The sequence below is a fragment of the Cyprinus carpio genome, chromosome A23 (assembly GCF_018340385.1).
Source record: "Cyprinus carpio isolate SPL01 chromosome A23, ASM1834038v1, whole genome shotgun sequence".
In the NCBI taxonomy this organism is placed as follows: domain Eukaryota; kingdom Metazoa; phylum Chordata; class Actinopteri; order Cypriniformes; family Cyprinidae; genus Cyprinus; species Cyprinus carpio.
The window spans coordinates 17,989,029-18,060,926 of record NC_056594.1 but is presented as its reverse complement, the minus strand read 5'-3'; the positions used below and the strand labels follow the sequence as shown (position 1 = coordinate 18,060,926).

The following is a 71,898-nucleotide window of genomic DNA, read 5'->3' as shown; positions in this document are numbered from 1 at the left end:
GCCTGGAGACATGTGGATTACTTGGGGATTGTTGAGATGATCAGCTGTTTGATCTCTAATTCTAGCAACACCCATTCACTGCAAAGAGTGAACTATTTTTGTGACCTATTCCTTTAAATTAGTGGTCTATTTGGTACTGCCATTTTATTGTAACAGCAAAATAATTCAGTGTGATTATTATTTTATTAGGAAATAATTTTTTATTTTATTAGTGTAATAGTTGTTTGGAATGACAAAACTTGTATTTTTAGGTGGACTATCCCTTTACCATTCTCTGACTGATGTCTTTGCCAATATAGGTACCTTCCAGGGCCAGTTCACTGGCGGCATGCGACATGGCTATGGAGTACGTCAGAGTGTTCCCTACGGCATGGCAGCGGTGGTGCGTTCTCCTCTGAGAAACTCTTTGAGCTCCCTGCGAAGTGAACACAGCAATGGGACACTCCTGCAGCAGGACATCCCAATCATCACTGCCACCAATGCGTCCGGCCAGGAGACCCTGGTCAACACGCCCGTGCCTCTGGGCCCATCTCGTGGCGGTTTCGCCCTCACCCTACAAGTGGACCCAGATGCGGTCAAGCCCAAGAAGAAAGGCCTCTTCCGGCGTGGCTCACTTCTTGGCAAGCTGAAGAAGTCAGATTCCCGCACGTCTCTCTCCAGCAATAAGAGCAAGATTAGCTTTTTGCGGAGTGATTCAGCTCTCAGCTCCACCACCAGCGATGCCAACTCCACCATCAGCCTGGGTGAGAGCGAAGGGGAAGGTGAAGGTCACGAGTTTCCCCTGGTGGAGTCGGACATTGACGCCACCACCACTGAAGTCTACATGGGAGAGTGGAAAAACGACAAGCGCTCCGGTTATGGAATCAGTGAACGTTCTAGTGGGCTTAAATATGAGGGCGAATGGCTGAACAACCAACGGCACGGTTATGGGTGCACCACTTTCGCAGAAGGTGGCAAAGAAGAAGGCAAGTATGTTAACAACATGCTGGTGAAGTCTGTAAAGAAGAAAGTAATTCAGCTGAAGGGTACTAAGATCAAGCAGAAAGTGGAGCGCAGTGTGGAAGGAGCCCAGAGGGCAGCTGCCATAGCCAAACAGAAGGCCGAAATCGCCAACTCAAGGTAAGGAGTGAATCATTTAACTGCTCACAACAGCTGATTTTGGATATGCTCAGCTATTATTGTGAGAAGTGAATCAAACCAATGCTTTCTCGATACCGTGTGATTGGCTGTTTTCTGCATGTGTCACACTTTCAGGTGCGCGTGCCCTAGAGTTAATCACAAACTCTGGATCAAACTCGGAGTTGACAGAGAATGTTTATATAGAGCTTTGTGAGCCCACTGAAATCTAAACCCGGTTGGATTTTTTTTGGTTTTGTCAAATCTACACCTACTCTGAAACTCAGAGTTTCTTCAACTAGCTTCATACAACAGGCCACAGACTGGTCCTGACTGAACTGCTAAATAAATATATAAATATTTAATAATAATAATAATAATTATAATAATAATAATGCACTCTCCACAAACCTCTTCTCAGCTAGATTTACCTCTAATTTTCAGAATACACAAGCCCAAGCCGAGCCTGTTTTACATAACATGCGCAAGAACAAAAAACATCCTGATGCCACCTTGGTGTTGGTTTCCAGACAGTCAGCCTCAGCCCAAATGTAAAAACAAACAGACTTCAAGCAGGCCATATGTTCCAAGCTTCTTTCCTATGCATGGCGCCTTAGTGGCTAGACTGAGCTCCAGACAAGATAAAGAGGAGACTAACGCATGACACTAATAATACAGCTTCCCTGCAGGATAAAATATTTAGATTTCCACACACTTCTGACAGCATCTGCAGTTTATCATGGAGATGCTTACAGTTATAAACAGCGGGCTCATTTCAGGTGAAGTGGCTTTGATAAAATCTTCCCTCCTTGTAAGGAGATGCACAAGCCAAAGACAAACAGCCTTGGCTCCTCAGTCATCAGATGCTTGCTGCTGTTGATGCTCATCCCATAAAAATTAATTCAAGGATTATTAAAGATGACAACCTGACAGCAGACTGAAACCAGATGAATCAAAAGGAAAAAAATAAGACATTCTCATTCCTTATACATAAGCAAATGACATTTATATGTTAGAATAACATACAAGACAAGACTGTTCAAATAAGGAGCTTACTGTTACTAAACACCTCCACGCCACTTCTCAAGATTGTTGGCCAGTGCCAGATCATTGTTTGTAGAGGAGAAACCTGAACTTATCATTACCAGCAATAAGAGACAGACTTCTGACACCAAGCCAGACAGATCAGAAAGGATAACTGGAAATGAAAACCAACACACAGCTGTCTACAGTGAACTTGGCAGTAACTTTTCTGTTGTCATTCAGTAATACGCTAGGTCAAAATGGGGATAATAACAGGAACATTTTTATTCTGCTTCTGAATGGTGTATGGCACAAAAGAAACTCTTACACAGTACTATTAGCTGTTTTACTATTACTATTATTTATTTATTTAGATGTGAAAGTGAGATAAGTGTATGTTTTGTTTACAATATGACTGGTGTAAATTTGGTGGTGAAACATGCAATGCAGTATTTGCTAGTTAAGGTATTTACTTCTCCAGATTCATGGTCCAGAGCAGGTTTATTAAAAATTGTATTAAATACATTTGTATAGAATAATATAGTAAACAATAAAATAGTATGAAATTAAAAAAATATATAAAATGATACAGTATGAAATAACTGTATAATACAAAATAATATATATATATATAAAATACAATTCTATAAAAATGTTATGAAACAGTATAAAATAAAAATAGTATGATATAACTTATTAAAATTGTATAAATTAACTTTGAATAAAAATAAATAAAAAAGTATAAAATAACTGAACAAAATAAAGTAACTGAGTGAAATGAAATAACATTTAGAATAAAGTAAAATAATTGAAATAACTTAAAATAAAATATTACAATTATAATTAATAAAGTAAAAATAAAAATAGTAACAAAATTGTATAAAATAACTTTGAATAAAACAATAAAATAACTTTGATTAAAATAAAACTTTATTAGCTACTGTTACCTTATATGATCCAAAGCCCTATATCTGCAACTTCCCTGTCCCATCTGTATCTTAACAGACCTCCTTGCCCTCCACTATTGATAAAAAAAAAAAAAAAAAAAAAAAAAAAAAACGGTGGCCATGGAGTTTGTTCAGGTGGCGGTCAGCCCCTTTGCTCTAATCATAGTGTATTTAGAACAGCAGAGGGTCTTATGTGGAAGACGAGACTCCTCGGAGGCCATGGCACTGGGTGTAAATGACGCACATGGGTTTGGTGTCAGAAAAGGAAGCCTGCCTAAAAAAGAACAGGCACTGTTGCTATATCACAATCACAGGGGAATGCAACAGCTGATAGCCTCTTCTATCCTCAGCTTCTTAGACGCTAACACAGACATACCTGACATAATTTACAACTCTTACATATTTTCCAAATATATTATCTGTTATACATGTAAATATTGTATTAAAAATAAGGATTTGGAAATAGGGAAAAAAAGAAAATGGTATATGTATATACCATTTTTTCACTTTATATTTGAGTGTGTATATCTATATATATCTATATACATCTATATCTATATATAAATATATATATATATATATATATATATATATATATATATATATATATATATATATATATATATATATATATAAAATCCTGTTTTCCAATTTGGTAAACCAGTACAAAAGGGCTCTCGATGAGATTACAAAAAGAAATGTGTCAGCAATGGCATTGGATCATTCAGGGGATATAAATTTTGCCTATCCTGCAAATGAGTGAGAAGATGAGTGGTATATAGATGTACAACACCCTACTTCATTCCTGAGTTCAGACACAGCAGCTCATTTTATTGGTGATTATCAGAGTACATGATACCCGGTTGCATAAAGTGATTACATGATGCTCTATAAAGTCTTGTAGGTATCTTTAAATATTTTCTCAGTGATATTGACACAGATATCATTTTTCTGTATATAAGTGTACATACATACATATGAATAATTTTTGTCATTCTTATATTATTTTGATGAATGTGAAGAAAAACCAAGATTAGAGAGAATTTAGGTCAGATAATACATCTATATTAGACTGCTATTACCTATAGCTTACTATCTTTCATGACCATTCACCAGCAAGAGTGAATTGAATTATTGAAAAAAAATAAAAATAATTATTTAATCCATTAATTGAATTAATTCTTTCTGCCTTCTCTCCGAACAGCAGAAAATGCAATCTATCACAGATCTGTCAACAAACAACCAACCAAGTTATGCAGAGCAATATGGAATAGGTTACTCATAGAAAGCATGCTATTAAACATTATTTTCTATTCATAGCTCTTTTTTTTAATTGTGAGTGGCAAAATTAAGAAATATTCCAAGTTGGTTATAAAAGAGTTCAAAACTTTACTACCGATTATGGGTATTAATTTCAGCAAGAATTTATGAAAGCATCTGCCAAGAACTTAATGCAGACATTAATGTAAATGTATATCTATGACATACCACTGGGAGGGTCTGAACTTTCTAAACGTTCCACTGACAGCCACCCTCAGTACAGTGTCTTTAAGTGGTCAGGCTATTTTGAACTCAGGATAACATTACAGCATGGAAAATATCACAGAGTAAATACAACATTGCTGTTTTTAATCAAAGTGACAAACAAAAATCTTAACCCTGAACCGTTACTGCATGCATAAAGACAGAAGTTTTTATAAAAGCTCTTATACTGTAAATTCTAATTGTGCTTTAAGAAAAAAAAAATGCAGCTGAAACTAAGGTTCTGTGGCTTGCACTGTAATTTTGCAGTGCAGTAATTCCTAATGTGACCAACACAAATAAAACATGAATAATTTAGCCCCTGAATAATTTTGAATGAATGAATAAAATCAATGCATGCGGTAGTTCTCATCTCTCACTGTGAGGTGCAGGGTGTTAAAAGAGTGATTTATTTTAGTTTCAGCTCAATGGGTGAAGAGGACACCCTCTTCTGCTATAAATAACCACCTGCCATACAACCCCCAACACACTTCTTCCTCTCGTATTAAAGTCAAACACACTGCAAACAACCCAAACTTGCAGCTCTTGGGCAAGTGGGGTTTCTCTCTGGAACATTCTTCAGCTTTGTTGTAGATCTACTGAGTTCCTGCTTTGAATGGGATGGGTACTGCATAGGATTCTTAAGTGCTGAGGGGATATTAACATTGCTTTTTATAGTGCAGACAACTGGTAATCCATCTCTCCAAATAAAGATGAGACGGGATGTCTTGGGTTTCTCTGGTTCTACTAGCAAGATACAAGTTGAAAACAGAAATACGCTTCTACAAAAATTTCATAACATAAATAACCAACTGTATTAGAACTGGCAGTATCTTCGCCAAATTATGATAGTAAACTATTTAATCTAATGTCAGATATAAACAGAGCTTTCCTTTAATAGTTCACCTCTGAAACACTGCCACAACATATTACATTTACTGTATGCATCTGTTGTACTGTAGACAGGTGTTAAAGTCCTTATGAATTTCTGTTTTGGTTTTATTAATGCTATAGAAACGCTTGGTCCTTAGAAACGCTTGGCTCAGCTGGTAGTGCATGTTACTAACAAATGATAAATGATTATAAATATAATCTATCTTGAATGCACTGTAAGTGGTTAGAAACATCTGCTAGTTATTTTTGGGAAATAAAAAAAAATTAAGAATATTTGAGCAATTCATTTAAAAAAATGGTTGGAACATTGTCAGCAGAATTATGCAACATTCAGAATAGAAATGAGAACACCTTTAAATTTTAATTTATTAAAATAAATTAATGTAACTGCAATTTTTTAAGTTAAAAAGAGCAAAATTTGTCAAAAATACAGGGAAACATTAATATTTAAACATTACACATAATCCACAAAATATAATTTATTAAATATAATAACTATTTATTAAATTATAAATATCCAATTATAATGAATAAATGCTTATTTTTAATTAAATAGATTTAGTAATAATTTACTTTTATGGACCGGGGTGGAAGATCACTTCATTTTCCAGATTGCATTACCAGTGTTGACTTTCTATTAATTAATTCTTCCTTACATTCCAATTTAATTTACTCATTAACTAAAAGGGATCAAAATATTAAATTCTGAATCATGTTTAACCGTGGTAGAAAAATAAGTTTTCATACAATTTCTGTAATGTTTTTCCCCCTTTTGATGTTCTGTATCTGTTATCAAATCCACAAAACTAACTGGATTTCTCAGCATTTACCAGTATTTGATTTAATTATACTGTCCACATGCCTTTTTCCCTCTTCACAGAACAGCCCATGCCAAAAGCAAAGGAGACGCCGCAGAACAGGCCGCCATAGCCGCTAACAATGAGTCTAGTATCGCTCGTGTAGTTGCCAGAGAGCTCTCTCCCTCCTTCCATCAACCAGGTAGGTAGAATATTTCATTGTTTGCTAAATATATAATCAACAGAGGCCAAAGGATCAGGGGCTTGTTTAGATCCTCCTGGTCCAGTGAGAGTCTGGATGCTTGTTGAATGCTTGTTAATCCAGACATAAAGTCAGATTTACAGTACGGCAGCATTCATCACAGCACAGTCTACAGGTGCATCTCAATAAATTAGAATGTCATGGAAAAGTTCATTTATTTCAGTAATTCAATTCAAATTGTGAAACCCGTGTATTAAATAAATTCAAGATGCACTTGCGATTATCTCATAATTGTCAGCGATTGCAAGAATAAATCACAATAATTATTATTTTGTAGATGAATCTGAAAGAGCAATTATCAGGAATGTTAATATTTTGGTATTCTGTCCTAAATAATTTTTACAATAACTGTATTAGAGCATAACCATAAATGCTAGGTGTATATTGTTAATTGCTTAGTAAATAATTTATTATTCTATCATCTACTTTTAATATTTTGAACATGAATCTGAAAGAGCAATTATCAGGAATGGCAGAAAAAAAAGTTTATACAGTTTGACCATTGTTTGTTTAAAAAAATGTAAATGTCTACTGTAAAAATTTCTCAACCTTTCAACAATTTCCAGAGAATATCAACTTATGTTGGGCATTGGTCAGCTCCAGAGCTAGTGGGGGCAGTAGAAAGCCTCATGTAGTTTTATTGGCTGTTTAGGAACCAATGCAAAACATTGTTATTAGTGCACCTTTGAAACTATCATTTAAAAATGATTAAAAATATGTGTATAATATGTCAGTGCTAAATTATAAACAGCCAGTATCAATATCACTTATTTAATCTACATTCTAATAAAACATGCATCACATGTTGTCCCTCAGGTCCTGAGTATATAAAAAAACGAGCCTTGCAGGAGGTTGCTCAGAGCAATGAGAATGCAGAAACAGGGATGCACGAGCCCTTGTTAGCTGAAGACTCCCTACCAACACCCCCAGAGAGCCCCTTCATGAATGAGCTGGAAAGTCTAAGACCAAGCTCCACCTCTGCACGCACCCCCTCACCCACTCCAGTCATCGTCCCTCAGGCACCCAGCAGGGAAGATCCCAACCTCTTGAGCCCTGGCAGCTGGAATGGAGACAAGGCCAGTCGAGGCAGTGGTAGCAGAGGCAGCAGTCGAGCAAGTAGTAGGCCAAGCAGTCGACCCACCACCCCGTCTTCCACTCCTGCTCCCGCTCCAGATGCCGCTCCTGAGGAATGTTCTGCTCCTAGCAGTAAGGTCCCATCCCGTACCCCTAGCCGCCAGAGCGCCAAAGCAGAGCAGGGTTCAGACCTGGAAATCAAAGCTTTGCAGAAAATAGACTTGGAGTCAAAAGTAGCAGAACCTGCCCCTGCTGCTACGCCAGTAAGAACCAATTTCGTCCTTACCACCGATGAAGAAGAACCACCACCACCTCGCCCTGCCCCCAAACTGTCCCCCAAAGCAGTCACACCGGAGCCAAAGGCAGCTGAAGTCAAACACAGAGATGCAACAAGGGAGCCTGTAAATGAGCGCCCAGCTTCAATGACAGAAAGCAAGCCTGAGTCTAGGACAGAAGTCAGGGAGGAGAAGAAATTAACCAACAGAATGGAGCCTAAACCTTCACCAAAACGAGAACCAAGCCCTGCCCAAAAAGCTGCACCAAAGCCTGAGCCCAAGTCAGTGCCTAAACCAGAACCTAAACCTGTGGTCAATCCGGTTGCTAAACCAGTTGCCAAGATCGAGGCCAAAACTGAGACAAGGCAGAGGTCTATTTTGAAAGCCCCTAGCGAAATGAGACAAGAACCTCTGGAGCTCGATGAGGTAAGGATAACAAATCAAACCTTGGTATTCTGATTGCAAGTAAAATCTCAATTGGTCATTTTAATTGATTTTTAAATCCCATTAAATATTTCAAAGATTGCAGGCACACATATTTGAGATTCGCATAGCCTAACAAATTCAACAAAATCACTTTTTACAACCTATCTCTACACATACAGTACATATCTACAAATAACTCTTGTTAGATTTCCTAAGGAAAAAAGAAAACATTACATTCCTGTCCCTTTGTTTCACTCAGTCCTACGACTCCCACCTCAAAACCGTTTCTGAACCTGTTCCGCTTCTATTTGTCCCTGGATTTGTGCATTTTGAATAATAAGAGCCCTGTTTTCCCACATTAATCAATGAATCTCAATTTATTGTACAGTGGCCCACCATCCTAGCTTCAGATGTCCTCCCAATGGGCCATGTTATCAGAAAGCTCATTCTTCTAAACAGCTCTTGAGGGGACTAAAACATACTGCTCTGGAACACCAACAGATTGTGTTCCTTGAAATTCTGCCCTGGCTCCGGTCCTCTGACCACATTTTTCACAGGCATATCTATACAAGGCTGAACCATCAGAATAACAAATTCTCACCTTCACAAAACCCCTTGCAGTCTATCAAAAACCCAATTTTGCATTGCATCACAGCAGCATCTCGTGGCTCATTGAGCACAGGTCCCACAAGTCCCCTTTTGGAAGAAAAAAAAAATTGTAATGTGTAAAAAGCCCTACCTCTTGCAATTGAAATAATAAGACAGGGACTCTCAACTCTGGTCCTCGGGGTCCATTTTCTTGAAGAGTTTACCTCCGACCTTGATCAAACTCATCTGCCAGTAACATTCTAGTCATCCCAAAGACCTTGATTAGCTTGTTCAAGTGTGTTTGATTAGGTTTGGAGCTAAACTCTGCAGGAAAGTGGACCTTGAGCGCCAGAGTTGAGAACCCCTGGAATAGGTATTTTATTTCTTTGGTTCCTTTATTGCAGGGTTATCTAGTCCTGCTCCTGGAGGGCCATTGTCCTGCAGAGTTTAGCTCCTATCTACCAAAACACAATTGCCGGCAAATTTCTAGCATTACCGAATAGTAGTGGACCCTAAACTGTGTAAGAATGTGCCCCTCCAGGAGCAGGATTGGACATTGCTGCTCCAATCCTGCTCCTGGAGGGCCACCTTCTTACTGAGTTTAGCTCCAGCACATCGCCTGGAAGTTTCCAGTAGCCCTGAAGACTTAATTTGCTGATTCAGCTGTGTTAAGATTGGAGGTAACTCTGATGTAAGGTGGTCTCTGAGCAATTGCACAAGTAAATACAACCTGGAGCACTATCATTTGATTATTTTACTTTACACAATAGGCATTAACAGTTGTGAACACTTTTTTTTTTCGTAGGGGCCAAACACAATTATGATCTGCATGGTTATATTCCTGAATATTGGTTTGGCAATTCTTTTCGTTCACATCTTGTCTTGAGTCAACAAAGCCTAAGGTAAGCTGCAACCATATATCCTGCATTTTTCTTGAGTGAATTTCATTAAGTGCAACTTTTTTTCCCCTTGTGAAATCACTGTGGGTATCATTTCACACACCTTTTTCTAGCCAAAACCATCCAGGTGAAAGAAACTACCGTGGGGAGCTGTGAGAATGCACTGCGCTCCATTAACGGCTCTGTTGTTGCGTTATCCAGTTTCAGACCAGCCCTCCTAAGCTACTCTAAAGTTGGTTGTCATCTGTAACCGGACTGAGTGCTCCTAAATGATCAGTGCGTCTCTGTGCCAGAACGCTATAGAATAAAGCATTTGTGCACATTTGCTTTGTTTGTGAAAGGTACTGCTGCATTTAACAGTTCTACTAAAGTCTAATGCAGGTGAAACTGAATTATCTATAAGGGCTAATTGATGTTAAGTACATTCACAATCACATCACATATTCTATAGAGCAGAACATGTCATTTGGCATGTAACATTCATCTTTGGAGAATAAACAAATAGTTATGACATTATGGAATGGGTCAATCCTTTTTCTTCTTTTCAATGACTAGAACAAACTTAAAATCCACCAGTGCACTAATGCTTCAACATTAGGTAGTGGCATGCATCAAAATCTCAGATGCTGTATGCAAATTCACATTTAATGTCTTAAAGTATCCCCTGCATGATAAAGAACAAAATGGCTGGGAAAAAAAATGTAATTGCTATAAAACCTTCTAGGATTTTCCAAATGAAAGAAGTATTCCACAATACAGTAGAATACTTTCAACAAAAAAAGACAAAAAGACAAGAAAGTTTTAATTAGAATATTCTTATTAGAAAATGAGGTCTGTGAAGATGTAACATGGTTGATTTTCTTAAGCTAAAGCATCCCTATAGAGAGGGTCTCCACAAGTTGGCGTGAGAGTTTTTAAACAAGAATCTAAAAATACCTCTTCACTGAATGGAAAAAGAAAAAAAGAAGGGAAAAAATTATGCTGTGGCTAACTAACTGTTGTACTGTGCATTTGTGATAGTTCAGCCTTTTGTTGTGCCTGTATTAGTCATAAACCAGTATGCAAAAGATTTAAGAATGGTCAAACCAGATTGTGAAAATGTACATGTCCCAAATTTTTATGCATGTGTGCACATTTGAGTGTTTTTGTAAATTTCTAAATCATGGACATTATCAGAAACATTTCATGGTTTAGTTTAGCCCTTATAGAGTAGTGTATTACCTCAAATTTGCAAAGGTCTTATAGAAAATATTGTAACTGTGCAAAATGTTATTTATTGAATAAATAAAGGGGTGTTAACGTTTTATCTAGAATAATTAATTAAGTTGATTCTGATTAAATGTTTACAAGTTCTAATTCACCCAAAATACAGATATCAGCCACTATTTTCTTATATGACTCTTAAATGTCTAAAATCACTAGACATTTAAAGGGGTCCTATTATGCTCTTTTACAAAGTCTTGATTTTGTTTTGGGGGTGTACTAGAACATGCTCTCATGCTTGGTGGTTCGAAAAATGCATTATTTTTTTTATAAAATTCACATTATTACAATACCTTTCTCCCCAGCCTGGCACAAACGGCTCGATTAGTTCCGGGTTTGATGAAGGCCACCTTCTGAAAAACTAAATGTGGTGTGATTTGTTAGCTGTCCCAGTGCATTGTGATTGGTGAACAGCTTAGATGGTGTTTTTAGTACTGTCCCGCCCTTTGCCAAAGCAGCAAGTTCTGTCTGCTCCGGTATAGTTAAAGGTGCTGTATGTAAGTTTTTGATTCTACTAAAGCATAAAAATACCATAATATGTTTGCAGATATTTAAGAAACACGCTAAGTTAATGTATTTGTTTATCTGAAAAACAATGCTAGTCAGTTATTCTCCTTTGAAAATGTGCGTTCTGGGCCGGAATGTCGGTCTCTGTTTTGGTTCATGAAACCCGCCCACTGCTAGTTTACCCCATTGTATTTCAGCACCCCTTGTTGCCAGTTGGCGGGAAACACAGCATATTTCATTTCAGTCATGGAAGCTTTCAAACGAAAGGGGTCAGAGCGTCACTCTGGCAATCTGCGTGTGCGTCAAGTCTGAGGAGGAGGGACCGGGTGAAAAAACCCTCTCCAATATTTTGAATTTGGACCTTAGTACCTAGTTCAACCATTTGGGGTCAATCCATACAGCACCTTTAAGGATGGTGTAACTATTACCATATCAGTTTGAGCCGGTTTCAGACCCCGAGAATATTGAACAAGAGGATCGCTCAGAACCTTTGCACGCACGCATATTGAAAGACATATTAGGGTGGTAACTAGGGTTGGGCCGTGATCCCCCCACCCCCATAAACCCTGCATACCAATACCGTTTTTGGAAAGAAAATGATGTGCATAAGGAAACCGAACGCTTTGTGACATCACAAAACCTGGAAAACAATGCTGTAGTTTAAACGAGCCATTTGAAATGGGATTTTTTTTTTTTTATAAAAAATGAAATATGTCCCTTTTGAGTGGACTTTGAGATTTGTAACTTTGTAGATCTTTATGCCCAAACATACACACTACACACTGACTAAAATTCAAAAAGTGAAAAAGCATAATAGGACATTTTTAGGTGATATTTTTACCACTTTGCAACATTAAATGTTTAAATAAGTTCTTCAGTTAGTATCGGTTATATGACTTTCAAATGCATTACATTTAGCTAATAAAGACATAGTATTCAGCTTGGTTGATACATTGCATTACTTGAGGTTTTCCTGCAAATTTCCCTCTTCACCTGACTGTTAAGTTTCTTGTTTCAGCACTCACAATCATGAATGGAGTCATCACAATAAAAGAAAATGCACCACACAATTCAAATAAACGTGATTCAACTGTCATTCTCTTTACTTTGAATGTTAGCATTAGAACATGCATTCTGTTGCATTACATTCGCCATTATCTGCAGTGTATTCTACATTCACAGTCATAACCACAAAATGTCTGTCAATGCTGTATCTTCTCTTGTCTAAGGAGAGGCAGACAAGATGGAACAAAGAATATATATTTAAACGCCACCTGTCCACCAGCTTGACATATTCTCCCCTGACAGGGTCTGAATACCACGCCCAATTTTGGATTAGGGTGGTACACAGGCCTCTTCTAACACCATTTACTCTGAAACATGGGAAGTATATTTCACTCAGATAAAGTGGCAAGTCGTCAACACTTGTACATTAGCATAGTCAATAGAAAGCCTACAAGAAAGAAAGACTGGTCAATTAACATTTAATCAACCTGCTCCACATCAGCCAGAGTGAGCGCCACTGAGACTAAAGCAGCCATTTGTAAAGCAATACTGCCCTCTGCATTTAAGACAAAGCAGACAACTAACACTACACTCAAAACTGCATGAGTCTAAGGAAATCAGAAAGACTATTACAAACCAAAACTTAAACAAGATTGAGGATTTTAGTTGATTAACAGGTTAAGCAAGTTATGTTTTGATAAAAAAAGAAAAAAAGAAAAAATCTCCCGTGGAATAATTTTAACACTTTAAAATGCATGAAAACTTGAAAACACTGCATTAAGAACTAAGTATTAAAAGTAATTAAGCTCACTTGGTGTTAAATTTAGCTCTAATCAAATCAACGCAACAAAGAGCAATTACTTGACAATAAAATATACTACATAATAAAAGTGTTTTTAAAAAAGCATTACTAAAAAGTGGATGAAGTACAGGGTCATTAATCAAGAAAGAAAAAAGGAAAACATGTAAATATTAAATTTTATTTAATTCAAGATTGACCTTTTAGCCAGTTGACAACTGGAAAATGAGGAAAGGAAACAAAAAAATGACAATCGACAGGAAACCAAACAGGCAGTGGAAGTGAAAAGCTTTGCTAATATTCTTCACCCTCATCTTCTCCCTCCACACTATCAGCTCCAACCTCCTCATAATCTTTCTCCAGGGCAGCCATGTCCTCTCTGGCCTCTGAGAACTCGCCCTCCTCCATACCCTCACCCACATACCAGTGCACAAAGGCACGCTTGGCATACATCAGATCGAACTTATGGTCGAGACGAGCCCAGGCCTCAGCAATGGCTGTGGTGTTGCTCAGCATGCACACGGCCCTCTGCACTTTAGCCAGATCACCACCTGGAACTACAGTGGGAGGCTGGTAGTTGATGCCAACCTTGAAACCAGTGGGACACCAGTCCACAAACTGGATGGTGCGCTTGGTCTTGATGGTGGCGATTGCGGCATTCACATCTTTGGGCACCACGTCACCACGGTACAGCAGGCAGCAAGCCATGTACTTGCCGTGACGTGGGTCACATTTCACCAACTGATTGGCTGGCTCGAAGCAAGCATTAGTGATTTCAGACACAGAGAGCTGCTCATGGTAAGCCTTCTCTGCGGAGATCACTGGGGCATAGGTAGCCAATGGGAAGTGGATACGAGGATAGGGCACCAAGTTGGTCTGGAACTCGGTCAGATCGACATTGAGGGCACCATCAAACCTGAGGGAGGCTGTGATGGAGGACACAATCTGGCCAATAAGCCTGTTGAGGTTGGTGTAAGTAGGACGCTCAATGTCAAGGTTCCTACGGCAAATATCGTAAATTGCCTCATTGTCTACCATGAAGGCACAGTCAGAGTGCTCTAGGGTGGTGTGGGTGGTCAGGATGGAGTTGTAAGGCTCTACCACAGCGGTGGAGACCTGAGGAGCAGGGTAGATGGAGAACTCTAGCTTAGACTTCTTGCCATAGTCGACAGACAGACGCTCCATCAGCAGAGAGGTGAAGCCAGAACCGGTTCCACCACCAAAGCTGTGGAACACCAGGAAACCCTGGAGGCCTGTGCACTGGTCAGCCTGAAAGACATGATTCATTTTAATAAGACAATCAAGTATTTTAGCCTTTTAATTAAACATAATTTAACACCATTTAACTTCAAAGGCGTTGTAACTTAAAGGAATACTCCACCCCAAAATGAAAATGTTGTCATTAATCACTATTACCCCCACGTCGTTTCAAACCCGTAAAAGCTCCGTTCGTCTTCGGAACACAATGAAAAGATATTTTGGATGAAAACCGGGAGGCCTGTGACTGTCCCATAGACTGCCAAGTAAATAACAGTGTCAAGGTCCATAAAAGATATGAAAGTCATCGTCAGAAATTCTTCATCTGCCATCAGACGTGCAATCTGGGTTATATAAAGTGATGGGGACGCTTTTTGTAAGCGAAGAAAACAAAAATAACCACTTTATGGGAGTAATAAGTGATTAATGACAACATTTTCATTTTGGGGTGCTGTATCCCTTTAATGACTTACCAGTTTGCGAATTCTGTCCAAAACAAGATCAATGAGCTCCTTGCCAATAGTGTAGTGACCACGGGCGTAGTTATTGGCAGCATCTTCCTTTCCTGTGATGAGCTGCTCAGGGTGGAACAGCTGACGGTATGTCCCAGTGCGCACCTCATCTGGACAGACAGGTCAAGAAGAAATGTTTAACGAACGGAGCACTTTGACACACACAATAATCATAACTTAAATCAAGTCCCATTCTCTTACCAATGACAGTGGGCTCCAGGTCTACAAACACAGCCCTGGGGACGTGCTTTCCAGCTCCCGTCTCACTGAAGAAGGTGTTGAAGGAATCATCACCTCCTCCAATGGTCTTGTCACTGGGCATCTGCCCATCCGGCTGGATGCCATGCTCAAGACAATAGAGTTCCCAGCAGGCATTGCCAATCTGGACTCCAGCTTGACCAACGTGTACAGAGATGCACTCACGCTGTGAAGAGAGATGAAAGAGATCTATATAAAGATTTGTAGACATTACACATACCTTAAGTCAACATTCTAGATCTGCAAATAATGATTTAGCTATTCAAGTCACGCATGTTCACAAAATAATAGCACTAGTTCATAAAGCTAACAAAAGGCTCTTTGATCAGCATGTTAACATATATATGAATGGAAACTTTTTGTACTCGAGCAAAATTTTTTTTTTTTAGGTTATTTGTTAAACAAGCACTGATAGAAAATGCCCACACTGCAGATCAGGAACTGCTATAGTCACACAAATCCCTGACCACACAAACAGCTGACGAAACAGATCCACCTTTGGTTCATTTTTTTTTTTTTTTTTTTTTTCCAAAAGGCGGGGGTGTTTTTTCTTTTTCTGTTTCATTACAGTGAGCCTGCATTTCTTCACAATTATATAAACATTTTAAGTATAAAAGACCTACAAACAATTTTAAAGAGCTTTATTTAACATTTACATGAAATGTAAAGTGCATAAATCATAAAAAAAAATTAAAAAAAACACACACAAAACAAGTGATTACATTAATTTTAATAAGCGAGAGTATCCAAGCCTAAGAATATCACTACACGGTTTGAACTCGGAATTGGGTAAAACACTTCCGGTGTTTGTTTGTTTTTTTGCCTGGTCATGCTCATGAACCACCTGACCGCTTAAGTTTAATCATGAAGAACTTATTAAGCTTTAAACAAGAACACTGGAGCTCATCAAGTTCAACGGAAAGCACGTGGTCCTCCTGAGTCACTTCCTGCGCCGGTAACTCTATCACACTGCTTTAGAGAAGTCACTTTGAATAGGCATCAGAACAAAGGAAGATATTTTACTATACACGTCAGTATATCCCTATCCTCACAATGTTGATGAGAGCCGTGTTTTTATCTGTCGTTTTCGATCAAGGAAGTAAACGGTACGTTTTTAATTTTTATGTATTGTGCGCCAAATTACACGAAGTCTTAAATTGTTACATTTCTATAAGAAATAACGTTACGTTTTTATTTTTTTTCCCTTTATATTAAAAATGTAAAACATGACAAAAAAAACGTATTAACGTTTAAGAAGAAAAACGTTTAAAATCAAACATTTAATTCTCGAGTTCAAATACCTACAAAATGAGACAAAGAAAATAACTTCATAGGCGAACTACTTAAACATACAGAACCAAAACACATCTAAATATTAAAATAATGATCCATAATTTTAAATGCTGTGTCTAAACACCGTTATCACAGGCGATGTAAAACGCCCATATTTAACGATAATGACACCTCTATAAGTTACACAAGTTTTGTACTCACCATTTTCAAACTTGATTTTTTTTGTAAAAAATAAATAAATATGAGATGGAAATCGTAGGTTTGCTGTTATTAGCGCTCTCACGGTACGACTTTTATGAGTCTAGTGAGAAGAATGAGACGCCTGTGAGGTGGGTGGGAATATTTATACTTTTCTGTCAGTCGTCACCAAGGCGGAGCACGCGCAAGGAGAACTTTTGCATCCTGTCACATCCCCATTGGCTCGTCTGAGAATCGGTAACACCCCATTGGCTGATTCTAACCTTTGAACAATAACGTCTGTGGCATAATGCTGTACGAGGCGGGTCGAACTTGAGTAATGATGGATTAGTCATGTGAAAATGTAACATTTAATATAATTAAAGAACATTTTATCTTTTGATATTTTTGTATAAAATAGGGTGTATAGAACTGTACATAATTATGGGCATAAATGGCTGTTCTTATATTTAAATGTATTTTGTGTTACCCAACCAGTTAATCAAATCTTTGACAATGTGCTTATTGTTTATTCTTTGTTCACATAATTACCTGCCATTTAGAAAGAGAAAAAAACAAAGGCAGAGTTCATTTCATTAATCAGAGACTTGGCATGAGGAAACTTTTTTTGGTAATTCAGATCTGATTTTTATAAGTAAAGTACACCCAAAGCTTATCATTTTATGCTGATTATATGTTCGTCAGAAAACCACATAACTCTGACTCAGGAATCATACTTTTGTGTTAAATGTAATGTTATATCTGAACTGCCCCACATACTTACACCGACTGAATTGATCTTATGGAAATGTTGCTGCAAGGAAAAGATCTTATCTTTTTTAAAACTGGATCATAAAGAATGAAAATAGTCATAAAGGACTTTCGTGAAAATGTTTTAATTTGCTGAAGCAATGAATGTTACGTTATTGTTTGTTAAGGCTAATGTTTCTCTACATGTTGTGTTCCTGTTACTTTCTGAATGGAACCCAAGTTAGGTGAAACTGCTTTTTACTTGTATGGTAATTTCTGTCTCATTCATGACATTCATGTATTCTATCTAACATATGTATGTATGAACTGTATGTATAAATTTTCCTCAGTATTGTTGTGGAAAGAAGTGTTATGTTGAAAGATTTAAAAACTTTAATAATTATTTGTCACCTGTTCTATTGTGGATAATTATAACACTATTATTGCTTATATCTGCTATAACCTACATAAATATACACAATGATTAAGACAACTTAATTAGTTTGAAAATGAGGTTTATTTCAGATGTCCAAAGAATTGTAACAACATCATTTTCATTGGTTGTTATTCTCCACTTCTTGCATTTTTCCATTTCATTGTTCTTGCATGTTGCACTTTCCGTCATTTAATACTCCTCGCCCTCCTCTTCTCCCTCACCCTCAACAGAATCAACACCGACCTCCTCGTAATCTTTCCAGGGCAGCCATGTCCTCTCTGGCCTCTGAGAACTCGCCCTCCTCCATACCCTCACCCACATACCAGTGCACAAAGGCACGCTTGGCATACATCAGATCGAACTTATGGTCGAGACGAGCCCAGGCCTCAGCAATGGCTGTGGTGTTGCTCAGCATGCACACGGCCCTCTGCACTTTAGCCAGATCACCACCTGGAACCACAGTGGGAGGCTGGTAGTTGATGCCAACCTTGAAACCAGTGGGACACCAGTCCACAAACTGGATGGTGCGCTTGGTCTTGATGGTGGCGATTGCGGCGTTCACATCTTTGGGCACCACGTCACCACGGTACAGCAGGCAGCAAGCCATGTACTTGCCGTGACGTGGGTCACATTTCACCATCTGATTGGCTGGCTCGAAGCAAGCATTAGTGATTTCAGACACAGAGAGCTGCTCATGGTAAGCCTTCTCTGCAGAGATCACTGGGGCATAGGTAGCCAGTGGGAAGTGGATACGAGGATAGGGCACCAAGTTGGTCTGGAACTCGGTCAGATCGACATTGAGGGCACCATCAAACCTGAGGGAGGCTGTGATGGAGGACACAATCTGGCCAATAAGCCTGTTGAGGTTGGTGTAAGTAGGACGCTCAATGTCAAGGTTCCTACGGCAAATATCGTAAATGGCCTCATTGTCTACCATGAAGGCGCAGTCAGAGTGCTCTAGGGTGGTGTGGGTGGTCAGGATGGAGTTGTAAGGCTCTACCACAGCGGTGGAGACCTGAGGAGCAGGGTAGATGGAGAACTCCAGCTTAGACTTCTTGCCATAGTCGACAGACAGACGCTCCATCAGCAGAGAGGTGAAGCCAGAACCGGTTCCACCACCAAAGCTGTGAAACACCAGGAAACCCTGGAGGCCTGTGCACTGGTCAGCCTGAAAAAAAACAGTATGGTAATTAACCCAATATAATATATCATTAATTTTGTTTGTTTGTTCATTTGCAACTACCTACCAGTTTGCGAATCCTGTCCAGCACCAGGTCAATGATTTCTTTTCCAATAGTGTAGTGACCACGGGCGTAGTTATTGGCAGCATCTTCCTTTCCTGTGATGAGCTGCTCAGGGTGGAACAGCTGACGGTATGTCCCAGTGCGCACCTCATCTGGACAGACAGGTCAAGAAGAAATGTTTAACGAATGGAGAACTTTGACACACACACAATAATCATAACTTAAATCAAGTCCCATTCTCTTACCAATGACAGTGGGCTCCAGGTCTACAAACACAGCCCTGGGGACGTGCTTTCCAGCTCCCGTCTCACTGAAGAAGGTATTGAAGGAATCATCACCTCCTCCAATGGTCTTGTCACTGGGCATCTGCCCATCCGGCTGGATTCCATGCTCAAGACAATAGAGTTCCCAGCAGGCATTGCCAATCTGGACTCCAGCTTGACCAACATGGATAGAGATGCACTCACGCTGTGAAGAAAAAGGCAAAAGTTAAAAGTCAAACCAAATAAACATCACTGCAGCATATAAATGTTAGTCACATGCAAAGCTTTAGCTCGTCAAGCTGTATTTCACCTAACATTTGAACTTCTAATGCTACATTCAGCCTCTATATCCTGTTTCTTTGCAATTATATCCCAGTGAGATATCATGTCAGAAGAAGTGATCACATAACACAATCAGCTGCTGGTTTACTGGTAATGTGATGTCCATCAGCTGCATTAGTGATGCCGCCAACATCACCATGAATATTTAACAGCTTCACCCACCGCCCTGAAATGCGATACGTTTTCTTCAAATAAATAAATTTAATCGCGAATATCATCCCTCGAATAAACCGTTCTTTAAAATATTCTTAATTAATATTTATAACAAATAAATATTTTACAAATATTTAAAAAATAAATGACCATATCCTTTGGGAGGCGCTGCATCTCATGTTTCTTTTTTCTTTTTCTTTTTTCTCCACTGATTCAATATGACACCGTGCCGGACAGCATGGAGCCGGCTACACCCATTTTATTTATGCGGCTCCATTCTCTTGTTGTCTCGTTCTAGCGTGCTTCATATTCCCAAAACCTCTTATTTTTTCCATATTCTTTTTTAGGTTCTAAACACATATTTGTATAAAATACATTTTAAATGCAAAAATTAATTTTAAAATAATAATAAAAATAGATTTCAAACACACCATTTACAAAACCAAAGTGTTTTTTTTTTTTTTTTTTTTTTTTTTTTGAAAATACGTATACTAAATCTTTTCTTTAAAGGTATGTTTTTCATAAAACTATATTTTATATACCCGACATATTAATTAAACATAAGATACATTAATAAAAATTTCAATAAGTAATAAATATTAAGTATATGAATCCGTGCTCACCATTGTTTCTGTTAATGTTGCTTGGCCGGGTGAGAAAAGATTCTTAACGGAGAGATCTTACAGTTCGACAACTAAGGGGTCGATGTAAGAAGAATAACGTTATAACGGACTGACATCACTTTATATATGAGTGTTGCCCAGGCGACCACGTTTCTTACCAGTGATTGGTCAGACGCGATGAAATCTGCCCAGTTCGAAGGGCCAGACTAATTTCTATTGGTTGTCAGGAAGATTAGGGTTTAGTTAGACACCTCCCAGAACCTCACCCAATAGATCTGAAACACTGAATCATACCGAAGAACGTTTTATTCCAATACTTAATTGTTCAGGAATCAAAGATTTTGTTCAAAATCAACTATCAGATCTTTAGAATGATGCTTTAGTCAGCTGATAGAAAGGATAAAGTGAAACTCTAATTTGATATAAGTTTGGTTGTTCTCCCTCAACATCCTATTACATCCTTTTAATGACTCAAAATTGGTTGGATTAATATAACCATGCATCAGGATTTTTATTTATTTATTTACTTGTTTTATTGTACAACATCTGAACCTTTACAGTATGTACCAGCATCTTTGTGTAACTTGATCAGCCTATTCTCCATCTGTTCTCTTCTTATGCCCCTTTTAAGAGTTTTGCCTGAGCTGTCACATATTTTCCTGTTCTTTAAACTGTTATCTTTGTGTTCCGAAAAAGAACTAAGAGAGGGACTATTGTATATAGTTAAACCAAGTTGCACTTAAACCAATTTCAAATGAGCTACAGGAATGAAATTACTATTATTCATGATCTGCTGAGGTGACAGAATAAAATGTAAGACTGTAAAAATATAAAGGATGTACAGGCAAAAACAACAGTTACAAATGTTTTGCAACACATTCTATAACTGTGACAATCAGCTGCCATTAAACAGCATCTCCTCACTATTCCTTTTCAGAAAAACGCATTTGAATATCAACTAACTGAATTAAATGATTACTGACATGTTTAAAATATTGATTCATAAATGTATGAGGTGAAATGACCCTGCATAGTCATTGAGGAAATATAGGCCAGGACACTAAAAGACACCCAACCCCCCGCACCCTCCTCCCAGGCTCCAGCCGTTGCTAGGAGATGAATAATGGAGTTGCTTAGATACCGACTAGTATCCTGGAGATAATACACAAGCCTACATTAATGGCCATATGTCACATGACCCCAAATCTGAATAGCAACACTCAGGGGGGAGGATGCAGCTGCCCCAGCAGGGAATGAGGGGAAGGCCCAACCGTTTTAACACCAGTTCTTCCAGCTGGCCCTATTTAGTTACCCCAACACCACATTTTGATTTTGTCATCATGAACAGAGCATCCATCCATCCATCCATCCATCCATCCATCCATCCATCCATCCATCCATCCATCTATTGAACAGAGCATCCATCCATCCATCCATCCATCCATCCATCCATCCATCCATCCATCCATCCATCCATCCATCCATCCATCCATCCATCCATCCATCCATCCATCCATCCATCCATCCATCCATCCATCCATCCATCCATCCATCCATCCATCCATCCATCCATCCATCCATCCATCCATCCATCCATCCATCCATCCATCCATCCATCGGAAGTTGTGGCCTAATGGTTAGAGAGTTTGACTCCTAACCCTAAGGTTGTGGGTTCGAGTCTCGGGCCGGCAATACCATGACTGAGGTGCCCTTGAGCAAGGTACTGAACCCTCAGGCCGCAGCATAGATGTCTGCCCACTGCTCCAGGTGTGTGTTCACAGTGTACAGTATGTGTGTGTGTGCACTTTGGATGGGTTAAATGCAGAGCATGAATTCTTAGTATGGGTCACCATACTTGGCTGTATGTCTCTATCTATCTTAGGAATAAATAATTTTTTTTTAAGATGTATTGCATGTTAAATGCAAGTGGATATTTTCAGTTACTGTCTTCATTACAGGCACTGAAACTGAGAGTTCTGATAGTATAAACACAATAATTGCAATATTATAAGGATAAAGGTACATTTCCTCTAGTACATTTTATGTGAGCCCAAAAACATTGTCTTCCAGAATAAAAATATTGAGCAAATATATATTGAATAAATATATTTTTTGAGCCACTCATGGCCGTTGGCCTTTGAAGATGATTGTCTCAGGGAATTTAATGTTTGTACTCTGTCACTTGCTTTGTTTGCCATAAACTTCTGCCATAAACAGCCCTACTTCTGCAGTACATACATATATATATATATATATATATATGTATGTATATGTATATGTATATATATATATATATATATATAGATAGATAGATAGATAGATAGATAGATAGATAGATAGACTTGATATTGAATAAAAATATTTTTTGTGGATATATTGGTAGTATATATACTTGCATTTTAAACATTATATTGCAGCTGATAAATGCAAAATTATAATACTTTAAACTATGGTTCTTCTCTTTCCTCGTTTTCATGCATGAGCGTTCATTTTACTGTTTATAGGCTGGTTGCTAACAACAGTTCAGCAGTGAAGACAGGTCTCATAAAGCTCCTCGGACATGTTTAGAATAATAACGCTTTCCTATACCTTATAGGAATTCACTGTAGTTAAATTATATAAACAATGTATACACCTGCTTCTGTTGGTATTCTTTTAAATTGTTCATTAATAATGGTTATGCCTGTATTTGATACATTTTTGTAACATCCTTCCATGTTTAGTCCTCTCATTTTGCACTTTTGTAGACAAGTCCTAATGCCAGATAAATCAGCTGCTCTGTAAAACAGATTACATCTCTGTTGCTTTTTCAGCATAATCTCTGATTCTGCACGCTGCAGCGGACAACCCATTAAGACAAGGACCAAAAATCAATATTGTCAATGGTGCAGGCCTAAAACGGACTACAGCTATCCTGCAGGGACATAGCAGGAAAAGAACAAGATATAACAAAAGAATGATATGCAAAGTGATGTGCAAATACCGAAGGACATACTATGATTATCTTTTTTATTCAGATTCAGAGCTTGTCTTCTGCCTTCACTACTTCCAGATGTTATCTGGAGACATTTTGATATCTGAACAATAGAGTTTACATAAATGCATTAGACAGATTATTGTAACATGATTTATATCAGTGTATGTTTTTTTATAAGTAAATACAGAATACTGTATCAGTGAACATACAGTAAGCTAGGATGCTAAAGTTGCTGCATTATTTATAATAACCTCCTACCATCTTGGAAAGACTAAAGGAAAACAAATGTTCAGAAGCAGATTACAATAGTTGATTTACAAAAGGAAGCAACACCTGTTATTATAAAACACTATATAAAAATAGAGGCTTCTTATATTCACTGCAAGCATTTAGCTGGTGTAAAAAAAAAGTCCATTACTCATTTAATATGGGTTACAGACTGACATTAAGTACACACAGTCAGTGGCAGAATACCAAATAGGTTGAGTGGTTTATGTTTAAAGTTTGCTCACCACTGGCAACTGCACACAGACCCATCTCTCCCATTCTATTCTCATAGCAGCAGCTGTGAAAATTCCCTACAGTATTCCAGCCAATTGGACACTTCCGTTGGAATGCTAAGCTTGGATGATTTGAGATTTTTGCTATGTTGTACTGATAAGGGTCATATTTATTTAAACATTTAAGCTAAGGAAACAAGAGTCTGAAAAACTCAACAAACTGCCTGAAATACCAGAGATAGCTGAGTTGGGGAAGTGAGTAGGAGGCTCAAACCGATCGTTGTGCTCAGATGTCCAGACCCTGCAATTAGGGATGTGCAGTCATGGGTATGTTTAAACACACACAAACAGGCTTCCAGTTTTGCAGAAACCAAGACAGAGATGCAAACAGCTCACTGACACTGACAGAGCAGGAAAAAAGAGTCAAGTTGTTCACGTGACAAATACAATGACATCATTTCAACAAAATCTAGGACACAGAGGGAGGAGAGACTGCAGGCAGGACAGTGGGAGGGATCATGGTACCATGCAACACTAGGCCCAGTTAATAGCACCTATTGTGTGATTGTATCTACATTCATACATTTTATACTTTAAAGCACAATGTTCACAAACTCAGTACTGTAAAAAAAAGAAAAAAAGTCAGGTAACCTAAAAGTGTGCTTCATGTGTCCCTACTGACAATAACAGCTAAAACCGGTCTTAGTTTGTGCTGGTGTCTCAAGCTATTACAATTATTCAGTATTAGTCACAAATTTGACCTCAGCTATTCTTATGTCCTTCCTTAATATGACTTGATCAGTCACAGGCTACGCAATACAGAAGATAGTAAATGACTCAGTTTTACCAAATCATTTACAATATATCTAAAGTTAACTACAGAAAACCTCATGATGGTTCATATCATCACTGATTACAAGTTCAATAACACTTTGGATAGATTTAAAAGGTTAAATAGTTTTTAGAATTTCCTACAGTATTGGGATATGCCTGTGATATTTTTTCATTCAGCACCTCTAATGCTTAACTTACTCTGGAGAGGTGGCATAGAAGCACTTCTGAAGTGGCATTTAGGCATCTTTACACAGACTGTTTATGCTGCTCAGAGGTGGCATACATGCATTTACTCTAAACATTAAATTTACACCAAACATCAATGTAAACATTTACATGTTTACAGGTGTTGTGTAATTGTTGGTTGGGTTTGTGGGTGGTTTGAGGGGGTTATATAATATCCAAACTCAAAATATTTCATTTTCATACCTAAAACACATATTTTACAGTCACTGTTATGCAAATTGATCATAAAGCTAAAAGACTTCTTACCAGTGGCAATCCTTCACAAAACTTAACATCTACCACAGTTTATCATGGGTAGAATGCAAAATGTTTCACTGTTACAAGCATTTCAGTCAAATGTAATTTATGCAATATTTCAAACCTTTAATCCACTCCATTTGGGGGGAAAACGCGGACTTGGCAACCCTGCATTCAACATGAGCCGCAGAAGTCAGATTTAACTGATCATGGATGTAGAGATGATTGGCAGGTGCAGAAGGATTTGCTGCTCGGCAGATTGACAGATATTTGATCGTATAAGATGTGCTTTCTTTACACAGATTGTGCATGATCGCCAAATCGAATGTGAAAGTAAACAGCGAGTGCTCATTCATAAGAGATTTATTTAAATACTCCGCATATTGATAGCGGCTCCCTGATGCGCGAAAATTCCATGATGCAATTTATAATGTTTGCTTGAGCATGCAATAATGGTAAGAAATTCAGCAGGAGGGGGATTAAGAAAACAGCCTTTAATACAAAAATTCACAGGACTGTAGAAAGTAAAATCATTTTTTTTGTCCTGATCTATATTATACTGATTATACTGATCTATAATGTCTTTCCCTATTGACTCGTGTTTCCCCAAAATTAACCTGATGTTTGTCCTGGTGTCCTCTACTGAAGACACGTATGAAAATGATGCCCTGTTTGGTAACAAAAAGTCATATTCTGATTTGAAACCCCATAACATTTTTCTGAGATGTTTATTTACGACAAACAATTTGAAGTTAGTCAGATTTAAATGATAATTTCAAAAGATTATATTTCCCTGAGAGTGCTAAATTTGATCATTCTATCAATATCAGTCATTTTTAAAGACCAAGGAGAGCGAGTGTTTATGATCAAACCTCCAAACATTTGACACATTGATCGCCCTGAATGTGCTCTGTACAGGACAGAGGAAAAAATGCTATGCCTGGGTCCCAGGAGGATATATTGTGTTTTGATTGCTTGCGTCAAAGGAAACGTTGACAAACCTAAAGGATGATAACAAGTTTCAATCTCTCCATCACATTCTGGTATGAATAACAAAACAGTACAGCATTATCAGATGTGCATTGCACTGATTTATATCGGTCATTAACGACTGCGTTTTATCTACCTTCCTCGTTTCGACGTCACACTCATTCTAGTTCCTCCCCTTCATCCTCAACTCAGTGCCTCAGTCTTGGACAGTGTACTCACAGTATCCTCCCAACAATAAAGACATTCCCTGCCTGCTGATATTCGCCTCATCGCTCCATCCCCTCCAGAACAATGGTGAGTAGAATTTATTTTTTCCTTTTCATTTTAAATAACGACACGCCAAAGGTTTTTGGTTATAAATGTGCGTGTCGTTTAATCCTCCTCTGGTGTTTTTTTTTTAAAGCAACTCGAGCGGCTTTCCTTTGCTTAAAATGGAGGAAAGCTCGCAACATTGCAACTACGTGACGCCGCGAAAAGATTTATTATTGTTTGTTTGTTTTTTTATATATATTTTTTAGTAAAGTAATGCAAAGAATGCCACACTTAAAAATATAAAAAATATTTAGTTTATAAATGCTTTTGCAAACGCCTACAGGAATACATTCATCCATCCATCAATCCATTCATTCATTCATAACGGTGCCCTCAGAATATGTTAGAAATTACGCGTTGTTTGTCAAATGCTTTTGTAAATAAAGCGATCATTTTACGATGCACATTATTAAATAGTGAAACATTTAACATAAATTACATTTAGTAGTACACCTGTTTTGAGGGTGCATCTCCAAAACCACCTTACATTACGATTTTTTTTCTTTTTTGATGTGCATTGAAATTATAGCTAAAATAGTATGCATTATCTCTATCTAAATTATTATATATTCAGTTGCAGGATAATTAAAATCACAATGTATTATAGTTAATAAATGGAGCTTAATAATATCTTAACAAAAATGCACAAATGGAATGATTGTATTGTATTGTATTTTTATTATTTATTTAGTTATTTTTGTCACGAGCTCTTTGGCGTCAGAGATTGACAGAATTTTCTTGAAATTTGCATCCACCCCTCCTCCCATCCGCATGAGGAATACACTGGGTGGGGACTGCAGCTGTCTGCAGAAGCTCATGTCTGGCCTGTGCAGCAGATGACTGGATTTCTATTTCTGGTCTGTTCCACGGCTATTGCTTCCACTGAGATTTTACATTAAATTCTTTAATGCATATTATTATTTTGATGAATTTGCTTTTATTCAATTTCTGGGACCTGTCTTTTTTATCATGCTGTCTTTAGGGAAATTCAACAGTGCAACCAAATATTTAAGATTAGTGTTGACCAAATATATGTATATATAAAAATAAATTTAAAATCCCATATTCATCAAGCAACATTCTGGATTCCCTTCAAATAGTGGTTACATCCGTTGAGAAAATTAAGTTTCTGCTTCTAAAAACCTTCTTAAAATAAATGCTGTTCCTTCATTGAAATCGATACTGTTATGTAGCATGCTGAGGTGACATAAATGGGAAAAGGTGGATTTCTGCACACATTTTTATTGTTCTCTTTCAATGCGTAGTCAGACACGGTCTGGCAAGCCTGTTCTGTGTGGGGGGTGGATATTTGCCGTGTTCCCATTCTGCTGCCTCATTTCCTTTGAATAAAGAGAACTAACTGCTTTCTTTGTTCTTCCTTTTTGGTAACCTACTAAATCTTTATTATGCCAGTTCACGTCTTGCATGTCTGCCTTTTAGCAGTTGTTTACAGTGCATTTATGATCTCAAAAAAAGACGTTTTTGGTACATTTCTGATGCAATGTCAGTCAAGTGTCTATTGTTGTACCCAAAATATTAACCAAATGTAAAATTTCATACAATGCAAATGTCAACAGAATGATGGTGCAAAAGAATCCTTGTATATGTCTTAAAAGCCAACAACCTAATAAAAAGATTTGTGGCATTTTAATTGAATTATTTAACATTCCTTTCCACAGCGTGAGTGCATCTCTATCCACGTTGGTCAAGCTGGAGTCCAGATTGGCAATGCCTGCTGGGAACTCTATTGTCTTGAGCATGGCATCCAGCCGGATGGGCAGATGCCCAGTGACAAGACCATTGGAGGAGGTGATGATTCCTGCAATACCTTCTTCAGTGAGACGGGAGCTGGAAAGCACGTCCCCAGGGCTGTGTTTGTAGACCTGGAGCCCACTGTCATTGGTAAGAGAATGGGACTTGATTTAAGTTATGATTATTGTGTGTGTGTCAAAGTGCTCCGTTCGTTAAACATTTCTTCTTGACCTGTCTGTCCAGATGAGGTGCGCACTGGGACATACCGTCAGCTGTTCCACCCTGAGCAGCTCATCACAGGAAAGGAAGATGCTGCCAATAACTACGCCCGTGGTCACTACACTATTGGAAAAGAAATCATTGACCTGGTGCTGGACAGGATTCGCAAACTGGTAGGTAGTTTTAAATGAACAAACAAACAAAATTAATGATATATTATATTGGGTTAATTACCATACTGTTTTTTTTTTCAGGCTGACCAGTGCACAGGCCTCCAGGGTTTCCTGGTGTTCCACAGCTTTGGTGGTGGAACCGGTTCTGGCTTCACCTCTCTGCTGATGGAGCGTCTGTCTGTCGACTATGGCAAGAAGTCTAAGCTGGAGTTCTCCATCTACCCTGCTCCTCAGGTCTCCACCGCTGTGGTAGAGCCTTACAACTCCATCCTGACCACCCACACCACCCTAGAGCACTCTGACTGTGCCTTCATGGTAGACAATGAGGCCATTTACGATATTTGCCGTAGGAACCTTGACATTGAGCGTCCTACTTACACCAACCTCAACAGGCTGATCAGTCAGATTGTGTCCTCCATCACAGCCTCCCTCAGGTTTGATGGTGCCCTCAATGTCGATCTGACCGAGTTCCAGACCAACTTGGTGCCCTATCCACGTATCCACTTCCCATTGGCTACCTATGCCCCAGTGATCTCCGCAGAGAAGGCTTACCATGAGCAGCTCTCTGTGGCTGAAATCACTAATGCTTGCTTCGAGCCAGCCAATCAGATGGTGAAATGTGACCCACGTCACGGCAAGTACATGGCTTGCTGCCTGCTGTACCGTGGTGACGTGGTGCCCAAAGATGTGAATGCCGCAATCGCCACCATCAAGACCAAACGCACCCTCCAGTTTGTGGACTGGTGTCCCACTGGTTTCAAGGTTGGCATCAACTACCAGCCTCCCACTGTGGTTCCAGGTGGTGATCTGGCTAAAGTGCAGAGGGCCGTGTGCATGCTGAGCAACACCACAGCCATTGCTGAGGCCTGGGCTCGTCTCGACCATAAGTTCGATCTGATGTATGCCAAGCGTGCCTTTGTGCACTGGTATGTGGGTGAGGGTATGGAGGAGGGCGAGTTCTCAGAGGCCAGAGAGGACATGGCTGCCCTGGAGAAAGATTACGAGGAGGTCGGTGTCGACTCCATCGAGGGTGAAGGAGAAGAGGAGGGCGAGGAGTATTAAAATGTTCACTAAATGTCTAAAATTGAAAACAGTAGACCGGTAATTTACACACGATAAACATGAGGTATCAAGTGTAAAGTCTACTCCTAAATGTTGGAGACACATTCTTGATTAGTTGTTGTATTGTAATGGCCAGAATAAATATGATTTGTGGAATTTGCTTGCCAAATTTTGACTGAATAAATTGGTGGTAATGTTATAAAAATCTGTCTGTGCACATTTCTTTAAAAATTGTTCTTGTGAATGTTGATATAAGCTGTTTGTTTTAAGATATTCCAGGCATTCAAGAGAGGTAATCTGCTTACTAACCAGTTTCCACGGGTCAGTTTATGGGCTTTGACAGGTTTGGCTTTCGACCAATTCGGCTGAAGGAAAAGTAGATTAGTAGTCACTCAGCAGTCTGTATTAAGTCCATTCTAGGTTTTTAAGGTAGGTGCAAATGAGTTCCAGCAGCGATATGGTTGCACAAATGAAGGAAAGCAGGTCATGGTATCAAAAGGTCTTGTAGTAAAATGCCTTAATTAAATGGATTTTTTTATAATCCAGAAGATATGACACTAGTGTCTAAGATAAAAAGGCCAGAAAGTAATAGCAGCTTTTGAGATATTTTATTCAATTTCTTTAAAAATGCTTGTTGGCAAAAATGTTCTCTTTAAATTCAAATTTAAGGCAATAAATTTAATGTAATGTAAAACATGCCTTTGTAGAAAAAGGATTTGGGGTCAAATATGTGTGTAAAAGAATACAAAAACTTTTTTTTAATGCTTTTACGCTATTCAAAATAGTGCTGATGTAACATTACTTTAAATTTGAATTTTGAACAAAATTCACACCACTCCTTTTTTCTGATCCACTCCCTGCTGATACATCAGGCTCCAGAAGGGCACTGGCATTGAGCTCACACTAGTGTCTTTGGATTGGCATGTAGCAGTATCCTCAGTCAGCCTTTGATACCCTTTAAGACGTCTAGAAAGGTGGAAAAACAAGGTCAGTTAGTGCTTTCCAACCAGTTTTACCAGTTAATGTTCACTCTAATTTGCTTACTGATTAAGCTTTAGGAAATCTAGAGGAGCGGGTTGGAAAATTCATAATAATTCATGAATAATTCATGCCAGCCAAAATCACTGCTGTGTTGGAATGACTTACTTATATGCAAAAACCACAGCACCCATTGCTGATACGACAGTCATGATGCCCAACAACAGGGCAGCGGCACCTGCATATGTCAACCTGGAACCTGCTAAATTTTGCACAGAAATAGAAACATGTAAGATGAATTAACAGCACTGATCTCATTTTGGAGCACCATGCTATATGTTTCAATAGTAAATGAACTCACCTATGTTAATATTAACCCTGGCATTTGTGGCAGCCAGACTGACATCATTTATCATGGATACATTGACACAGAAGATCCCAGAGTCATTGAAGAAGTGTCGGAGGATGAGTTGACAGTCTGAGGAGGGGCTCACAGCATTGCAGATGGTCGTTACTGGCACATGGCAGTCTGCATCCGATATTTCAGTGCACACTTCAGTAGGAAGGCTGGAAAGAGGCAAGGTTGTGAATTCTCCGTCAGGCTGTATTTTGTAGTTCCAGCTATATGTTTTGCCAGACCTTCCTTGGCAGGAAACAGTGAAATCAACAGCAATCTGCTCCATCTGTGTTAGCAGAAAATCATCAGCTACAGTGACCTGGACGATCTGCACACTCTCTATGGCCTCTGAGGATACAAATGTAGATTACTCTTCAATGAAGGTCTATTACAACATATAAAAATACACTGCTGCTCAAGGGAGGAATCTCACCAATAATCTCAATATCAGTTGAGAAGGATCCATAGCGGTAAATCATACAGTCATTTGTGTTTGGAGCCTGACGCTTTATTATTGATACATAGGCCTGGCTTTCAGTGTAGTCTTCCTCCATCATCACCTCCATGTCAGAGGCTGGTGTTTTGGAAATTTGTGTTTAAATTTATGTTCATATATTATTTTGGATTATATATTATTTATATTATTATGCACATTTACTTTCATAATACATAATTTATATTTATATTAATTGAAATTCAAAGTATTTTAACTGCAACTCACCAGTTGCCTCCAGTGTTGTCTTTGTCGCAGTATTCAAAGCTTCAGACATCTCAGATGCAGATCTAAGATCAAAGACCTTCTCAAGGCTGGATCCTGTCTGAACTCCATTTGTAGGTGTGGGTGGAATAGTTTTCATTGTAGATGCAGGCGTGGATTTCTGAATGGGAGCTGAAGACTGACTGGTAGCAAGATCTGTTGAATAATGAAGTAAATTATTGGGATTGTTTTCTATGTCATGCCTTCTAATGTTTCACACAAGCAAAGCCAAATAAATAGGAGTGAGACAGTGGACAGTAGAGAGAATTTTTAAAGTAAACTTTTAGCAAATATTTTTAAATAACTTTTAAAGAATAATATTTTACTTTTACATCGTTCCTCGTTATTTCGAAATTAAGTAATCACTCCGAAACCGAGATGTCCGATTCATGTGAACGAATTATTTTGAACCGATTCTGATGAAACTGTTGAAACTGTTCACAAATCCCAGTGGACTTTTCGATTCTTTAGCGATTTAACGTGATCAGTTTGCAATCAACAACTGAACAAAGGATTTACCTAACAACATGGTAAGCACAAATTAACCATGGTTTTGCTACACTAACCATAGATTAACCATAGTTGTAGTAAAACTGTGGTTATACAAATGGTAATCAGTGTATATGGTAATCAAATTTAACTCAAATACATGATTTGTGTACTTTGTCCAAGACTGTAACTAAACCGCAAAACCATGCAGTGCACCTGCAGTGATGTGTTCAGAAGGGTGGATGGGGCTCTCAGAGGTGAGGGTGTTGGTGGTGGGACGGGCCTCAGTGGGAAGGTTTGGTGGAGTGGCACAAGATGAATCCGGAATAGCTGCTTGTATGACAACTTGGGGCTTGAAAGCTCCAGCTGCAGTGTAAGTATGTGTGACGGTAAGTTCCCTGGAGATTACAGTGCCACTGCCATCCCCGAAGTTCCAGTTAAAAGTCACATCTGATTGGCTCAAGTATTGGCTGGGGTCATGAAGGGTGATGCTGAAGGCCACTGCTCTGTTCTGGATGAATTTACGATCGCCTTCATCTTTGTCATTCACCTGCATCAGGGAAACCGCAAAGGGAATCTGGTCTAGAAACACAAGGATTAAACATATTGCATTACTTAAACCATAAAACCATAACACTGGTTATTAAAAGATGAACATTAGGTTACACTTACTGGTGATACTGAACTGTGTGGATGCATATCCAATAGGGATGAATTTATCTTTTTGCCTGTAGTGATAAATGACAACATCCATCATGTAAGAGCCAAGAGGAACATCATCAGTGCCAATTGTCAGTGATGAGGAAGGCCCGTCGCACACCTGCCAGTATTTACCTGTCAAACACAATAGAGGATTGTCAGGAAGGTCAGATAACTGCACATCACAGTACAGTAAGTGCTTCTTTCCTTACCCCATGTTTTCCATACAAACACATAGGGAGGTTGCTTGTCCCCTTGTCTAGAAAAGAGAGGAACATCAGGGAACACAGCGTTCCATTCATCTACAGAGTTCTCCTCAGGATAGACAGGCTCACCCACATGGAACTGTGTGCCTAAATTAGAAAAGTTGCCATATTTGTGCATCATTTTTAAGATTAATACGACTAAACCTGTTGGTCATAGTGCCAGCAGCAGAATGCACATTTTCATCTTTGTAAATGAGATGAAGATGAGAGAAACATACCATTGATTGTGCAGTTTTTTGCCCAAACAACTTGTCCATCTGGCAAGACCTTCTGGTTGTGAGGGAACACAATGTCAATGGTGAAGGTGATTTTGGCACCGGTCAAGGTGGGTGCATCATTTCCCACTTCAAACTTCAGTTGTCCACCTGTAGAAATGTACATTTATGCATTTGACGGATTCTTCATGTACACTCAAATAAGGTTCCAAAACTCCAATCCCATAGAAGAACCATATTGGGTTCCTCAAAGAACCTTCATGTTCTTTTCCTCATGGAACCATCGATACCAATAAAGAACCTTTAGTTTCAAGAGTGTAGGTTGCCTTAAGAACATTTCAGGGAACAGTTCTTAATTATTATTTTTTCTTAGTGTGAAGAATAATCTGAAGAACTTTTTTCCACTATAAAGAATCTTTTGTATAATCAAAAGGTTCCATGAATATTAAAGGTTCTTCATGGAGCCATAAATGCCAGTAAATTACCTTTATTTTTAGGAGTGTAAATCAAAATTGCATTGCATTCAAGATAAACATTTTTAGCAGTTCAATTCACTCACTTGGAATCAAACCCACAAATTTGGGGTTTGATAGCAACATGTGCTTTCTTGAGTGAGTTTTATTACCTGTCCAGCTGTTTTTGTAGCGTGGGTCTCCATCTTTCCACACTGGGAACTGTTTTGTATTCCATGTCTGATGTTGATTGAATCTTGATTTTGAGTCGCTTCTGTCAACTTGTACTTGTGCAGGAAAAAAAAATAAAAAAATATGTGGGAAATTGAAAACAAATTATTTGGAGAAACCTGAAAATGATTTGAGAGTACAGGCACCGGAAGCCACACTGGAAGCTCTTTTGACTATAAAAGCCACAAACTTTAAAATCTACAACTGGTGGATAGATTGAGAGGCGGGGCATGTGACCGGATCAAACATTAAGCACACTTTCTGCTGTGTTACCCCAAATCCTGTGCATGTGATGGTCAGCTGTCCATGTGACCATACTTTTGGCTTTACTGCATAAAGGAGGGGATGCTTACAGAGCACATAGGATAGCAGAACACAAAATCAGAATGCAATGCTACAATTATGAATGACTGAAACTCAAAACAGCTGGTGCTGCACCAGTCAAAACCACTGCATAATGGGTATTAAAGACATAACAGGAATGCTTTTGGGCTATGCTGTATTATTTTCAAGTTATTTCTTATTTGATCTGATTAACTAACGCATGTTACAACTAATCTTGGAAAATTCCCAGACATTCTCATGTGCCACATTGTTACTGAACTTTTAATGAATATAAGGGGGTCAAGGAGATCAGGATGTTGTCATGCAGCATTACATCTACCCGTACAGGTTTTAGTAATTTTAGTTGGTGCAGGTTTTAACTGAAATAATTAACTATTATAGTTAACGTTTTTGTTTTGACTTTCCTGATATCTAGCATTCTTTTCAATGCACTTAAAAAGAACCCTGCACTAAACATAAACACTGGTAAACATAATTTCATTATATAACCAGGGAAATACAATATACAAGAACATGATGCTGTGGCTACTGGAAACAATTAAAATGTTTACTTACTTGTTAAGGCCACAGACAAACAGGTCATTATTAGGATTCTTGAAAGTAGCTTCATTGCGTCACTTGTTGTTGGGACCTTAACGAATTTCAGTCTCAGAGGCATCACTCTTTATACAGACTTGTCCTACACCTTGGCCGGAATAGCTCCTCCCATCACTTAAGACCATGCAGGCACGCACACACACACATACGCACACAGTTTTCTGGTGATGCTGTGCAAGAGAGTTATCAGATTAAGATTCCACTAATTATTAATAATACTATTTGATTAAACTAATTTGTTAATTGGCCTGACCAGTCATGCATGTGGAGTTTGTCGAGTCTGATTTTTACTTAAAATATCCAAAAAAAACCCATAGATGTTAAAAAAAGATAAATAAAAAAGGAAACACACACACACAAAAGATTAAAACGTATATAATAGTTCTAGACTTTAGTGCTGCAAACAACCATGGAAGAACCCTTTTTTATAAGAGTATAAAATGATTGATTTGACATCTTGAAGCTTATTTTTTAGGGTATCTTTGAGGGTCACATTGAGATTACAAACTCTTTTCCAAGCTGAGCTTATTTTAATGAGGAACGGAGTTAGAGAATGCTTACATGTGATATCAGTGGACCTGCATGTGGCTGAACATCTGATGCTTTTATAACAGATTTGTTTCTTAATTGGGTTAGTGGCCATAAGCATCTTAAGCTTTTTTTTGCCACATCTGAACATTTTTAATACCCTAACAAATGCAATAGACTGTTTTGAGTTGCGATTTAAATACAATGTTATATGCAAATGAAGGAACATTGTGTCGGATTTACTGTAGATGGCTGGTACAGTATCACAGTCATGCGAGATCAAGGATGACTTATGTAAATATCTTTTTAATTTTCAAAAATATTTGCACAATGCAAAAAAAAAAAAGGGGGAAAAAAAGAGAAAATCTTAATGGTACATTACTTTTTCTTCATTATCTTTATGCTTTACTATTTTCATCTTGATTTTGGGGTGAAATCTGAATTATGACAACTATAATGTTCCATATAAAGGCGTCAATAAAACAATAAGTTACACATTACGGATAGACAAAAATGCCTGGAATGGAAAGTTAATCAGGATTACAGCAGCTCTTGTGACTTTTTGTTTTCCCCAGATTTTTGCCTTTTTAACACTCTAAAAAAAAAAAAATCAGATTTTCAGAATAGTGTTCTAAATAGCCACATTTAACGTTTCTTGTTTATCTTTATTCCAGCACTGAATTCAAAGGCAAACCATGAAGATGTTGACATCAGGTGGAAGCAAAACTGGTCAATTTGTTGTATAAAAATCTGTGAATTTACTGCAAGAAGCATGAGTAGAACGTCTGTCACATTATTACAATTTACACTGCAATCGGTATAAGAAAAACAGCCACAAGTATGTTTCTCATAAAACATTATTGTACGTCAACCACATTTATCAAAAGGAACCAAGTTCACAAAAATGCAAACCTTAACTTCTGACAAGAAACACCCCAACAATTCAATTCAAAACCTGAGAGTTCATGTGGTACCACTAAAACACAGAAAACAGTATATACATTTGATAAAATGCTATATTCTTGAGACGGAGATACATAGAAAATACAGTGGTGACATGAATTGCATTAGACCCACAGAACGCCTTCTCTTCAGTCTTACTGAACCAAACTAGAAACCGGCAAACACAAAGCTAAAACATGATGGTAAACCTTCAAATTCTACTTAGGAACAATAACAGAAACATGGACAGGAAATGAGGAGTGCATCATATAGGGAATATATGCCAAAACTGTGAAAACAGATCTTTTATAGCTTATAGTGTTTCATTATATTTCACAATGTTCCTGAAATGTTCCTCAACATCAACAGGCACGATCAGGAAAACAATAAAAGGACGGCAGAATCACTGCTAGCATCTCATCAAAGGAACTATAAAGTAAAATTTACTCTGACAGTAGATACTCAATTTCATGCTTCCACTTTTTTGTCTGTAAATTGATCAATGAAAGTCATGCCATTAATTCAGAGGACAGTTAGAGAAGTAATCTGCATTATTAACTGCATACAAAAACATGATCAAGCAAGATATGAATATGGAGACAATCTTGTTAAAGGTACAAACTGACTGGCTCAAAACATTCAAGTTCCCACCAGTTTTAATTTCATGAATCAGGATCGGATGGCTTATTGTCATTCCTAAACACACACACACAAAAGACCTTGATACAATTACAAGGTTAAACAAAAATGGAGGTATTACAAAAAATAAACATGAGCGGTCAGCATTCTCTGCATTTGCTCTACAAGTGTTGATCTGAGTGTTCAAATGCTAACAGACCTTACAAGAGACGGCATATTTAAAGAGACAGTCATCCAAAAATGAAGATATTTTAGGGTCTAAACAACATCAAACACCATAGACTTTCATATTATATGGACAAAATACATTTTGAGGAAGTCATACAGGTTTGGAAAAACATTATGGTGAGCAAATAACAGAATTTAAATTTTGGTGGAAAGATGCTTCATTTGGACTGTATTTTTACCCATCACAGATTGATTTTCACTCAAGTTTAAAAGGCCATTTATGAGTCAGTTACATTATAAAATGATGAATAGCCTGTATCTACCTTTTGTGTTGCTGGGAAAAAACTAAACAAAAACAGAAATAAAAAAATAAAAACGAGTACAAGCTGGACATACTGTTGTGTATAGTGTATCATATATGAGCGTGATATTCTACAACCATTTAAAACAATGACTGCATCTGACTCAAATCTAGAATCGTAGGTCTAGACATACTTTCCTGAAATTAGGCATATTCTTGTTTCTTTTTTTTCTTTGAAAAATGTAAAAATAGTAAATTTTTAGTCATTTACAGAATCAATACAAAATCAACACCACAAATATTTACCAAACAAAATCAAAACATTACTTCAGTGACTATTCATATGTTGAAAACATACATTTTGATGCAAATATTGGGGATTTTGTATGTCCATTCTCAAAAGATACATGACATATCAAGTAAATACAGACTGGGAAGCAGGTTACAACAGTATAAAAATAAATCCAGATATCGTCTGACGCATTCAAGCAACGACTGCTAATAACTATGGTTTTAAAAGGCTAATAATAAATACCATACTCGATAAAAAAGACATATATTGTTAACAAGACTTAAATCCATACATTAAACAAAAACATTTTCCTTTTTGCATTCAGTTACACTTTTTTTTAAAGAGGACAATGGCTCCCTCTCATTCAGTAATACATTTACCCTTAATTCCATTTTACTTTTCTGTTAGCGCTGATATAAAACTGAGCAACATCAAAAATAGTATGTACAATATTTTTTTCAATAAATAACATTTTTGCTTTTTTTTTTGCAATATTTTGTTCTATTTTAACATTATTGCCACAGATGGGTGTTGTGAACACACTTGCTCACACAAAACGCAAGACAACATGAGGGCAAAGATTCACCAGGTACTTTTTTTGCCTTACATTACTCTGCTGTCAAACTCAGTATCACTAAGTTAGATGCACAAAAGGAACCCAGGATTCCCAAGACGACTGATTTGATCAGTGTATGTGGACAGAGGAGTGGAAAGGGTATTATTTGGGCAGTGGGGGCAGAGGTGGAGGTGGTTCTGAGGGTAAAGGTGGTGCTTGGGTTCCTCCACGAGCGCTACTGCTATACCGATACTCTCCATACTGAGAGCGATAGTCAAAGATCTGAGGTTGTGCTGGCTGCACCCCCTGCGCACTGAGCAGCGAGTTCAACATGTCAAACGTGTCCTGGTACTCGTTGGACTGGCTGCCTGTATTGTGGCCGTTCGTGTCGGCTTTGTCCAACTTGGAGTGTGAATAGTTTCCCTGATGGTGCGAGAGGCTCAGCGAGGGAAGGATGTCGGACCCCTGACCCATTGCGTGGGAGGGCGCTCCAGGAAGTGTCGGCAACTGAAACGAGTTTCTGGACGATTTGCTGACTTTCGAGGGATGGGTGCCAGAAGAAGGATCTGGCGGGTGGGTCCTTTTCCGGGACAAGGATGACGAAGAACTTGTTCGCATAGAGTCACCTGAGACCTTTTTGCTACTTCCTGAAGAGCTGGCAGAACTTGAGTGTTTTTGTGCTGAGGATGAGGAAGAGCCAGTGGTGGAAGAGGAGGAGTGGTGGTGGTGGTGGTGATGATGATGGTGATGGTGGTTGGACCGCTCTCGGTGCTTCTCGCGACTTTTCCCGTCTTCTCCGGACCCGCTACGCCTTTCTGGAACCCGAATCCGCACTTTAATATCCGGCTCGGATCCTCGACTGCTGCTACTGCTGCTGTTCCCACTGCTGCTTGATTGGCCTGGCACTGGGAAGCGCATTTTTATGGAACTACGTTCCGTTCGCTCGTCCAGTGGGATCTTTAGGACGATAGGTGAAGGGTTGTTTTGGTCTGAGGAACTAGAGCTGGACTGCTGGTGGTGATGGTGCTTCTCCTTCCTCTGCTGGCTCATGAGGGCCTGGGCGGCAGTGGCGTATCCCTGTTTCACACTAGCCTCCATGTTCACCAAATTCCGCTTCTGCGCCGCCAGCTCGTCTGCGTGCTTCACCCGATACTCATTCAGAGACATCTTAGCAGGTGCGTGAAGCTCATTGGTTGTGGGCTGCTCCTTGGCAGGAGGCTGCCAGTGTTGGGCTGAGGGAGCAGCGCTGTGGTCGTCAGCCGAGTCCATGGAGGAACCGGAGGGTGGGGCGGAGAGGCTCATCAGCCCGGCCAATGTAGTGTCGGACGATGCCATGGAGATCATGTTCAAAATGGCTTCTGACTGATCACCATCTTGCACTTTTGATTTCCTGGCAGTTTGACCTGCAGCCTGAGTCACAACAAACCAGAAAATAAATTATGAAGATGAAATTTGTATGATCAAAACAGACTACTGAATGAAAGTTGTTTTTTTTTTTGGAAAGAAATTAAAGATTCTATTCAGCAGAAACGCATTAAATAAATCAAAAGAGACATTTATTATAAAAGATTTCTATTTCAAATAAATGACGCTCTTTTAAACTTTCTATTTATAAAAATGTATTTAAAAAATCTTATCAACCCCAGCACGTGGGTAAAAATATCCACTTGGGTTGATATCTAATGCAATTAAATTTATATATTTTAAGTTTTCTTAGGTGGCCAAATACTTTGTGAGCCCACTGTATTTGTAGTTATCTAGATATAGAAAATGAAGGCAATCTGACTTACTTTCCAGTTTCTGATGCGTTTTAAGCGGCTGGGCGTCTTCTCCAAGATCTGCAGGAAATCGTGAGTGAGCTCTGTGAAATCATTATCAAAATATTTAGGACTTGAGGAAAACATATTACTCGAAAACTTCATTTAAAAAGCTACATAGTTTCTTTTCCTGGTAAGACCCAAAAATGTATTCCAAAGTGACAATGCAGTAAACTGAACTTAATAAACAATGAAACAAACATCATATCCTAATCTAAATATCTAGTATTAAACTTTCCCTCTATTTGATAGACAATTGCCATTTCAAAAGAAAATCACTTGCAAAGACGTACCATCCAACAGTTCAAGGGTCACAGTGGGGTCAACATACTCCCACCAGTGTTTGCCGTCTGTGGAAACTGGAATCTCCCAGTTGGACCATTTGCAAGCCAGATGTATACAAACACAAGCTACGATGGGCGGGCTGTACTGAAGGCAGAATGTAGTCAAGTGGAGACTGCAGAGCATGAGAACAAACAAAAAACCATTTAACAATATTATTACACTACAGTAATAAATATACTAGTATTCTAAAGTAAGGCCTTTACTTCAAAAATAAGTGTTAATTTTAGCTTTTGTAATCTAATTTGTAGAAAAAATGTAGCCTTTGATAAACTGATCAAGCCAGATTACAATTCTGGTAGTTCACGCATCTGAACATCAACATACCTGTTTGTTGCCATGAAATATGAGGTTTGAGCCAAATCCTTACTCGCTGGAACAACAAAGGGAAGCTCATAATCAAGACGTGAAATCTTTGAGCTTGGTGAGCTAGAAGTATCCATAACTGAGCAATACGAAGCACAGTTTATAGTGAGCAGGTGGTTCTCACCTCGCACAAGCTGGGTACACTTGACAACATGTGTGTGGGGATGATCAATGGTGATCTCAAAAGCTGCAAGGAAGAAAGCAGATGAGAGAGGGACTTTTAGTTTTTGATTTAAACAATAATGACTCTTCAGACGTGAAGCCTCCACACACAATTTACGCGATGAGTGAGTGAATCACAAACATGGGTCTTCCTGTACTTGACTGGTGAAATATCTTTGAGCTCCAAGCAAGTGGCCTGTAGGGCGATTTGGTTATAGTCAAAAATTTCAAAACAAATGACCATTATGAGCACTGGAAGAGAATTTTCCAAACTGGAGGATAATATGTCAGTATAGTATGACAGCAGTTGATACCATTACCATCTCCTGATTTAATATGCTGTAAAACTATTATGCTTATTGCACACCTAAAAAAAAAAAAAAAAAAAAAAAAAAGTAGATATTCACAGAAACAATTTCATAACAATGAGAGAGATTTGAAGACTAAATGCCACTGAAGATAAAACAGTGTTTCGGAGAGTCTTATGAAGGCAAATTTAAAACATTTTAAGACCAACTAAAGACAATTTTAAGAAAATTGAAAGGATTAAAAAAAATAACATGGCCTTTAATGTAAAAGTCTTGTGTTAACTGCTTCAGAGTTTTAAAAAAATCAATAGATCTCCATTTAAATTTATTTTACAAAAAACAAAATGCTTGGATAGCTCTGCTTCCGACCAGTAGAATATGAAAATAAATTTTTGCTGTACCTTCCAATATTTGTTTTTGCAGGGCATGCAACATTTAATGCCATGACTTATGAATCTAAGACTTTCTGCTTCAATGTAAGACCATTTTTGTGGAAGGGTGAATCACAACTTTTTAAGACACGCAGAAACACTGTAAAACAGTTTTAGTTGACTGAGTCAACTAAATATACATTAAAAGATAAATTATGATTTAAACAGATTGAGGTTGGTACTTGGTACTGATACTGCAGAAAAAAATTGCACTGTTACAGTTTTTTATTTAATACCAGAAGTTTTGACATTTCCAGTGGACTCAAGATATACTAAGATTGACAAATACAAAATTGATAGCACTGTGAAACCACACACAGGAAAGGTGCATTGCCAGATTGACATGGAAATAAAAATGAAAACGGTTTCAGTAGTATGTCTCTTAAAGAAGAGCTTATAATAGTCCTGTCGACTCCTGGGAATTAGCAGTGAATGAGAGTAAATGTGGTTATTCGGTGCATCTCTCTAGTATGGTGATTCACTGACCCATTCTTGCCCTTCCAAACTTACCCAGGGTCTGGAGTATAATGCTCTCAAGAATGACCAGGTCTTGGGCTTGTTGCAGGTATGTCTGAGATTGAGAGGACAGGCAGGTTACTCACATGGTCTCTTGGTCATGACTACATGCTCACTCGTTCTGATCAAATTATTATGACCCTCTTTTTGCACCAAGCCAATCACCTTATCATACAAGCTATGCCCTTTCAATTCATTTATAGTTAGTGAAGACTAACACAACAGATCAAGACTGAAGAAAGTTTACACACATCCAACCTAAGAGGAAAAAAATGAGATCAATTCAGCAGAAAATATAGAAATGTGTGGATTACACAACCTGTTCAAAAGAAAAGCAATGTTATGGTTGATGCTGTGGTTCAGCTGCTTGTGATTTAATTTGATATTTTAGATTAGTTGATACAAATATTGATCTGATATCAGTTATAAAGTGAGAGTGAAGAATGCATTAATGTTTTTCACAAAAAAAAAAAAAAAAAAAAAAAAAAAAACTGAAAACCCACTATTCATTGAGGACATTGGAAAATGAACTATTTCTTTATGGAATTATTCCTTTCATTTACTCTCCCTCATGTCAATTCAGACCTGTATGACTTCAGTGGAAGATAAAAGAAGATATATGAGAAATATCTCAGTGGAAGATAAAAGAAGATATATGAGAAATATCTCCATGGTAACCCGTTTGATTACCTAAATGAATGTCTCAAAATATCTTTTATGTTCCACAAAAGTAACATTATACAGGTTTGAAATGAAATGAGAGAGTAAATGACGAAAGATTTTTTTTTTTTTAGGTGAACTATACCTTTAAGAAATATTGAACTCAAAAAAGAAAGAAATAAAAAAGTAAAATATGGTCAAGAAGGACTTGTATTCTAATAAGTTCCATTTTAACAAAGTACGTGGAACCAGTGGCTCTCACATATGGTTTGAAGGCCATGTCACATAGATACTATCATTACTTACATCACTCCTGGTGTCTGGTGACGGGTCCTGAGGATTGAGACACGCATGGGTCACCTTAATCACATGCTCTAGCTTGCGGGGCTGTTCTTCCACTTTCGCGGCTAAAAAGAGAGCTGCAGGAGCAATCACCTGTGCGGCACACGACAGAATGAGACAGGTTAGAGTCCTGTCCAATGCAGCCAATTGTTTTTAATGTTGGTTTTTTTAAAAAAAAAGCTTGTGGAAGAATAAAGGACATACATTCCGGTGGAAGCGAGTGAAGGACTGGATCATGTAGAACCGATGCATATACACAATGGCAGTGTTAATTGTAAGTTGAGACCTAATAGTTCAAAGTTAAGGATTGTAACACACTAAAAGCATTTAAGAAAAACAGCACAACTGCTCAACTCAGGATTTCAAAAGGATCGTAACTAGTATCGATATTTAAGAGAGCATGTCCAGCCAAAATTTCTTGAGCAATATTCTGGGCTCGTCAATCACAGATTCATATTTTCATTAAACTAATTAGAGGCACTATCATTTAGACACATTAGCACCATTATTCAAATGTAAAAGTGAAAGCACTTGCTCCTACCAAAAGAACAACAATTCAACTACTTTCTTTTAATCTATGTAACATCATTAACCTAAAATAAAACAGAATAACTCATATTCTCCTTCCTATTACTAACGTTACTCTATCAACGTTACTGTATTAGACTTCTCTCCAGCAGGGCGAGTCAAGATATGTTTAAATAATACTAACGGATATATGTTTGGAATTGCATAAATATCATATAAATATAACCCTAAAGTGTAAACAAATGGTATAATGAAGAAAATTGTGGAAAATGGAGAGTGGGAATGGCAGTGACACCGGCTGCGCTATTGTTCAGTAGGAAAGCTAGGCCCTGCGGCCTAAACTAAGCCAAAAAAAAAAAAAAATCACAAAACGGGGACATAAATCTTTTATTCCGTTCGCCTTAATCCACAAGTTTCACAACAGAAAAGGCGTGTTTACTGGTAGAGCTGTTTCAGGTGATTATAACGCTGAAACTCAACAGCACACACGCCGCCCGAGCCGGCGTCAGTCTCCTCAGAGCCGCTGCCGAGAACGACGCCTCACAAACTGAAAAAGATACACGTTGAGCCGCTGTCCCATGTCCTGCAGCAGGTTAGCGGCTTGCTGTCGGTACGAGAGCTCTTTGTCGGGATCAAGTCCCGCTCGGCGAGATGGGCTGTTTTCGATTTGTTCGCGCGTGAAGTACCATTTATTGTTATTTAGCGAAAGCGAAGGGAACGAAGCCGCCATTACTGAGAAGGACAATGTTTTAAAATCTCACTGCGTCACAGGAAGCGCGTCATCGGCGGCTGGAATGCGACTGCGGTGTCGTTCGACCTTAACCCGTTCAGAACTGAAGTGTGTTCCACGGACACAAAATTATCTTTATTTCTTCTCCAAATGCATCCATAAATTACAATTAATCATTTTTGTTGACAAATAATTTTATTTAACTCTAAAGATACCCAGATATAAGGATATGTTATTTCAAGAAATGTAAATTATACATAAATACAACATAAATTATACATTAATTGTACATAAATTGTTTTTTTTTAACAAATTAAATGCTTTTCTTAAAAAAAAAAAACATAATTAACAAACCACCGAGCACACAACTTTGAAACGAATCAAATATTAAAATAATAGAATATCAAACACAAAAAGTCATTCACAAAATTATTTTTAATCTTTTGTTTTATGTACCAAAAATATTATAAGATGCCATTCAATTTACAATCAACTTATTCAACGTTATAAAAGGAGCATGGGCACCAAAGTCCCTTTAAGACTAGTATTTTCTAATTTTAGCTGGGTTTGAGCTTTTAAAAACGAGTGAATCATAAAAGAATAAAATAAATTGAAATATAAATAATAAATAAATCATAAAAATATCAGCACAGTCGCAAAATAATTGATTATAACTTTCCAAACACACACACACACACACACACACACACACACACACACACACGCACATACAACATTCATATCAATATGTACAAAATTATTACGAATAGAAATATTATAATAAATTATATTTACAATAAATTATATTTTTTATATAATACAATATCCCAGCCTTTTATTCTTCATTTCTGATAGGGAGTTTGGATAATGTATCAGATTTATTGAAATATATACAAATATATCAGCTGCATTAAAATTTTCTTTGACATTTAATTGTACCATTTGCTGTAACTGTTTATGTGTGATAATCATACATTCTTGCCGTTTAATTTTTGTAAGTAGGTTGAGTATCACAATGTCGTCCAGCCTCGTTATACATGTGACTTTTCCATTGCTACACATTTTCTTTAAGTTATTAGTCGCAATTTTGTTCCTTTTAACCCGAAGCGGGTATTTAAAACATTCTATTTTTATTTCAAACCCACTCTTAAAATTTAGTATAAGTAATAATGATATGAAACAACAATAACCTTGCTCTTCAGCATTAACTAATGTCGCCCTCCATTGGTGACCCTAGAGAGAAAGACCGTGACGCACGCGGAAGTGTTTATGTTGCGCGTGCTTTAGCTGCTAATACAGTGGCGTGCAGTCTCATAAAATGACCGAGTCCAAAGCTAAAAATACCAGCGCCATTCCAATCGATGGATACAGCAATGTTCGCATCACATCATTATGGAGCTTTCTACAGTCTGTAAGTTTACAGCAACATTACATTCTCTTTTTTATGGTTCACATAAGGCTAATCCAGAGATTCTTGGGTATTTTTCAGTAACGTTACAAACGAGGCCACTTGGATTAAGTAAAGAAAATGTATTTTTTGTACCTAAGAAGAACTAGTAATAATCTTGTGAACTGGTTTCCAGGTTGACTGGTCTGAACCCTGGCTGATGGGTCTGCTGGCCTTTCACGTCTTGTGTTTTGCTTTCACCATTCTGTCCTGCAAATGCTACCGCCTACAGATCTGTCATTTTCTCTTGATGGGTGAGTTTTTGCATAAAAAAAAAAAAAAAAAAAAAAAATTTTTCTAAATTATAATTGTATATGCATTTGTTATACATAAATACAAAAAAAAAAAATTCTATCAGGGTAAATGTATAAAATTTGTAATAGAAAAACAAAGCATTAATTTTCTGAGAAGAATACATTACATTAATTATAGTAAACGTGTTAATTATAGATTTATCAGATGACAGTATTTCATCTTTTGCAGTTGCAATGGTTTACAGTGCAGAATACCTGAACGAGCTGGCAGCAATGAATTGGAGGTGATTATATCCCCACCATAACCCCCTGTTATGACTTTATGTCTATTTTGTCATACTTAATGTGACTGCATTTTGTTTTTAGGTCTTTTTCAAAGTTCCAATACTTTGATTCAAAAGGAATGTTCATATCACTAGTATACTCTGTCCCACTCTTGCTCAACGCTGTTATTATTGTGGTAAGTTTTTCCTTTTAGAATAGTCTTCTTTATATGTAATACTAAAATATGTATTTCATCTGATTCATTTTACAGAGTATGTTAATATTTCGCCTTTGATTCTTTGTGTTTTAGGCTGTGTGGGTGTGGAGGACCTTCTCAACCATGACAGAATTGAAGATACTGCAGTTAAAAAGAAAGGCAGCCAGAGAGAACAAGAAAATGCAATAGAAGACATGGACAGTATGAGCTCCATTTCATAATGTGCAGTGGTGGAGGGCAGATATAGAGAAAGAAAAGACTGCTTAGTACAGGGTGATCATTAGAAAATATGTGGTGTGAGGGTTCTTAAGTGTTGTTTCCGGTTGCTGATGGACGATTACTCTACCTGCTAACAGATACTCCATGGAACGTGATTTTATCAAATCTGTTGGAAAAAGCCATCAGCTGTATTATGCAACTGCTATGTGTACATATTGACCATTCCAGAGCTCAATATCGTTTATTTGTCTGTTGAATGGATAAAAACCTGTTTTTGAGTATCGAACATGTAAATTGTGTATTTATGCCAATAAATTGAATGTTGTTGTTGTTTTATAGATATCATTGTGAATTTCTTTCCATATTACATCAGACTGAGATGCACAACTCCATAAATCTAAGACAAAGTTTTGGGATTTTTATTTTGATTTATTATGTGTAAATGTAATATGAAGATTAAAGGAATAGTTAACCCAAAAATGTATCTTTGCTAAAAATCTACTCACCTTCAGACTTTCCAAGATGTAGAAGATTTTGTTTCTTCATCGGAACAGATATGAAGAAATTTAGCATTATATCACTTGCTCACCAGTGGATGCTCTGCAGTGAATGGGTGCCGTCAGAATGAGAGTCCAAACAGCTGATAAAAACATCACAATAATCCAAAAGTAATCCAAATGACTCCCGTCCATCAATTAATATCTTGTGCTAAATTGCATGTTTGTAAGAAAGAAGTTCGTCATTAATGCATTTTAACTTCAGATCATTGCTTTCAGCTAAAATACAAGTCCATAATCCATAATAATGCATTCTCCAGTGAAAAAGTCAATCTCCTGTTGTATGTTAATTGATGGACGAGTTGAGTGTGTTACTTGTGTGTGGATTATTGTGATGTTTTTATCAGTTGTTTGGACTCTCATTCTGACGGCACCCATTCACTGCAGAGGATTCATCGGTGAGCAAGTGTTCGAATGCTACTTTCCTCCAAATCTGTTCCAATGAAGAAACAAACTCATCTTGCAAAGCCTGCGGATGAGTACATTTTCAACAAAATTTCATTTGTCAACTATTCCTTTAATATTTTAATGTTAACACTTATAGATTTAAAAAGTTGACTTTCACACAAATTATTACGCATATAATATCATTTGCAATGAAAAAAAGTATTAAATTAGTAAAAAGGAAAAGAAGATTTTTTTTTAAACCAAATATCTTTCTTTAACCAGTAGAGGGGGCAGTACACCAATTCCCCAGGGTTTCGTGTAGTCCATAAATGTTGCAATGCACCCTATATGGTCAGAGTCACATGCATGCGTGCATAATTGGACTATTATAAGTAGCTTTGAAGTGCTCAGGATTATACAATTCACTGAAGTGATGCTCAAAATCATCTGGCCTCAAGAGGATTTTGATTTTTTGATCTGCAATGATGGTGATTTAGATTGCGACTATCAGGTATCATGCTGGCCAAATGGGTGCCCTAAACAGGATTGTATTGTGGTGCCCCCTTCCTCAAATATTATGAATAAAAAAGAAAAAAAAGAAAAGAAAAGAAAAACTACTATATGGGTAAAAATAGAACATTACTTAAATAAAAAAGTAAATAAATTAATTAAAAAAATGTATTGTTTACAAATTACAATTGTAGCTCTCGACAGTTACCTATGGCTATGACTTCATTAATACAGTTATGTAATTGATTTTATAGTCTCAAGCATTTAGAAATAATGCAAAAGAAAATTAAGCAGTTTTACTATGATAACACCATGGTTTATTTTGTTAAGAGTTGTGATGTCCACATGTTTTTTGTCAAAGAAATTATAGAGGCTGTCATCTATAGCAAAAGTTTTACTTTGGGGAAGTCGTGGCCTCCTAACACTAAGGTTGTGTTTTTTTTTTTTTAAGTTTTGTTTTGTGGAAGTCGTGGCCTCCTGCCACTGGTGTGTGTTCACGGTGTGTGTGTTCACTGCTGTGTGTGTGCACTTTGGATGGATTAAATGCAGAGCATGAATTCTGAGTATGGCTCACCATACTTGGCTGTATTTCATGTCACGTCAAAAAGCTGGCCAAAAATGAAAGATTAAGTGAATATTTGAATTAAATATTTGGCTAGTAGCCTAAACAAGGGTTTGATCCTCCTGTAAGTGTAACAGCAGCAATTACCAGGCCTTTGGCTCTCTTTGCAGGTATTTGTAATAACCTAAAACCAACAGTGGCAAAACTTCAAAGTCACTACCGTCCTCCCGAGCCCGTAAAATGAAATCATATTTCACAGGATTACTGACTTTTCATTCTTCACTCCCTTTTTGTCTCTCTACGGGAAAGTGAAAGGAGCCGAAATCCAGCTGCGGATTCCAAAATGTATTCTGTTTCATATCGGTGTGATGTGTGATGTTACATGATATCTTTTTCTGGAAAGTTGTAATGCTAACATTCCTCCTCAAGGGTCTTGAGATTGAATGTTCATATGTGTCATTGTGAGTTAGCAGTGCCGGTGAAGCCAGGCTTTGGCCCAGCATTTCTGCTCTGTGTGAGATTTCATTTGGTCTTCATGCCAATTCTATAGTCAAACCAAGAGAACCATGTTACACAGGAACCATCTGAAACAGGTGCTTTGTGCTTTCTTGGAAAGCGTTCTGCTTTCTGCAAAGGCCTGTTTTCTGTACACGTAAGAGGATGATAAATGAGTTTTAAGAGGATGATAAATGAGTTTTAGGATGTCCAAGGATTTGTGGTTTTCTGACACAAGTGAAACCTCCTGTTGCTTTGTTTAGAACATTCTTTCATTTCGATACCTTCATGGTACGAAAATGAGCCAAAATGATTAAATCAACAAGATATTAGTCTTCAAACATCATTGACAGGGGCGTCGGAGTGGGGGTAAAACCAGTACTGATTACCAGGGCCCCAAAGGAAGAGAGGGCCCTTGAAAAGTCTGGAATATATTTTATTTAACCTGGATATTTTCATGGGGGCCCATCAGGACTGCCTATGCATAGGGCCCGGGATCTTGTGCAACGCCCCTGATCATTGAGGAGCTATGTTTACCAGAAAACAAGAGAAAAAAAACATTACGATAAAAACGATAAAACAATAAAAGTCTGACAATCTGACATTAAAAAATGAATAATAACATTTAGGTGTAATGTATATGTTCTATTGTAATGTACAACTATGTTCTTTATTGTATGCTTCATTCAAACATGGTGATGATACTAAATCTTCTTGGAGGGCGCATGCTGGTGCAGCGACCAGCAGCGTGGTTAGCGTTTAGTGTACTGGCGTTTTTTATGTTATGTTATGTTTTTTTTTTTTTATGTTGTTTTTATGCTTTTTATGAATTTGTATTTGTTTTGGTTTATTGTGCTGGGGTTTGTTTTGTTTTTGTTATGTTAGAGTTTATTTTATTTTTGTTAAGGCCTGCATTTGAACAGGATTTACTACTACAGAGAACTGTTGTTGTTGTGGGAGAATAATCTCTAGCCGGTGAATCCACCTGTGGACCTCTTCTTCCCAGATCTGAGTGCATTCGCTGATGGAATCAACTCTAAAGCACACTTTAACGGATCGAGTCAGCGACCGAGGAAGCGAGGGAGAAGAGGTGGGGTACGTGAAAGATTGAGAAAGAGACCGGTGTCTCGAATACCGCTTCCATCTGTTATATTAGCAAATGTTCGGTCTTTACGTAAAAATAATTGAGGAACTGCACGCACATGTTCGTTTTCAACACGAAATCAGAGACAGTTGTTTGCTTGCAAAGGACATTGAGATGCTCACGGTATCCCTCCGGCCTCATTATCTGCCTAGAGAGTTTCCCCAAATATTTGTGTCTGTGGTGTACATTCACCCAAAGGCGAACGTGAACTTGGCTATAGTGTATATTGAGAAGAGCGTTATGAAACATCAGTCACTATCCCCGGATGCTCAGATCTTTATCATGGGCGATTTTAATAATTGTAAATTGGAAAAATCTGTTAAGAGCATGTATGGGTATGTCACGTGTCCAACCAGGTATAAAAAGACATTGGACCAATGCTATGGCTCTATTAAGGGAGCATACAAAGCTTATCTATTACCTCCTCTGAGTTTGTCAGATCAAAATTGTATTCAAGTCAAGTCAAGTCAAGTCTGCTTTATTGTTAATTCTTCCACATGTACAGTACATACATACAGAGAATCGAAATTGCGTTACTCTCACCCCCGGTGCATACAGATAACACTAACAGTAGAGCCTAAAAAATCTAGATCAAATATAAAATATAAGATAAAACTATACAATAAGGGAATGTAAAAAAAAGACAGACATAATAGAAAAAAATAAAATAAAAATAAGGTTAAATAAAAGCAGCGCAAGGCACATGGCAGATAGAGTGCAAACCATTGAACAAACAGTGCAGATAAAAAGATTTTTAGTGCATAAAAAATAGCTTATTCAGTCTGATTAAAGTGACAAAGGGCTCAAGAGCAGTTATTTTATTTAAACTTATTATTAAACTTAAACATATTCATCTAATCCCATGTTATACTACGGATCTGAAGAGAGGAAAAGTTAAAACAAAAACTGTGAAATCTTGGACTGATGATGCTATTGAGAGTTTACAAGGATGTTTTGACTGTACCATATGGAATGTTTTTATGGATTCATCTGCTGATATTGATGAGCTTAATGATGTGGTTAGTTATTGGGTAACTTATTGTGTTGACTTTGTCATTCCTGAAAAAAGGTTGTGAAGATATACCCAAACAGTAATCCATGGGTGAGCACCAATCTTAAGGGTATGCTAATTAAGAAAATACATTGCTTTTCAATGAGGGGATTTGCTTGAAGTTAAAAATGTCCAGAAATTAATTAGACAAGAAATTAGGAGGGCAAAAATACGATATAATGAAAAAGAGGTAATTAAATTAAGAACAAACTGTATGGGCTCAGTATGGGATGGTCTTAAACTAATGACGGGCTTAAATAGTGGATGTAGAAAACAAGTGAAAGTACCCGGTTATGAGTTAGATAGTGTCCTTGCAGAGGATTTTAATACATTTTAAGCTCGATTTGAAGAGCTGAACGGTGACATAGAACATGAGTTTTATAACTCCTCTCAAGAGGGAAGTTCACTTGTTTCCTTTAGTGTAGAAAATGTAGTCAATCTTTTTAAACAATGCAAAAATAAAGTGAGTCCTGGTCCAGATGGAATAAGTGGTAGAGTCCTGAAACAATGTGCTGAAGAATTGGGTCCTATTTTTACTTATATCTTTAATTGGTCTTTTGAGGTTCAGTATGTACCAAAACTTTGGAAAGAGTCTATTATTACTCCAGTTGCAAAAAATAATTGTCCTAAAGGCTTGACAGATTATAGACTGGTTTCATTGACCTCGCTTATAATGAAGGTATTTGAGAAATTAGTAAAGGAGGTACTATTGGAACGAACTACAGTCGTGGCCAAAAGTTTTGAGAATTACATAAATATTGGAAATTGGAAAATTTGCTGCTTAAGTTTTTATAATAGCAATTTGCATTGACTCCAGAATGTTATGAAGAGTGATCAGATGAATTGCATAGTCCTTCTTTGCCATGAAAATTAACTTAATCCCAAAAAAACCTTTCCACTGCATTTCATTGCTGTCATTAAAGGACCTGCTGAGATCATTTCAGTAATCATCTTGTTAACTCAGGTGAGAATGTTGACGAGCACAAGGCTGGAGATCATTATGTCAGGCTGATTGGGTTAGAATGGCAGACTTGACATGTTAAAAGGAGGCTGATGCTTGAAATCATTGTTCTTCCATTGTTAACCATGGTGACCTCCAAAGAAACGCGTGCAGCCATCATTGCGTTGCATAAAAATGGATTCACAGGCAAGGATATTGTGGCTACTAAGATTGCACCTAAATCTACAATTTATAGGTTCATCAAGAACTTCAAGGAAAGAGGTTCAATTCTTGTAAAAAAGGCTTCAGGGCGTCCAAGAAAGTCCAGCAAGTGCCAGGATCGTCTCCTAAAGAGGATTCAGCTGCGGGATCGGAGTGCCACCAGTGCAGAGCTTGCTCAGGAATGGCAGCAGGCAGGTGTGAGCGCATCTGCACGCACCTTGAGGCGAAGACTTTTGGAAGATGGCCTGGTGTCAAGAAGGGCAGCAAAGAAACCACTTCACTCCAAAAAAAAAAACATCAGGGACAGATTGATCTTCTGCAGAAAGTATAGTGAATGGACTGCTGAGGACTGGGGCAAAGTCATATTCTCAGATGAAGCCCCTTTCCGATTGTTTGGGGCATCTGGAAAAAAGGCTTGTCCGGAGAAGAAAAAGGTGAGCGCTACCATCAGTCCTGTGTCATGCCAACAGTAAAGCATCCTGACACCATTCATGTGTGGGGTTGGCTTCTCATCCAAGGGAGTGGGCTCACTCACAATTCTACCCAAAAACACAGCCATGAATAAAGAATGGTACCAAAACACCCTCCAACAGCAACTTCTTCCAACAATCCAACAACCGTTTGGTGAAGAACAATGCATTTTCCAGCACGATGGAGCACCGTGCCATAAGGCAAAAGTGATAACTAAGTGGCTCGGGGACCAGAATGTTGAAATTTTGGGTCCATGGACTGGAAACTCCCCAGATCTTAATCCCATTGAGAACTTGTGGTCAATCCTCAAGAGGCGGGTGGACAAACAAACACACACTAATTCTGACAAACTCCAAAAAGTTATTATGAAAGAATGGGTTGCTATCAGTCAGGATTTGGCCCAGAAGTTGATTGAGAGCATGCCCAGTCGAATTGCAGAGGTCCTGAAAAAGAAGGGCCAGCACTGCAAATACTGACTCTTTGCATAAATGTCATGTAATTGTCGATAAAAGCGTTTGAAACGTATGAAGTGCTTGTAATTATATTTCAGTACATCACAACATCACTGAAACAAAGATCTAAAAGCAGTTTAGCAGCAAACTTTTTGAAAACTAATATTTATGTAATTCTCAAAACTTTTGGCCACGACTGTACACCATTTCTCGACCCGATGCAATTTGCCTATAGGGCGGGAAGAGGTGTGCAGGATGCAACACTGACCTTATTGGACCTGTTGTACAAACATCTGGAGAGTAGTAGTAACCATGCAAGGTTATTATTTGTAGATTTTTCGTCTGCGTTTAACACGATTCGACCAAACTTGTTGGTTCACAAGCTTAGGTCAAGTTTTGGTGTGGATGCAAGAATGGCTGCTTGGTTGCGGGATTTCCTTACAAATAGGTCTCAAAGGGTAAGGGTTAATGGCGTGCTGTCAGATCCCATAATCACATCTATTGGCTCCCCACAGGGGTGTGTACTTTCTCCTCTCCTCTACATCCTATACAAAATGAGTGTCATAGTCAGCTTGAGAATCAATACATTCTTAAGTTTGCAGATGACACAGTTATTGTTAGTTTGTTGGTTAGTGACGAGAGGGAACACAGGCCTATTGTCAAGTATTTTGCAAATTGGTGTCGAGAGGCTAGTCTAATTCTGAATGTTGAGAAAACCCAAGGACATGTGCATTGACCTGCGGCGAAATCAGGCAGCAGTTCCATGTACTTTTGTCGATAATCAGATGATTGAATTGGTTGATAGTTATAAGTACCTAGGTACTATCATCGATAACAAACTAAATTTTGCAGAGAATACTAATAGATTGTGCATGATGAGCCAACAAAGACTTTATTGTTTACGGAAATTAGCAAAATTTAATATTGATAGGACACTGATGATTGCTTTTTATAAGGCATATATTGAATCGATTTTAACTTTCTCATTGATTTGTTGGTTTGCCTCTTTAAAGGTCAAACAGAAAAAACTTCTATTAAAGGTTGTAAATAATTGCAGTAAGGTATTGGGTGTGAAATTGCCTGAGTTGTCAGATTTGTTTGATATTCAGGTGATAAAGAAAGTGCATCACATTATATCTGATGCATCTCACCCTCTTTACGATTCATTTCAGACCCTCCCTTCAGGATCTTTGTACAGGGTCCCTTTAGCCAAGACTAACAGATTCAAATTTTCGTTTGTTCCATATGCGATTAAGGTGCTTAATTTAAATAGGAAGAGGTAGAATTTTTTTTTTTAATTTTTATAACTTCCCAATGTGCTATTAATGTTGTGTATGTGTTTGTCTTGTATGTTGTGTTATCATGCTGCAGAACAAACTGCCCCTACGGGGGACAATAAAGTTTTTACAATTACAATTACAATCTTTCTCCACAGCTGTGGATTACTCTGTTTTAAAGGGTCTCACATACAGCATCTGCAAACTATCCAACTACAAACTCCTGGCGCTCACCATCACCAACAAGGCAAGTTAAAACTGCAAAGAAAGAATAAATATTCTCACTTTCATCTTTCCTTCAACTTCATGCTTTTTCTCAGCCTCCCCAGGGTGACAGAAAAAAGTTCAAATCCTGGATAAATTGTGTAACATAAATGCCACATTCAGTGCCACATTCTCACTGGTGGATCAGAAACATTTAAGTTAAAAAGTCTTCACCTGTAATACTTTATTAGATGGCAAGTTTTGTGGTTCTGTTCATATCCAGTTCATACCTTGTAGCTAATGAAGGGTTTCCCAAACTTTTTTTTTGTGTGTGTGTGTCAGCTTTTAACCTGAAATATTTACTTGAAGTACCTCAACACATTCACATGTTCACGGTTAATGACGGTTATCGGTCACATGACATGCAGGTAAGCAAATATATTATTTAATCTATTTTATTAGTTGTTTTAATTGTAAAATTGCATATTTTATTTAATACTTTTTTATTCTTTAATTGATTAGCTTTTCATTAACTCACAAACCCCAGTGTGGGAAATGCTATCCTAATGTATTACTAGCCCAAGCCAGCTCAACCTATTTTGCTGATCTTAGCTGGTCTAGCTGATCCCAAACAGCTCAAAAGTACCCAAACCACTATAAAACCAGCCAATAAACCAGTCTGACCAGGTACGAAAACTAAGATATACAAACCAGCTTAAGCTTAAGCTATTTTTCAGCAGAAAATTTCCCTTGTGCTTGTACCACCTGTCACAAACTAGTATTAGCAAGTAGCAAATCATGGTTGTGATGTAAACGTGTCACATAAACAACACCCTACTCAGTGTTTTAAAACGTTCAGCATTGATTAAAATAACTTTCTGGAGAGGGTCTAAGGATATAATTGAGTACAATGAACTGTTCAAATGGTCAGGTGCATGTAAATGTTTACAGAAAGAGCAAAAAAAAAATGCCTTATGGTTTACTGTAAACGTATCACTGCTATTGATCGCTTGTGGCATGGTTCAGCTGAAGTCCATCAGCTCAGTAGGGCAGTGATGCTGCCTGTCTAGGAAGTCCTATAAGAGCTAATCAGAGGTCTTTTGCTTTTCCCAGCATCTCTGACGTTGACTGCATCACACTTCCGCCCAGTCACGTGACCCAAGCGCTATGTTTTCCCATCATGTTAGTGCGATTCTTCCAGAGAAACTGGAGATGGCACACACACACTTAGACACACGTGTGGTCTAGACGTCAGAAAACCTATTAATGATTTCCTTGAAAGCATCACAAACACCATTGTTGCGTAATATTGGTTTGACTGGCAGCGTTTATGTCAAGGTTTCTGATGCCTGGCTTCAGAATATCTGATCTCCGCTAATAATCAAGGAAGTACCATGGTACTAACAGGAACTGCACTGCCGCACAGCACTTATCGTAATGTAAGGGATATGTTGACTTATAGGAAATGATGACAGTGATTACAAATACGCCCTGATCTTCCAGAAAGCAGGAATTTCTTTTCATTTTGAGGCTGATGACTAAAAAAATGGATAGATGGATGTATGTATGAATGGATATAGTCACAGTACAAGAAAAGAGATTAGCCATTACATAGAAATATTACAGTTAAGGCAGACAGGTTGTTCTCAGCTTGAATTGTATCGAGTCACATTTTATTTAATTGAATTGTTGCTGTGAAGTACATTGTAATGTCATGACACCATCAAACAGGAAACGCTGTGTCACTTTCAACTAGAGCTTTACATTTTCTGAAGAAAACATGAGTCGCTTCCCATTTAATACACAGGAATAAACATTTCTTGTTGTTATCAATGTTGAAAACAGTTTTGCTGCTTAATATTTTTGTGGAAATATTTTTTTTCCATGATTTTTTTTATGAATAGAAAGTTCAAAAGAACAGCACTTATTTAAAATAAGTTGTTATATATGTCTGTACTGTCACTTTTGATCAATTTAATGCTTGCTTGCTGAATAAAAGTTTAATTTATTTTTAAAAATATCAATGATCAACTTATTGTACGGTAGTATATGTTTTCATGAAGTCTTGCATGTACAGTACTAAAAAAAAGAGAAATATAAATGCAATAATACATATGTGTAGGGATGTGCTAAGAAGAATGAGTATATGGAATGAGGTATGCATGATACAGGACTTTTAAATATTAAAAATAAAAATATCAAATTTGATATGAAAAATAATGGATTGCACAAATGGATATGAAATGGTATGATTCATGTATGCCAGGAACTTTATCACGGTTTACCGTTCAAACGGTTTTTTTTGTTTTGTTTTTTTTTTCAATAAATTTACCTTTTTATTCAGCTAGGATCCATAAAACTGATCAAAAGTGAGAGTAAAGAAACTTACAATGTTACAAAAGATTTATATTTCCAATAAATGCAGTTCTTTTGAACTTTTTATTAATCAAAAAAACTATCATGGTTTCCACAGATAAAATTACCCAGCACAACTGTTTTAACCAAAAAATGCTGACTTCTTACCATCTAACCAAAAATCTTACAGACCCCAAACTTTTGAAGGATAGCGTATGTGACTAAAAAGAAAAGAAAACACTGCAAAATGGATTTTGGGGGCCATTAACATCAGCAGAAGAGGGGGTCTCATGTATCGTTTTCCTTTTATGCTGAAAGTTTATTTAGACCTTCTTAACTTTGGGAGAGGCTATAAAAGGATTTATTTTCTTTTAGGGAGGACGAAACAGAACATTCCAGAGCCAAACAGATATCTACAACTTGTTTTTCTCTGTTTTGTCTCCTCAAGCCAGCAAAGACTGTTCCAATGTTGTTTTTATCAGGAAAACATGCGGTTGACATGGGTGTGTGAAGCGTCCTCTGCTTTCGAGCAGATGGGAAGGAAGAAGGTGGGTGTGTCTGTCATTTTCCAAAAATCTGGCCACTCGATGACCTACAGTTTGACCTTCTCTCCCACTGCTCCCTACTATCTATCTCTTTCTCTGCCCTGGATCATGTTAAAGGGCAGAGTGTCTTCCAACCCCCAGAAAGCATCATTAGAGATGGCAGAGGATTCTCTCTAACGGGACGGCATTGTGTGTAGGCTGACTGCGTGTGTGATATCTTTGAGGAGAACACTTTAGTGGGTGTCTCCATTTGCACTTTAAAGGCTTGAGAAGGGACGCTAATGACACAGCTTCTGTGCAACAATACACACGGACGCACATGAACACACTCATGTTGTTCAAACAAGTAAGACAAGATGGGTCTTCATTCAACCCGAAGAGCAAAGGGTGCTGTCATTATAAAAGATTATCATCCTACGCTACAGAAGTATTTCTAAAAGAGAGACAAAAAAAGTCCACAAATTTAGATTAGAGAGTAAAGGAGAGGGATTGACAGACGTGCTGAGCAGCAACAGGTGCCAACATCATGGTGCTAGTCTTAAAGAAAACAAAATAACAAAAAATAAATATGGTTATACATTTAACTTTATGGGTAGACAAAGTTTATATATATATAGATAGTTTACAATTATAAAAGTCAGTTATTTAATTTAGAAAAACTATGTGTTGTCTTTTAAAGGAATATTTCACCCAAAAATTATTTTTTATTTTATTTTTATTTTTTTTTGCTAAAAATCTAGTCACCCTCAGGCGTTCCAAAATGTAGATGAGTTAGTTTCATCATCAGAACTAATTTGGAGACATTTAGCATTACATCACTTGCTCACCAATGGATCAAGTAGACTATCTTATTTGGGGGTCTTTAGCATAAAAAAAACCTGCAATTAATTTGCTTAGACTTTGAAGAAAACATGGCTAGCCAAGGATTTGAGTGTGTAATATAGTGAGTGATAAAAACCCACTGTTTGATTGTTTAAGTTTTATCTGCTCTTATTTCTTCAGACCTGAGCCCTTTGCGGATATAGAGCTGTTTAAATCATTTTCACTGTCGAGAAGTTATCAAGACCATATGAGGCAATCTAGTGAACACACTGAAAATCATTCACATCATTCAATCATTTAGTATGGTTGTAAATCCACATTTCTCTATGCCATCAATCAATAAATCTAAGCTGTTTATGTTTTCAGTAGCTCCCCATCTGACTGGTTAGCCAATCTGCATTTCAGTAATGACTGAAATGATCACAGGGTTTGTGCAACATCTTCATCATGTGGAACTTGGCTTTAATGTTATGACAGAAGCAGGCTGCGTTGATGCAAAAATAGAAACCAGGGTTGAAAACCAGTAGGGTAAACGTTATGAGAGCAGTAATAATGTATTTAACGCGAATGAAATGTACATTGCCTGATCAACACAACATTTCCCCTTACTCCGAACATGTTTTCAGCTACATAAATGACAGAACTAATTGAATACTTGTAGGTTTTCATATATATATATATATATATATATATATATATATATATATATATATATATATATATATATCGATATATATATATATATATATGAAAACCTACAAGTAGTATGTATATATGGTATGTATAAAGGTTTCATGTTAAAGTATTTCTTCCTAAATCGGTGAGTAACAATTTGAATTTTTAGCTCTCAATCTTGAGTTCTTTAAATATCTCAGCATAACGGTTGTAGGCTGCTATAGGACACCATCTGCTGATAGTAGTGCACTTCCTTCTTTATTCCAGCTCTTTTCAGATCTTAATGCTAAAAAATTTGTAGTTTTTGGTGACTTAAATTGGAATTTGTTGCATTCACTAACTGATGAATGTAAAACGTACTGCAATGCATTGGATCTTTTTCAGATTGTTGACAGTCCCACTAGACCAAACTCAAAATGTCCAAAAAAATCACCCCTTATGATTCAATTTTAACAAATGTTTAGCACAAGTATTCAACTGCGTCCATATTTTGCGAATGACATCAGTGACCACTGTATCATCGCCACGATTAGAAACACAAAAATTCCTAAAACCAAACCATGCATTATAACCAAGTGTGACATTAAACATTTCTCAGAACAAAGGTTCCTACATGATTTGAATAATTTGGAGTGGGAACAAATTAAGTTAATTCCTGACCTTGAAATAGCCTAGGAATTCTTTTATGTTAGTTTTTCTGCTTTAGTCAACAAACATGCCCTCTTCAAAAGGTACAGGGTGAAGGGTCAGAATAATGCATTGTTTTCTCCTCTCTTATCAAATATGCTTTAATATGCTTTCAGAGCATTCAGAGCTGAGCATTTCCTTATATAAACATCAAACAATCTAAACAATTCATCACCATTTTGTAAAACTGTAAAATCATTAACTGAAAATAATTAATGTATAGAACTTCCATCATGTATTATGAAGGGATCTTATTGATAAAGTAAAAATGCTTAATTGTTTAAATTAACACTTTGTTTGAATCAATTAATGGTGCTCATGTGAACCCGTCTATTGTTCAGTTAGAGAGTTTCATGTCTAATCTATCATTCAACATTTTCACCAATTGCAATCTCTGAGGTGGGCAAAGCCCTTAAATCTTTACATGTTTCAAAATTGGCAGATCCTGAAAAATTGGAACCTTACTTTTGAAATCTAGCAACTGATTTTATTGCCCCGGCTCTGACTCATATTTTTAACCTTTCTCTTGTCTCCAGTGAAATTCCACTTAAATGGAAATCAGCTTTTGTTTTTCCCCTGTTTAAAGGCAGCGATCCTACACTCCCAAATAATTACCAGACGAATTTCCAAGCTAAATGTTTTGGAGATAGTTTTTGAAGCTTTTTTTTGGAATTAGTTTTAAGTTTTTTTTTTTTTTAATCAATTGATGGATGTTTTTTATTTTGGTTTTTGTAATGTATGAAAGCACATCTAGAGCAGCCTTAAATGCACTTAATGATTTTATTGAATCTGTTGAGAAATTCTGTTGGTTGGTTTAATGACTATCTCTCAAACAGAACTCAGTGTTTACAAGGTTTTAACTCTTGATAACTCAGTGTAACTAAAGGTGTGCCACAGGGGTCAGTCCTAGGACCACTCCTGTTTACTAATATATATTTTTTTTTTTTTATTTATATATTAAAAACAATCTAATAAAGTAATATATATAATTTTATATATATATATATGTATAATATATATATATACACACACACATATATATATATATATATATATAAATAATATTGATCAAAATGTTCATAATTCAAATTTTCACTACTATGCTGATTATACAGTTATATATAGTTCAGCATCCACACCCACATCTGGCTCTCTCTCAGTTACAGCTTGCTTTTAATATTTTTCAGAGTAAATTATTTGAACCAAAACTAGTTTTAAATTCTGATAAAACAAATTTCATGTAACAAAATTCATTTAAATCAAAATCAATACCTTGTAATCTTTTTTCTATTACTACTTCCCAAGGTTCAGAGACTGAGTTTGTATCACAATATAGGTATTTCGGGATTTTAATTGATGATGCTCTCTTTTTTGGCCCTCATGCTCAGCAACTGGGTAAAAGATTGAAAGTGAGACTGGATTTCTATTTTATAATTAAATCCTGCCTTCCTTTGAGGCAAAAAAAGAGGCTTGTTGTCGCTGCTTTATTGTCTGTACTATGGTTATATGCATGCATCTTCTCAGTGTTTCTATGCTTTAGACACTGTTTATCATGGTGCACTAAAGTTTATAACAAATCTTAAAACCCTCACTAATCATTGTGTGTTGTATACTCAGATTGGATGGTCTGCTTTGTCCATCCGTAAACTAAAAAAACTGGCATGTTTTTATTTATAAATCTATCCTGGGTCTACTTCCTTCATTTCTTCATATCTACATCTGTAAAAAAAAAAAAAAATATCACGTTAGCTATAGCCTTCGGTCACAGGAATTTTTCTTACAGTCTGTTCCAGTGGTATGTACTGAACTAGGGGAAAAGGCATTTAAATTTGTTGCAATGATGAATAATACAAGTAAACAAATGCTTGACACAAAGCAGCCAATCCATTAGTGCAGGCTTTATTTGTAGTACTTTTATTTATAATCAGGGGTGCACATAAGTGGTCCACAGGTCCGCATGCATGACCAGAATAAGAAATGCGTTGTGTAAATTAGTTCAGACTGTGCGTTTGCATACTGACATGGTTGACAGCTGTTAATGCACAATTAGCATTTTAGATCGAAAAACTGTACTGTATAAGATCTCAATTTAAACTGAAAGCATAAATCTTTATGATCTTTAGCTACATGACTAAATGTAAATCTAAGCTACCCGCTAATGTTTTAAAGCACAATGCAAAACTGTGACATTTCATTCACTGATGCTGTACAATCGGCAGCGCTAAACCCGGAAGCGCATGTACTTACTTGCTGGCAAAAATAAAAGCTTGCTGATTTTAAGTTTGAAAATTAAAATTCAAATAATTCAAATTAAAAATAATAATTAAAATTCAAATCAAAATAATAATAATAGTAAAAATTTTAGCATTTTATTTTTAAGTTTACTATAAAATAATTGTATTTGTATTTAATACTCCCTTTTTATTTTAAAATAAAATAGTATTATCGCACCATTATTATTTAGTTTATTATTTTATATAAAAAAAAAACTAAATAAAATGCAATAATATCATCACTATTATTAATTTATTTTTTATAGTTATATTTGATGGGTCGCACCATGTGCCGCCATGTGAGGACCAAACCAAACCTCCAGGTTCTCATATGAGAACCAGGCTAAAAAACTTATGTGCACCCCTGTTCATAATGCCCTCCCTAAGGAGTGTTTTCTTTGTATGCATTAATTATGCACTGATACTATTAAATTACTTGCTTGTGATATAACAGCATATGATGTCATCAGCGCATGAGCATTCTCAATGAAATCATCACACGTTCAGAGAAGTCAGTACAAAAGAGCAGATAGTGGTCAGCAGAAATTTAAGATTTGTGAGTCACTGACTGACTATTCAGATGCAAAAATGATACGGGACAAATCAATACTGCTCAAATGAAAGACCTTTGTGAGAGCTCAAAGTCTTGAGCTAGTTTACACGGTCTGTAAATAATTTCTTTTTAATATATAGTTTTAATTAGCTAATATTCATCAGGACTTTTTATGGCAAAATAGCACCATTTACACTGCCAGTCAAATGTTTGGAATAATTAAGTAATAATAATAATTAATAATTTTCAAAGATGATTTTTGTTCTTTTTTTTTTTTGATTTTGGGGTATGATTTTAATTGATATTAAATACTTTGGGAATAGTAATATTGTGAAATATTATTACAATAGGTTGTTTGCAATCACGTGATTCTGATGATGCACGAAATTCAGTTGGAGAGCAGGAAGTGAAAAGCAGAAAAGATGAGATGGAGGAAAGTCCGTACTGTACTGGTTTAGACACTATTACAAGAGAAAGGTATAAACAGAAAATCACAACATATGTTGAACGTGATCCTAATTTTATGAAGAGGAGTGATTTTTCAACTAAATTGAAATACTTGCCTGCCATCGAGGTGGTGGATATAGGCTAAGCAACTAACCCTGATTGCAAACAAGCTATTTTGAAACTGAATACCACATTTATATGAGGGATGCGGGATATTTGTCACTCCTGAAACTTGAACAGGGTATGTGGCCATTAGTCCTGTTAGCAGCACGTAAAACAACACTTTTATTCAAATTCTGATTTGATTATAGCCTAGAAAGCGAGCTAACAGCGCTTCCATATATTCACGAAAAACTGTCACTCACTTAAATTTATCGCAATCTTAAAATGTTCCATTATAATCTATGAAGCTCTCTAAACTGCACATATAATATCTTATTTACATTGTGTCTACATGTAGCGTTTGGCATTGAGTGAATTCTGACTGTCTCATGCTGAATGCGTGAGATTTGGCAGTCCTGTATCTATTTATATATTTCTTTATTAATATCTTAGTATATTATTAACATCTTAATATATTATTATATCATATATAAACCATTTGTGTGTTTCAGTCAGTTTCTTGCCTTTTCCCACCTTATGTACAACAACATTTCCATACACGATAAAAGCTCCTTGTGCTTTCTCGGTTTGCCCAATTTGAGCATCCATAAGCAATGCAAAACATTGCCATTTTGGGTTTCTGTTAGCGATTCCTATATAGAAAAAATCACTTTCTGCCCTCCAGCTGCATTACGCGCAACCGCAATGACATCATGTGCAAACAACCTATATGTTTTCTATTTTAATACATTTTAAAATGTCATTTATTCCTGTGATACAAAGCTGAATTTTCAGCGCCCTTACTCCAGTCTTCAGTCATATGATCCTTCAGAAATCATTATAATATGCTGATTTATAACATTTATTATATTATATATTATTATGTATATAATATATTGTATATTATTATATTTATATTATTATTATCAGTGTTGAAAACAGTTGTGCTGCTTAATATTTTTATGTTAGCATTCAGCTTTGTCATCACACAAATGAATGACATTTTAAAATATATTATAATCGAAAAATGAAGGGCTGTCTGTGTTTGACGACATGTCTCAGCTACAATGCAGATGGGAATCTCTTCAAAAATACATGATGACGCAGGTAAGGGCATAACAGCCAACTCAAATCAGTCAGTGAAAAATGAGATGTACAGAGAAAGAGAGAGAAAGGAAGATACGAGGAGGCTGCAGTTTTCAAGGTGTGATGGGTATTATCTACAGACAACTGATGGGTGATGTCCTGGTGAATTATTATTAATGAAACTATTATTACTGATAATATTGACAGATATTTCTGATCTGACTACAATAGCTCACAGTGTCAGTCAGAACCAAATCTCAAACAAACGGCTGTATCCACCTTATTTTTAACTTACGAATGGTTGCAGCAATTTGTGACTTGAATGCGCATTTCTTCCAGTTTCATTCACTTCCAGTTATTGTACCTGTACAAAAAACAGTCAAAAACACATGGAAGCTTGACAAAAATAAATAAATAAATAAATAAAGTAAATGCAAAGTTTTTTTTTTCAAGACTTTTTTCCCCACAGTTCTGAGAAAGAAAACAGAATTGAGATATAAACTTGCAAACTTACTTTCTCGCAATTCTGTGTTTACATCTTGGAATTCCAAGTTTGAATCTTCCAATTCCAGTATTTTTTTCTCAGAATTCTTAGTTTTCATTTCACAATTCTGACTTATTTCTCTGAATTCTGTATTTGCATGGCACAATTTTTTTTTTTTTCAAAATTTTTAAATTTATCTCACAATTCTGACTTTTTTTTGTCATAATTCTCAAAAAGACAACTTGAGAGATATAAACCCAGATTTGTGAGATATAAGCTCACATTTAAGAGGAAAAAAATCAGAATTGAATATTCTATACTTTCTCACAATTCCGAGTTTATATCTAATTCTGTTTTTTTTTTGTTTCCACCACAAAATAAAAAGTACAAAAAGTAATTGCGACTTTTTATTTAACAATTTAAACATTTTTCCCGCAATTGAGAGTTTATATCTCACAATTCTGACTTTTTTCTCGCAATTGCGAATTTATCTCACAATTCCGACTTACCTTACCAAGTTTATATCATGCAATTCTGTGTTTGTATTTCAAAATTCTGATTTCATATCTTGCAGTTATGTTATATCTTGCATTTTAGTTCTTTTTTTTTTTTCTCAGAATTGCGAAAAAAGTCAAAATTGTGAGATATAAAATCACAATTGCGAGAAAAAGACAACTGTTAGATAAAAAGTTGCATTTACCTTTTTTACTTTTTATTTTGTGGTGGAAACAGAATTGCGAAATGTAAACTAAGAATCCAGGGAAATTTTTATAGAATAAGTTGTTCTGTAAAATGGCGGAAGCAAGCTTCTATAAAAACACATATGCTTTGAGATATTGCAAACTATTATTTGTTATCATATTATTATTCATTGTCATAATCATAACTACACTGGTTTATACACCAAATACAGTAGTTCTACCATTAACGTCACTTTGTAATTCTTCTAATTTTTATAGTGGCTAATAATTCGGAAGTCTTGCACTTTCAAAGAAAATAGCTTCCACATAGCAAAATAAGGAGGATAAACTTTCATTTATATAACGTGGCGCTTAGAACCACTTTGAACACAGACAGTGCTTGGACGTTGGGCGGTGTAAATTATGCTGACAATTATGAAAATCATCATCAAAGGCTGCTGTGTTAGTCACTTGTGGTCTCTTTCAACAGAATCTCTGTGATGTCACTAGCTGGTCTGATCTCAGTCATCAACTCAGATGCTCAAACATAAGCATCATCACAACATCATCTAAACTGATTGTAATATGGAAGATCACATCGTGGTTGTTGTTTCTATATAAGGTAGTGTGTGTTTATTTGATCCTAGTGTGTATGCGTGCAGGAGGTATTGTGCAAGTGAAAGAGTGGTTTGGCTGGATCAGTTGTGATAGTGCTTTAATGACATGGGGGAAGCCCCAATTTAGCACATTGCTTACTGATATCAAAACATGCACATGCAGCGATGCACACGTACACGTGTTTGCTTTAAAATCATTGTGGGGAAAGTCCATGAACTTGTATTGTTTGTATACTGAGCTTATGATAACACATTCTTTTGGCAAGAAATATAAATGTGAATCTTCTGTCTAAAACTAGAGCTGAGTTCCCAATGTTTTCTACTGTATATATTGGAGAAGCATATATGCAACGGGAAGCTTTATATACAACAGTTCAACAAACAAGATGTTAATATCAAGTACTAACATTTTAGTTGAGGTTAAGTTCCATTCACGCCTAGAATCAAGTGATAAGTATATTAGTGTTCACACCAAGACATGATAACTTTGTTTGTCATAAGATAAGCATGCACTGCAGTTTTGTCTGCTGGTTAAAATGCTCGAGCTCTTTAAAGCCGAGCTGTTTCTGATTGGCTGTCATTGTTTATTGTTCATCAATTGGAAAAAACACTTGATATTGTTCCTCTGTTTAGTTTTCGTTTTAAGGATTCCGCTATTCTCCATAATGATTATTAAACTTATTGTGCTTGGTCCTTTACTTCTGTTTTTGCTCCACCAACATAAATAGATCCTAATGAAGCCACAGCAGAATTTAATGTTGCGTTTTCAAGCAAAACACAGTAGCAGCATTCATAAATGAATAAGGGTTTTTAATGAATCTGTTGAGTGAGTAAATGAATAATTAAATCACTCATAAAGACCTGTTTTCTACCTAAATAAGTGGCCAAAAACAGAATAGCATACGACTCATCTTTATAGTGCACAAATAGTTAAGGTAGTAAACTAGTTTGGTATTCCGAATTCGTTTTTAAAAGAATCAGTGTTTCACAGCACCTCGTTGTGGCCATAGATAAATATACATAGATGCCTCATTAGTGACTGTTTCTATGGGCCGCTATAGGTAAGCCATACACCATATTGTAATGGTCAACTTAACATCATCAAAGACTTAATAACACATGCTTGGAAGTGTTCAAAGAAGAGCTTCCTTTAGACCCTGGTTTAGTTGTCCATCTACTTTTTGATTGTTAGTACTGTCGCCATGGTGATTATGGAGGGTGGTCATTAATACCTAACAGGTTCAGATTGAATAGGTCTGGATAAATCCACACATACGCAGAAAAACTAACTTGGGTTGCGGACAGGACATTATGAATGACTCCTCTCTCTCGCTCTACACCCCACCTCCTTTTGAAAGATGAAGATTTTCTGGGCAGATAATGATAATGTCAGAATGTCAGATATTATCTTTCTATTTCTGTGTCTCAAACTCTTCTATCTACTTTGCGGCTTTAATGAATGGAATTGTGAATTAGGCCGGAGGCTGATGAAACCAAGATTGGATGAAATAGCGTGTGAGAGGAAAGAAAAAGTCTGATTGGATGAAGCAAGACTTGGAGAATGAATCAGATAGAGTGTGTGATGAATGACTTGAGAGGTGATCAGATGAAGGGCCAACTCAGCCGGCTTTGGACTGAATTTGGATCCCATTCAGAAGCTCCTATTCAGCTTCTGTCGGCCTATATTGTTATAAAAGCTACACGGTTTTCTATCTGAAAGCAGAAGGGTTTGTTGTGGGTGGTTGCCAGGGTGTTGCTATGTTGTTGCTAATATGTTTTGAGCTTCTGAGTGGTTGTTAGCAGGGATGGAAATCGTGAAGAATTTAATGATTCCATTCCGGATCCAATTCCTCTGAGCGGTTCTGGATTCTTATAGTAGTTCCATTAACAATTAATTCATAGTACTTTTGGAATAGAGAGGCTATTTGGGTAAAATTATTATTATTTTTTTTTTATTAATGTACATATAAAAAAGTATGTTTACACCATTTTTAGAGGTGTTGTATGAACAACCACTCAGTAACTGTTAGCTGTTTAGTTGGTTATAACTGTAGCTATGTGTTTGATTCCCTGAAAGGAACCAACTCAGGTCATTTATTCGGGAGCTAGACTACACTGGCTGTTCTGTATGTTTTTGATTCAAAGAACCTGTTAATAAGAGTCATTTGTTCTTACTGGTTGTCCTGTATGTTTATGATTCAAAGAACTGACTCATAAGAGTCATTTATTCGGGGTTCATACTACACTGGTTTTTCAGTATATTTTTATTCAACGAAATGGTTCATTACAGTCATTCAATCAGGGAGCTGGACTACACTGGTTGTGCTGTATGTTTTTGATTCACTAAAAAGAACCAACTCATAAGAGTCATTTGTTTTTTAATCAGACAATGCTAGTCATGATCTCTGTAGATTCAGCTGCAAACCTTCAGTTTCGGTGTTTTATTTTATTATTTTGTTTATATTTTGCCTTATCTAGCATTAACACACTAACAGGTTTTGAATGTATCCTGGTGGAAAGTAGAAAAGTTCACTAATTATTTCAGGATTGTGGGCTCTTGTGTTTCAAAATGATCATAGGTCATGACAGGGAAAAAATGTGGTCTCGTCACATTCAGCTTATTAATCAAAGATGACCAACTGTAGAAAGTGAGATGAACCCTTTACACCAGTGGCAGTTGAACGTCAGCATGAGTCACGCTCTCATCATTAGGTCTAAAGACACTGACACCTACTGATGGAGAGCATACATGGACAGGGCAGGTTTTGGTTATTATGGTTATTATGAGAATTTTGTGATGGAAAGCTGCTCAGCCACCTTTTCGCAATAATGAATCAGATTTAGAAGCTATCTACATAACCACTGTCAAATGTTTAATTGGAGGCACTTGTGCTTATGATCACTATGAGCATAAATGAACAGAGAGCAACATTTAATCTAAGATCTACTCAATTCTGTCCGCTACTCAGTGTTCACTTAGTTTTTTCATTATAGTTTTTGTCTTTTGGCCGAAAGGTCCATTGAAGTTATTAGATGTCTTATCATATTTAATAATTTTAACAATTTTTTTACTTGGAATAAAATGGCAATTTTCATGAATCTTTCTGCATAAATTGAGCAAAAATATATATATAATGTGCAATGATGAAAATAAAATGTCAAACCAAAATTTTAAGCAAATAGGTAAAAAATTTAATGCTAACATGTAACGTTTATATTAACATTTATGCAAACATTAGAACATATCAGAGACTGTAACTTCGTTCACATTCACCCATGCATGCTTACTGTGCAAATGCAACTTGAGAAATTACATTTTTGTTCTGAATATTTCATAGATTTTTTTTTTATGTAGAACCACTCATAAAGTCGCTTGTTGCCACTCACAGTTGTAACTATGCAACCCAAACACCAGTGTAAGAAACAAGGTGCTGTTTTTATGAATGAGTCATTGAATCACTCATTCACCTGATTCCTTAAAAAATGCTGATTCATTCACCAACAAAATGATTCATTCACTCTGCTGATTCGTTCCATAACAAAAGAATCATTGGGCAATGAAAAACCTTTACTGTGTTTTGCTTTCAAATGTTCTGCTGTGACTTTGTATAGAACTATTTTCCCTGGCAGAGAAATTTGAATCATAATAACTAAATAAATAGTGGCATAGCATCATTTGAAAAATTATTTTGATTGGTCAGTTTGCTAACTAGAAAAGCCTTTATGTTTTCAACCTTCCTTTGGCGTTCCTGCAGTGTGTAAAATTCACATGAAAAGTGCCTTTATATATTATGTATTTGAATATGTACATTAAAATGTATATGAAATATACCCATCCCATTTTAAATACATTTTTGAGGACACCCAGCCTCTCTTCACCCCTCTGACAAAGCATTGCTGCCTTACAGGTTTCTCTCTGTCTACATGAGTTGTCTGAAACACCCGAATATTGATAGTGTCTTCCCCTCATCTCGTGATGTCAGGAGTGAGATGTCGTCTAAAGGTTAAGTAAATGACTTCACACAGTGTCTGCATTTCCCAAATCTGCTTCAGAAAGACCCCCTAAATACTTTGCTTCAACTCTGACTCACTTACTACGTTAACAAGTTGACAAATGCGTCTGGAGCAGATACATAGTTGGAATAATTTGTCTTTAAGTTTGAGTCATTAGATCCACACTACAGACAAGATTTCCCGTAATGACTGAAATTTATTACCTGCACGTTCACCTCCCTAATAGAAAATGCACCATATTAGAAATATATATCATTATGAAATGAATATAACATAAATGTCAACTGAAGGTCAGGGAAATTATCTAATAGATGTTCAAAGAGCTATGTACAAGTTGTTTTTGGTAGGTTTTCAACCAGCTATTATGAGCAATATTAAATATGATGACAATTTGAGCTTAGTTATGTATTGGCTGTACTGATCTTCATCTGTAAAGATGACTAAAGCAATTGTCATTAAATCTATTTAAATTCAACCAGTGTAAAAGAACATCTCGGGACTGAACAGCAATTGGGATTCCCCTTTAAGTGAACATTTCTAACAATCACTCAACTGTGAGCGTGAAATTGTAGCTAAGCACAGATCTCAAAATCATAAGAAGAACTTCAGTTGTCTTAGGTAATCCTGACAATTCACTGATGTGGTTTGCAGTGTACATCAGAGGCAGTCCTTTTGTAAGAGCATCTTGAATCACTTTTGAACTATGCAAAAACACAGAAACGAATGAGATGTTTATGCAATTGAACTAAAGCTGAGATGTTTTACCTAAATGCAAAGTAAGCCGATTTGTGCAAAAGGCAACAGCACATGACATTAAGAGTATCA

At 36.9% G+C, this 71,898-nt stretch overlaps 6 protein-coding genes across 10 annotated transcripts in view; 3 read left to right on the top strand and 3 right to left on the bottom strand.

The window, feature by feature from the left end:
* The window catches only part of LOC109052516 (junctophilin-2-like), a 16,514-nt gene extending 6,176 nt beyond the window's left edge, over nt 1-10,338 (top strand). The window contains exons 2-6 of the mRNA XM_042713527.1: nt 300-1,119; nt 6,382-6,500; nt 7,377-8,335; nt 9,729-9,825; nt 9,936-10,338. Of these exons, the coding sequence (XP_042569461.1) occupies nt 300-1,119; nt 6,382-6,500; nt 7,377-8,335; nt 9,729-9,809 (1,979 nt within the window). The 3' untranslated portion in view covers nt 9,810-9,825; nt 9,936-10,338. The remainder of the gene's footprint in view (nt 1-299; nt 1,120-6,381; nt 6,501-7,376; nt 8,336-9,728; nt 9,826-9,935) is intronic.
* A 2,330-nt stretch (nt 10,339-12,668) lies between these two features.
* Nucleotides 12,669-20,841, bottom strand: LOC109063719. Its single transcript, XM_042713983.1, is given in 9 exon segments — nt 12,669-14,665; nt 15,127-15,275; nt 15,367-15,589; nt 16,918-16,983; nt 18,272-18,338; nt 18,340-19,247; nt 19,327-19,475; nt 19,569-19,791; nt 20,705-20,841. Coding segments are annotated over 9 exon segments (2,763 nt in total). The 5' UTR covers nt 20,708-20,841; the 3' UTR covers nt 12,669-13,690.
* A 5,795-nt stretch (nt 20,842-26,636) lies between these two features.
* LOC109063786 (tubulin alpha-1B chain-like) lies at nt 26,637-30,211 on the top strand. Its single transcript, XM_042713533.1, has 4 exons — nt 26,637-26,782; nt 28,480-28,702; nt 28,796-28,944; nt 29,026-30,211. Exons 1-4 carry the CDS (start codon nt 26,780-26,782, stop codon nt 30,004-30,006), a joined length of 1,356 nt encoding a protein of 451 aa, XP_042569467.1. The 5' UTR covers nt 26,637-26,779; the 3' UTR covers nt 30,007-30,211.
* A 408-nt stretch (nt 30,212-30,619) lies between these two features.
* Nucleotides 30,620-35,515, bottom strand: LOC109063718 (melanocyte protein PMEL-like). 4 transcript variants are annotated; one of them, XM_042713532.1, is made up of 12 exons: nt 35,391-35,515; nt 34,433-34,546; nt 33,811-33,957; nt 33,539-33,679; nt 33,300-33,461; nt 32,844-33,209; nt 32,103-32,294; nt 31,815-31,955; nt 31,624-31,729; nt 31,346-31,551; nt 31,153-31,243; nt 30,620-30,972 (listed from the first exon to the last, which is right to left on the bottom strand). In XM_042713532.1, the coding sequence occupies exons 1-12, from the start codon at nt 35,491-35,493 to the stop codon at nt 30,834-30,836; spliced, it is 1,908 nt and encodes a 635-aa protein (XP_042569466.1). In that variant the 5' UTR covers nt 35,494-35,515; the 3' UTR covers nt 30,620-30,833. The 4 variants fall into 4 exon arrangements, with proteins under 4 accessions (XP_042569466.1, XP_042569464.1, XP_042569465.1 ...); XM_042713531.1 differs by having other exon boundaries at nt 30,621-30,972; nt 31,153-31,246; XM_042713530.1 differs by having other exon boundaries at nt 31,346-31,729.
* A 1,089-nt stretch (nt 35,516-36,604) lies between these two features.
* LOC109063784 (cyclin-T1-like) lies at nt 36,605-45,159 on the bottom strand. 2 transcript variants are annotated; one of them, XM_042713528.1, is made up of 9 exons: nt 44,891-45,157; nt 44,007-44,088; nt 43,767-43,895; nt 42,795-42,855; nt 41,508-41,570; nt 41,345-41,390; nt 40,969-41,132; nt 40,649-40,719; nt 36,605-40,268 (listed from the first exon to the last, which is right to left on the bottom strand). In XM_042713528.1, the coding sequence occupies exons 1-9, from the start codon at nt 45,058-45,060 to the stop codon at nt 39,021-39,023; spliced, it is 2,034 nt and encodes a 677-aa protein (XP_042569462.1). In that variant the 5' UTR covers nt 45,061-45,157; the 3' UTR covers nt 36,605-39,020. The 2 variants fall into 2 exon arrangements, with proteins under 2 accessions (XP_042569462.1, XP_018936347.1); XM_019080802.2 differs by having other exon boundaries at nt 41,345-41,570; nt 44,891-45,159.
* Nucleotides 45,160-46,286: 1,127 nt separating this feature from the next.
* tmem18 (transmembrane protein 18) lies at nt 46,287-47,801 on the top strand. Its single transcript, XM_019080801.2, has 5 exons — nt 46,287-46,471; nt 46,644-46,761; nt 46,991-47,045; nt 47,128-47,221; nt 47,336-47,801. The coding sequence occupies exons 1-5, from the start codon at nt 46,379-46,381 to the stop codon at nt 47,429-47,431; spliced, it is 456 nt and encodes a 151-aa protein (XP_018936346.1). The 5' UTR covers nt 46,287-46,378; the 3' UTR covers nt 47,432-47,801.
* Nucleotides 47,802-71,898: the final 24,097 nt, after the last annotated feature.

Coding starts and splice junctions, on each gene's coding strand:
- LOC109063786 (XM_042713533.1), top strand. Junction 28,703..28,795: donor CCTGGAGCCCACTGTCATTG/GTAAGAGAATGG, acceptor CTGTCTGTCCAG/ATGAGGTGCGCACTGGGACA. Junction 28,945..29,025: donor TGGACAGGATTCGCAAACTG/GTAGGTAGTTTT, acceptor TTTTTTTTTCAG/GCTGACCAGTGCACAGGCCT.
- LOC109063718 (XM_042713529.1), bottom strand. CDS start 35,493: ATGCCTCTGAGACTGAAATTCGTTAAGGTCCCAACAACAAGTGACGCA. Junction 33,210..33,299: donor CACACAGTTCAGTATCACCA/GTAAGTGTAACC, acceptor TTGTGTTTCTAG/ACCAGATTCCCTTTGCGGTT. Junction 32,295..32,843: donor TTCTGAACACATCACTGCAG/GTGCACTGCATG, acceptor ATTATTCAACAG/ATCTTGCTACCAGTCAGTCT.
- LOC109063784 (XM_019080802.2), bottom strand. CDS start 45,060: ATGGCGGCTTCGTTCCCTTCGCTTTCGCTAAATAACAATAAATGGTAC. Junction 41,133..41,344: donor TATTTCATGGCAACAAACAG/GTATGTTGATGT, acceptor CATGCTCTGCAG/TCTCCACTTGACTACATTCT. Junction 40,269..40,648: donor AACGCATCAGAAACTGGAAA/GTAAGTCAGATT, acceptor GTTGTGACTCAG/GCTGCAGGTCAAACTGCCAG.
- tmem18 (XM_019080801.2), top strand. CDS start 46,379: ATGACCGAGTCCAAAGCTAAAAATACCAGCGCCATTCCAATCGATGGA. Junction 46,472..46,643: donor TATGGAGCTTTCTACAGTCT/GTAAGTTTACAG, acceptor ACTGGTTTCCAG/GTTGACTGGTCTGAACCCTG. Junction 46,762..46,990: donor CTGTCATTTTCTCTTGATGG/GTGAGTTTTTGC, acceptor CATCTTTTGCAG/TTGCAATGGTTTACAGTGCA.